Genomic DNA, 72,089 nt, shown 5'->3' with positions numbered 1-72,089 from the left:
GACATCTGTTGTAGAACTGGGTTGGCTTCGTCAGGTGATTTTTGGCAAAGTGAAGTCCGACTTTCCATTTTTGAGGCCGATTAATGGTTTACATCATGTGATGAATCCTTTGTTTTCGCTCTCATGAAGTCTTCTCTTTTTGGTAGACTTAGATACTGATACACCTACTTCCTGGAGAGAGTTCTTCACTTGAGTGAATTCTGTAAAGGGGTTTTTCTTCCCCGTGGAAAGGATTCTGCAATCATCCACCGCTGTTGTCTTCTGTGGACATCCAGGCCTTTTTGAGTTCCCAAGCTCACCGGTGCACTGTTTTTTTTCTCAGAATGTACCAAACTGTTGATTTGGCCTCTCCTAACATTTCTGCAATCTCTGATGGATTTGTTCTTTTGTTTTTCAGCCTTCAGATGATCTGTTTCACCTCCATCGCGAGCTCCTTTGACCGTATGTTGTGTGTTCACAGCAACAGCTTCCAAATGCAAACGCCCCACCTGGAATCAACTCCAGACCTTTTAACTGCTTGATGGATGACAGGTTAGTGAGGGAAGAGCCTGTGCACCATTGTTTTGTTTTTTTTGTTTTTTTTGCAGCTTTCTGTGTCAATTGTCAAATCACTCTTGGTCCCTTGATAAAAAAAAAAAATAAAAAAAAGACGGCTAGATATTAAAGAGGTGTAATTCCTAAACCCTTGCTCCAATTTGGATGTGAATACTCTCAAATTACAGCTGAGAGTTTGCACTTTAAGCCCTATAATTACATCCTGAATATGTTTTCGTAAACAGCTAAAATAACGAAACCTATGTCACTGTCCAAATATTTCTGTGCCGAACGGTATCGGGAATGAAAAAAAAATCTGACTGATTTGCTTTAAAAGAATTGCAGCAATGTCTCTGGAACCTTGTCAGAACCTTGAGATAACTACACTTTCGCTCTTGTCTAGTGTTCCCTGTGCACGCAGCAACCTCCCTGTGTCTTGACCGTCTGATTCCAAAGATCATCAAATGTTTCTTCCGTTTCTTTTGATCCCATCGGTATTTTCTATATTTTTCTTCGCTGTCACTGTTTCTGGCTTGTCAGACTGTTTCATCCGCCGGTGTGAGTGTCAACCTTTTGATGTAAAGTTATTTGTGCCATTTAAAATGATTTGGCACATCTGGGGCATCCACAGATACTGACATGAAAAATATAATGACTCACAATACTGAGGAATTTAGTTATGGTGCTCAAGCGTCGATCTTTGAATGATAGCAAATGTAGGAATGTCTAATCTCGAACATCCGCTGGCATCCAATCTAAATTTGAACAGTGAGATTGATTGATTGATTTTTTTTTTGTTACTAATATGGATCAAACTACATCAAGATTAATTTTACTGCATTCAGATGTTATCCCCCAATAAATATTTAATGTTTTTTCATATGATCTTCTCCATGTAAATATTGATAACTGTCAAAACCGTTGTAAGCGGATCAAAATACAAGGGCAGAGCACCTGCTGGCAGAATCTTAGTATCGTTTACCGATGAATATGAACCAACACGACGAGTATAACAGAAGATACGAGACTGTGGACAGGACTTAAATATAAAAGAAATGATTCACACAACAAGAGTCAGTGTACCATGAAAACAGGCAAAAAGCCAATGGGTGGATAATTTAATATTAGCTACCGAGGCCTGATTAATGTACACAGATGATTGCATGGAAAAACATTTGGAGACATGACACATGGCAAGAATTCAACTGAGACGTGCTTCACAGACTCAAGCTTATCTAAGTCGAGCAGGATGCATCTGAAAGAGTGTTAAAAAGCAAACAGTTGCTCGGCTGCACTATCATTGCTTGAAGATTTGTTTATGAGTTTTCCTAGTTTAATAAATACATTCGGTGTCACACAATTTTCCGATAAATATGTCTGTTTCCTTGGCCAGTGGATTTGCAAGCATGTACACAACATGGCACAACAACAGCAGCAAATCGTTCTTTACAAATGATCCTTGATGGTTTGGGACGGGACTTTTCAGGACCTAATGGCTGAGATTGTTCACAGACAGGCTCTCAAACATAACCGTCACTATTTAATGAAACGTAACTCATCGCAGTGCCATCATTTGCATATTACTAAAATACTATTATTTACACTGGATCCAAGTGATAACACATTTATTTAGTCCATGGTGTCTGCTTTTAATTACACCTATGATTAAATTTAATCAATTTAGATATCGATCTTTTAATATAAGAATCAGTTCTAGAAGACATTTGCATATAGAGTATGCATATCTCAGTGGGAGTTAACACAGTGGCAATTCACATACCATATTTTCGACAAAAATAGACTGATTCAGGCTGTCTTTGACCCCCACGCTCTTGTTAAGCTACTACAGTACATACCACAACTACTGGAGGGACTCCCTACTCCACAATCAGCCTCTCTTGAATCCTCGAGAGCCACACTCATTGCGATCCACTCAACACCAACATTCATGCATGAGCCATTTGTGTCAATCGGGTGAACATGAATGAATGAATGGATAGATAGATAAAAAAATAAGGATTTGGCAGACCTGTTTCTCTCAGGTGCGCCCTGGTATAATTAATCTTTGCATAGCTGCATGCCTAGGTTTCTAAGCTTAGAAAACTTACTCAGTGCACTGTGAACAGAATCCAATAGCCAGGAACCACACTGGCTCCAGGGTGATGACAACGAATTGTATGGATAGTTAGAGTTCTGAAGACTACCATGATTATTTGTAAACTGAAGGCTTGTGGGGATGCATGTGTGGACACGAGAAGCCGTTCAAAGTACCTTGAAAAGTCAGCGAAAAATGTCTGATCACTAGACTGAAATCCACGCGTGGGATATGGTCTCTTAGACCCAAACTCGTCAACAGGAAAGGGTCAAGTGTCCCTTCAATGCACGCTTTAATGACAAAAAAAAAAAAAAATCATTTTTTTTTTAACCAAAGTAGCCTAACTTACCAAGCAAAAATATCCTTTCATTCATGTTTCACTGGTAATGGATTTGCAAACATGCAGAGCAAGTGGGAATAGAAAGGCAGAATCATTCATCGGTCAATGATGCAGTATGTTCTGTGTTGAGTAAATTGCATATAAGTAAAACACATGGATGCCATATGCATGAATTAATTGGATATCAGTACGAACATTGAATTTGATACTGTTGGTTCAGAATTTAGTGCTAAGAAAACCGGTGATATAAATGCTTGCCTTGTGATATTGGAGCAAGATGAAGTGCCAATACTCAGTGATGTTTTTTTGTGATGCCTTTTTTTCATATACAACGGGTTCTTGGGAATGCTATTTTTGTGCGGATCTTTTTTTTGTTGTTGTTTTGGTGTCAATAAATATAATTAACTAACTGGCCAAAGACATCCGGGGTTGTGTTTGGATGTCAAAATAAGATGATGATCTGAAGAAAAAAAAAAAAAGTCTTAAGATAATGAGATGTCAGTGTTGCTTTTGCTACCCATTTTATAACCACAAAATTCTATCTAACAAATTGCTTTCATGTTGGTGTGCAGTAGACAATAATTGGTCTGGGATTGAAGCAGCCCGTGTCACCACCGGGGCAGCAAGGGTGAAATAGTAAAATGCTAATGTCAAAAACAGGCTTGAGATATTTAAGTGATATCTGACTGAAACATGTGATAAAGTCTCCCACCCAAATAGTTGTCGATCTGTGGAGGTTCTCGGTCATCCAGGTCGCGGTTAATTGTCAACATCTTCTTCTCGTAGCAACTGGACTTGATTTTCTTTCCTTGAAGACATTTCACTTTTCATCCGTGAGGCTTCTTCAGTTGGAATTGCAGAGGCTTTTTGGATGAAAGGATCAAGTCCAGTTGCAGAAGATTATGACAAGAACCAGTGACAGACTACCAAAAATCTCCAACATCAAATGAAAGGAAGATGAACATGCTGGCCCACACATTTCTTGCATTTTGAGTGATTTTTTCTTCTTTTAAGGATTAAAACATGAGAAATATGTCAATGTATGTCTACGTTCTCCCACATATCCCCAGTGTGACTTAAAAAAGTCAAGTCTAATAAATGATTAACTGCTGAAAACATGTCCCTTTCATAGAAAGTCTTTGCTGCTGGAGTACATACAGCTGTTTTTGCTTTTGAACTTAGTAGTATAGTATTAAAAGCCTAAAGACAGAAGAAGTCACTTCCGGCACCAGTGTAGCTCTTGAACGTTCGCAACAAGGCTTTCAATCTAGATGTTGTTGCCTTTTTTCCCAACACTTCACTTGCTACAACTGTAATCGACGTTGCGCTCTACAACACTGTCACTCCTCACTTCTCAAAACCTTCCGCTCCTCAGCCACATCGATCCCTCCCCCAAAACACCGCCTGCATCCTAGATGACAAGCCTGCCGTCCAGTGATCAGTGAAGGGCCGGCGAGTGACAGGTCAACAGCCTATAGCTTTTATTCCAGGATTGCTGCATTATCGTTTCAAAATAAGTCAGTTAAATAAAAGTATAAATGCATCTTAACAGTAGATAGACAGTGGTGATTGTCAAAAGTGCAGCAGATCCATGAAAGGTTGGATTTTCACAGCAAATTAGGTTATAAGATGAATATTGAAGACAGTGAAGCAGTACAGATTTATAATAGATCTTGTAGTATTCAGATCAAGACTGAAAAATCACCAACAGAAAAATTATCTGGATTGAAATTAATGTTTTTAAAAAGGTAAATAGAAGGAAAGCTCTACTAAATGAACTAAAAAGCGGCATCATTAAATCAAGTGATTGTCTTAATAAGTGCTTGGGTGGGCGGAACGGCCCCCCAGATCCGAACCCAAGCGATGTTTTCTTATTGGAATTCTGTGCTCATTACGGATTGTCCGTAACTCCATGTTCAGGCATAAAGGTGCGGATATGAGCACTTGGCACCAACCTTTTTATAAAAAGGGTATGTGCTCCGACTACAGGGGGATCACACTCCTTGGCCTCCCTGGGAAAGTCTATTCAGCGGTGCAGGAGAAGAGGCTCCGCTGGATCATTGACCCGGAGGATCCATGAGGAGCAGTGTGGTGTTCGTCCTGGTTGTGGAACAGTGGACCAGCTCTACACCGTCAGCAGGGTCCTTGAGGGGGCGTTTGAGTTTGCCCAACTGGTCTACATGTGTTTTGTGGATCTGGAGAAGGCTTTCGACCATGTCCCACTGGCAATCCTGTGGGGGTAAAGGGTACCGAACCCCGCATACAGGCTGTTACCCCCACCAATGGTTGCAAGTGGCCGAAATTAGTTTTCTATCTAGGATGGCTGGACTCTCCCTTAGAGATCGGGTGAGAAGTTCGGCCATCCAGGAGGAGCTCAGGGTAGAGGTTATGCTCCTCCGTATAGAGACGTGCCTCCTGGACCCGCTATTCAGAGCATGTCCATCTGGGAGGAGGCCACGGGGAAGAGCCAGGACATGCTGGAGAGATTAGGTCTCTAGGCTGGCCTGGGAACACCCAAGAAGAGCTGGACCATGTGGCCGTGCGGCAGTCCGAGCCTCACTCTGGCTGCTGCTCCCGTAAACTTTGGATAAGCGGCAGAAGATGGATGGATGGATGGATGGATGGATGGATGGATTGCCTTAATCAAAGAAAGTGATGACATTATGCAGTAGATCCTCCTTCATCCGCTTTCCCCTCCTTCATACGCTCCCTCTATGTTGGTGCAGATATGCAACCAAGTTTGGAAAAAAAATCAAACTTTGAATACATATTTGCTGTATAACAAAATTTTAATTTACTGCGTATTTTGTCATACCACAGAAAAGGTAAAGATTTCAAAGGGAAGAAAGATTATGCCCTCTAGTTTATCTCTAGTTTAAAGGACTGTTTTTTAAAAGCCAAAGTCCCCTTTATACAAATCTAGAATTTATTTCCTTGTATTTTATTATATAAATTGAATGCAGAAAAAAATACACTGTTTGAATATAATATAAACATAGCAAGTCAAAAACATTTGTCACTATTTCAGACAAAAAAAGGATTATCAGTTTGGGATCTTCTATACAACAGCATTTGAAAAGGATGGAAAAACATCAACAGATAAACATAAGAGTGTCTTTGGGTTTGGGTCAGATTTTCAGTGCCACCTTATACAGACTGGAAGGACAACGTGACATTTTACACAATACAAAAAAAGAAAAAAAAATACAAAATGGAGGCTCCAAAGGTAGTAGTTAAATGTAGTATATCAAATAAGTGGTCAGAGTGACAGTGCAAAAGAATGAATATGTGTAATAAGACTAAAAAGGTATCATAGTGGTGAAAAATGGTGGAATTATAAATCATGTTTATTCTTGTTGGTGTGGCGAACTGGCGCTTAAATATATACACAAATTAAGACACAGTAAGTCTGTATGTGTGTGTGTGTGTGCGTGTGTCCACATGAGGATGGAACTACCAGTTAAGAAAGACTAGAACTGCTATCTCAATCAGAAATGACTTGTTTGAAGACATCACTCATCCCAGAGATGGTGGTTCAAGGGAACTTGCAGCAAATGAGCTCCTTGAGACATTACTGCTAAAAAGAGTGAAAATTGTTCCCTTTCAAGTCAAGTTCATATATCTGAAGCTTAACAAACTTAAGTTCTTATGCTTTTTTTTTTTTTTTTTTTTTTTTTACAAAAATATCTTTAAATGTTGTTTCAACATGAATATTGTATGCTGGTAAAGGGGTTAGCACTTGGTAACTCTGGGTTTTCACTTCTGCTTGCCCATAAAGTGTGAATGAGAGAGCAAAGAGACGTAAACCTTTGTATAAGACCATGTGATCCAACTGGTTAAAGTTACACCCTATCTCTTTTCCAATTTCAGCCAGGATTGGCTCTAACCCCCCACACAACCTGCTGTGCAGGATAAGCAATATTGCAATATTCAAAGAATAAATACTTTTGCTTTCCCATCAGTTGTTTGGGAAGAAGCCACATATGAGGGCTCCATTGAAACTATGGTTGTTTTGTACAGACTAAAGAACTCATGGGTATCATCCGGGGTTGGCACTTTCTTTCAATGATGAAAATACTATTTTTCGCTCAACAAAGTTTTTCTCTGTTGTTTAGATTACACTTGCTGTGAGAGCTATAAACATACTTAGGCTGATAAGACCGAGACCACACCATATGCTCATCTGTGTTGCATCTCACTTGAACAGCAAGTACTGATGAGTTCCTCCCCGGCCTTGTGCTCGAAATCTTACATTTATCTTTTTTCCAACCACCCGCTAGAGCTGAGAATTAATTGCAATAATCAATTCAGTCACATTTTGTCCCTTTGTTGCTGAGATAACAGAAGACAGCACTTCTCCCCTCGGCTTCATTTGTTATTGAAAACAGTGTTTGTTTGAGGTTTCTTTGCTATGCTATCCTTTTCATTTGCGTCTAAAGGAAGATATCACCATCAATAGCGATTCACATGGTAAATAGATGGTAAGAGACATTTGCTGATGACAGTCAGAAGGGTTGTTCAGCTGGTGGTTCAGCGAGTATGAATGAAATGAGTGAAAGTTACAGGGCCGCATGTGATCAAAAATGAGCAAACAAAGATTGTTATGTTCTGGCCTTGTGTGCAAAGACACTTGATTATGAATTTATGCGTATAAATTATTATCAATGAACACAAATTTAAACATTCTGACATTCCGACCTTGTTTTTTGGACTACATTTTCACCTTTTTTGTTATTTCCTGACTTATGGATATTTATGCAGGTGCTTGTCAATTATTCACCCCCTGTATAGCAGATCTCGCCAAATGGCAAGTTCTGTTATTTCTTTTTTTCTAATCAAAATTCCGCCTCAGATTCCTTTTCCATTATTGTTTAGCATCCAATGTGCTGTCCATTTCTTTGTTGTATGTGGCCTCATTTCTCCTCAGGTAAAAATCTTATGGCAGAGGCCCTTTCAGAACCTGGGATCGAGTCAAATTAGGGCTTTTAAATATATCTTTTGAGCTGTATACTGAATAAAAGCATTACATACAAAATCAAGCTTGACTCAGATGGATGAACAATGTAAGTTCTAATGGAAAAAGCATGACACTAAAAAAAAAATTACTTTATGACATGTTGCGAACTAAAATGCTGTCAAAAAATAAACCTAAGGTACCTTGAATACCACATTGCTAATAGGTCTTTGGAAATCTGACATCATGAATGCATTTTAAAAGAACAACACACCCTGCTGCTCGTGCAGCTGTGAAGCACATTAGCTGAAATGGATACCACTTCATCCTTTTGTCTGTTACCTGCCCTTCTGGTCTGTAATCACTGATGATGGCGTCACGCCTGGTGACGAATTTAACAATTTCCCGGTCCAAAATCAATTTGTATCCCCAGAATACAAGAAAGTGCATGATTAGTGTCATAGTTCGGCTTCCACGCACACCTGTGCTTGTCACAAGATGCACAACTGTGCTCGTAATAGGACACACGGGTGCCACCTATTATCGTCAATTAGTGAATCCTGAAAAGCCATAGTCTCAGCCTCATAACTGACAGGCTTAGTATTTGTTTGGGGTTTGCGCCTCATCCGATTGGTCCCAGGGCTTGGTTGTGAGCATGTATATGAGGGGAGGTTCCACTCCACTTGTCTGCCTTCCTTTCTACTGTGCCCTCATCCCCTTGTCTATTGTACTGGGTTTGTTTCTAGGTGTTGCTTCCTTTTGCTGTGCTCTTTGAGTTCCCTGTGCATGGTTGTCTTGTTGTCCCCCTTCTGAGTTTATACAGGGACTCCTAACTTTTTGAACTCTTATCTCTTGTGTTGCACTAGGGTCTGTACACAACCCAATTAAGACAGTTTGAATTGCCACACTCCCCTCATTGGACATTTGGTGTAAGGTGGACATAAAGCACAACCGTAGTAAAAACTTTCTTGTCTTAACAACCCAATTATGTGTTAAATGTGATTGCATGATATTTGTAGTCTGTTAAATTATATGACCTGTGCCACTTAAGAAAATTAAGACAAAGACCTAATTGTCAGCTTTTTTTTTTTTTTTTTTTGACAATATAGAATGTCAGTCTCTAGTGTTTGCAACATTTTTAATTGGGAGTTCTTCAAGGGATGGCTGCTACACAGCCTTGATATTGTTATAACTGACTTTATTTTTAGTTAATCTTTCGCATGGCAACTTGCTAGTTCATTGTGGTGTGAAAATGAAGGATTGTGGAGATGAAGGTGAGTTCTAACGTTATTCCTTTAACATGAACACAAAACTGACAGTCAACTTCCTTGGACCATAATGCCCTCAACCTAAACCATGCCCTCAGTCTGGTGAGGTGAGAGGCCATGCCCCTTGGTGTCCACCACACAGCCCCCCAAGATCACCCCACCCAAACAAACAAGTCCATTATGGGAGGCTTGAGCAGCCTGCCATGACAACTGCATCGTCCCCCAGTTGAAGCGGCAGGAGACACCTGACACTGGACCTGTGGAGGCACTGCTGGGGTCCTGGGAGGAGGGTGACCTTGAGGGGGAAGCTGGAAGGGAAACTGAACTTCCCCAACCACCCTGTGCGCCAATCAAGCATGACTTTCTCCCTACACTTGCCCATGTCCAGCACAAAACTTTCAAGGCCCTTCTTCAGAACCCGTAATGGCCCTTTGTGCAAGGGTTGAAGAGGTGAGCTGACCTGAGCTCTGCAGGCACAAAAGACTGTTAGAAAACAGTGGTGACTGGGGCCTGCTGGGCACCAAAAGATTGGCGGGGTGGAGGAGCAGATCTCTCTGGCAAGAATTCAACTGAAACTTGTAGCGGCTGACAGAGAACCAGTTCGGCGGGCGATGCGTTGAGGTTGTCATATGCCCCAGCATAACCCACGGTCAAAGGCCTACCCAGTTACCGTCCGAGAACGTGGCACACAGTGCTGCGCTAAGGGACCAATGGAACAATTCGCACAAGCCGTTAACCCGAGGGTGGTGCCCCTCCTGTCTCGAGCAGAGCGCTGACAGAAGCTCTGGACCCTTGTCTGAAGTGATGTCTGACAGGGTGCTGAAGCAGGCCACCCAGGAAGAAAGAAATGCCCATGTCTGAGGTCATCGTGGAGGACAGTGGAAAAGCCTATGGCCATCTCGTGGTTCGATCAACCATGGTGAGCAGGTGTGTAAAAGGTTGACATGGACCTGGTCAAATTGCCTGGACAGAAATGGAAACGGTTTGAGGGTCCCCTTCATGTGCTTGTGAATCTTAGTGCATTGGAGCGCCACACATGCACCCCCCCCACTCTATTACGTCCTTACAGTTGCCAAGACCCAACTAACTTTGAACATGCCAACTTCGCCAATGCCCGGATCCCTGGATGTGAGAGGGAGTGAACAGAGTCAAACACACAATGACGCCAGGCCACTGGAACCCCTGGGCACGGATGGCCAGAGGGGTGCAAGACTACCTTCCTGCACAACCACATCCTCCAGTTTGAGGCCCGTGCACCTCGATTGGGGGGCACATCTGGGTCGCTGGGCTGGTCGGTGGTCATGGCAGAGAAATCTACCCTGACGAGCACCCGCAACGGGCAATCAGCAACAGGGTTGGACTTCCCAGCCACATGCTGAGTGTCCATCGTAAACACTGAAATGACTGCGAGCTGGCGCTGCTGGGGAGCAGACCGCAGCACAGTCACTTTGGACATGGCAAAGATCAGTGGCTTGTGACTCACATAAGCCGTGAAGGAGGAGCCTTCCAGCAGGAACTGGAAATGACGCGTTTGGAGACGTAGGGCCAAAAACTAGTTTGCAGCTACAGAATGCAAGAGGCTGCCATGCAAATCTAAAAAAAATTAAAACGAATTTTCTGCATATAATATCCAATGTCAAGTGTCTGCGTCACTGGCAGAGTAATTATGTAATACTTTTCCATATCAGTAGGTGGCAGCAGGTAGCTAATTGGCTCATTACTTTGAGACAAGAGAATTACCAATGCGTGCATGTGACATGTAGCATTGACAATAGCATTGTGGTTAGGGAGACTACAATGACATTGATGGAGAAGGAACTGAAAAGGAAAAATATTCACTCTGAACTGGGCCTTGGACAAATTTGGACTCCGATGAAGGCCCGAGTGGAGTAGAGTGGAGGTCAAAATAAAGCAAAGATGTTGAGCTTGAGACAGTACAGCAAAAGCTAACTTTCATTTGGATTTACTTTCACCAGGGATCCAATGACAAGAATGCAGACTATTTTGTTCACCTGCGTAAATACACTGAAAAACAGGCATTTTTAGTGAGATAAACCACAAAGGTAAATGAGAGAGAGCCCTTAAAGCTAGCTACCACATTGCTGAACTTGTAGCCAAATCAAAAAAGTCACACACTGCGGGGGAGTCATTAATGCTACCTGCCTACAAAGCCATTGTAAATGAGATGCTCGGATCCGAAATGGTTAAAGAAATAACCAAAGTCCCTCTCCCACAAGTGCTGGTCTTATTGATGACGTCTGCAGACATCGAAAGTGCGGATTTGGAAAAGAGCTGCATCAGTAAGAAATTTGCACTGCAACTTGATGAGTCTATGGATATTAGTGGGCATGCTCAACTCTTGGCTAGTGTACGTTTTGTGGATGGAGATGCCAACAGAGAAAATCTTTTGAAAAACTAAGTAACCAGGTGGTAAATGGTCATAAAACAGCGGCCATATTAGCGATGGGGTGATTATACTTCTATTTCGGGGACAGAGTGAAAAGTCAGGGAGTTCAGACGATACCCACAGATGCAGTATTAGGTTTGAAAAGGCTAATAGAGAAGTACAGAGATGCCAGAAGGAGCTGCATTATGTTTTTATAGACCTCAAAAAAGAATATGAGAGGGTGCCAAGTGAGGAACTCTGGCAGTGTATGAGGAAGTCTGGAGTAGTAGAGATGTATGTTAGACTGGTGCAGGACATGTATGCTAGCTGTGAGAAAGTGGTGCGGTGTGCTGTGGGGGTAATGGAGAAGTGGAGGTGGGACTCCATCAGGGATCAGCTCTGAGCCCCTTCTTGTTTGCAGTGGTGACGGGCAGGCTGGCAGATGAGGTTAGACAGGAATCTCCATGGACCATGATGTTTGCGGATGACATTGTGATCTGTAGTGAGAGCAGAGAACAGGTTGAGGAAAGTCTAGAGGTGGAGGGGGAGGAGGATTTTAGGATTTCAACAGTCAATGTTGGAATGGGTGGAGAAAAGTGTCAGGGGTACTATGCGATAGAAGACTATCAGCCAGAATAAAAGGAAAGGTGTGCAAAACAGTGGTGAGACCAGCAATACTGTTTGGACTCCAAACCGCAACAATGAGGAAAAGACAGGAGGCAGACCTAGAGGTTGCAGAGATGAAGATGCTAAGGTTCTCTTTGGGAGTGACCAGGATGGATAGGATCAGGAATGAGTCTATCAGAGGAACAGCACATGTTAGATGTTTTGGGGAGAAGGTCAGAAGTCAGACTGAGATGGTTGGGTCATGTAATGTAAAGAGGAGGGATTGTGAATATATTGGTAGATGGATGCTGGAATTGGAGCTGCAGAGCAGGAGGTCTCGAGGAACACCAAAGAAGATTTATGGACGTAGTAAGAGACGATATGAAGGTTGTTGGTGTGAGAGAGGAGGATACAGAGAATAGGGTTAGATGGACAAGGTTCATTCACTGTGGTGACCCATGAAGGGAAACGACGACAGGAGAAGAAGAGCGTGGTTTGCTAACCAGACGGTAAGCCGGTTCTTGTTGTTCTCTGTTTATTGATTTATTTTTCCAATTTGTCAGGCGCTTTGCTCATCAAAAATAGGTATTGTGAAGGGCATGGTTTTTATAATCTTTCATCAAGTGAGTTTCTTTGTACAATTAAAAATCTTCAAAACTGTTCAAACACTTGTTTTAAGTAAAGTTCCAATTCAGCTGTGTTCCCCAGATCACATTAAGAAAAGAAAAGCAAGGGCATGGACTTTAATTAGGTTGTTGAGGTTAAACAATATATCAGAGTCAAGACAATGACTAAGCTGTTTTGGGCAAAAATAGGAGAATTAAGTGAGTTCATTTGAATTTCCTTGACGGACAGCAATGTAATAATCAAGACCAGCAGCTGATAAAACAGGATATTTTGAGGAACTGTGTATCTGATCATGCAGGGCTTAATAGGACTATTAAGGAAAGGCATGGAAGGACAAACTGAGGGAGCGGATACGTCAGTTGTGAGTCAGGGGTAAGAATCTGACTCATTGATAAATTTGGAATAATGGAATAATGGACAGTCAAGCCAATGTCATCTAACAATAACTGGACAAAGGGAAAGGATATCTATGAGGCCATTATATTTCTAATTTATGTGATGTTTTACACATCCAAATTGTGAATTATGAATTGCAAGTGTTCAGATGGTCATGTTTTGCAGGGACTGAATTTATTCTTACAAATCTTGGCTTAGAGTGGACCAAGGAAGAGACTTTCAGGCCATAATCTGTCTCGTAAAATTGGGCAAGGTTATAGAATTAATTTCTGATTCATCCCTGCACAGAATGGCAGCTGGCCTTGTTAATTTGAGGAAGGTCAGAATTGGTTTTCTGTTCAAGGGTGTTTATATAACCATTTACTTGTAAAAATCATGTTAAAAAAAAAAAAAAAAGGTTTATATTTGAAACTATAGAGTGCAATTATTAAATAAGAAGCGGAAACAATTACCTAGGAGAGTATGCCGACATGATAGCATCATCAAAATGATATTGAATACAGTCTTTAATTTCCTATACCGCTTATCCTGCATATAAAGGTACTGCACATAAGGAAAAAAAATATTGAAAGCAATGACATTTCCTTCAATCAACCTCACATTTAGCCTGACATACAAAGTAATGCATAGTTTCTTCACTGAAGACATCCGTTCTCAATTAGCAACACCGTTACGTGAACGCTGGTATGTCAGGCCGTGAGGCGGAGTTTGACCGTCCTGCACAGCATGACGCTCACCTAAGAGAGATGATGCTGGCTTCGGCTCAACGACTGCTACCGGGAGAATGCCTGCTAAAAACAATGCTACTCCAAACCAACACTGATAAGACCTGATGCCATCCCAGCAGTTGCAAGGTACAACAGAAAAGCTGCCAACAGTGACTGGCGAACAAGACTTCATGACTTGGAGACTGGGAGACTGGACTTCCTGCGGACCCGCTGCTGTGTTAAACCGAAGGGAAGACACACTGGCCTTTCTTGGGGACCCACAGTAGGGACGATGCACCTTACTCAGGCCCAAAGACCACTCCCGCCAACTTTGCAAACCGGATATCCATTCCCCCCCTACAACCTTTCCCCTCTCTCCCGTTAAATGTGCCGCCCCCTGCTCTGGACCAGCAACTGGCAGCCTGGGGGATGCCCAGACTGGCAGCAGTAAGAGATGTATGGGAGCAAAAAAGACGTAATAACTTGGAACCTAGGCAGGAGGAGGAGCTGTAGCAGTTGCTGCTGGAATTTAAGAACAATTTGTCCTGACAGAGGGGGAAGTTGGCCTGGTGCAGCATGACATTGACAGCGAGGGGGTTGGATGATAAGGCATCAGCATGTTGAATGAAAAGGTGCAGCCAGCGAAAGTTTGTCCCTCCCAATCAATCCCCTAGAGTTTAAAAGCTTCATTGGGCTGGCGTCCTGCGACAGTCTGTTTGTGAGTGGTTTCTATCAATTGCTGCGCCGCTGTTACGCCTGCAGCAAAAAAGACTGACTTTTAGTCTGACTCCCCTAGACCAGACCACCAAACTATTTTCTTTGAATATTTTCAATCATTATTGAATTTCCTTTTGTTGTAATTTTGTGTGGATGATTACATGCAAAATAATGTCGGTACACGATTTTAAAGTTTGAAATAAAATGTCAAAAAATTTAAATATAAAGATCGCAATTTTCATTTTGTTCAATTTACATGATACCTAGTTGGCCCGTGCATTAAAATTAATTAAGAAATGTGGCCCGCCAGCCAAAATAATTGCCCGCCCCTGGCCTAGACCCTAACCTGCCATTCATCCTGGACATAAGACAATAGGCCAGCAATATTGTAATAGGGGTGCTGCTGAGCCAGGTGGTAGCAGAGTGGGAGAAAGTGGTGGCAAGCAAGCTTTCAACAAAGCTGAATAGTGCTTTAGGTGACACGCAAAGAACTCCTTTTCCATTATGAGAGTAATGAGCCACTACAGGTACGATCTGCACAGCCTGCCCTTCATTGTCGAACTGACCTGCAAGACTTGGCGCGAGCTTACAGATTACATGATTAAGAGGCCCTCTGATTATAAATAATACCGTTCTGTTGGTGTTTAGTCAGTATGAGGTTAATGTTTAACTGTTATCTACTGAGGGAATTCACGGCCAAACTGCTTGTGGCTGTTTACAACCCTGATAGCCACAGCAACAACATCAGGGTTGAGGCTCTGAACAAATTACACCAGTACATCAGTGAGCAGCAGACAGCCCACACCGGTGGCCCTTTTCATCCTGGCTGGGAATGTCAACCATGCAGACCCTAAGAATGTGTTCCTAAATATATTACAAATGACACAATACCTGGGCCTGTGCTGAGAGACTGTGCGGAGGAACTCCCATATGTCCTCCTGGACTTCTTCAACTCCCCGAGTCAGGCTATCCATGTGCCTCAGAGACACCTCCATCATCCCAGTACCGTGAAAGTCATCACCTTCACTAACTACCAGCCAGTTTCACTAATTCCCATTCTTATGAAGTGCTTTGAGCGGCTAGTCATGCAACACATCATGTTGGCTTCCCATCCCTTCCCTGGATCCCTTCCAGTATGCATGATCGGTCCCATCGCTCAAATGAAGATGCAATCCACACCGCACTCCGCTCAGTCCTAACACACCTGGACACAAAGGACTCATCTGTTAGAATGCGTGTCATAGACTTCAGCTCAGCATTCAATATGATCATCTCCCAGTTCAGGTCATCAGCAACACATCCACCGCAATCACGCTGAACGGAGGGGACCCCAAGAATGTGTGCTGAGCCCCCTTCTGTTCATTCTGTGGATCCATGAAAGCACACCAACACACAACTCCAAGCTCCTGCAACTGTGGTCGGTATCATCAACAGTTTAGAAAAGACAAACGACAGGAGGAACTGCCTTGCTGTGTGGTGCAGTGACAACAATCTCTCTCTGAACATGGAGAAGATGAAGAAAGTTGTGGTGGTTTTCATGACACTCAGAACACTCAGAACACTCCTCTGACCATCGATGGTACTTTGGACAATGGTGGAGTCAGCTCTCATCAGGGGAGGACACTGCAGAGTCTCTGGGACACAAATCTGAGAAAACTTGGTTTTCTATCTATTTTGCGATGAACATTTATGGATTATAAAAATGAGGGTATAAAGATAGTACAGGATAAACTGCAGAAGATGTATGGATGGGTGGGTATAAAGATGATGGTACATTTTTTTAGCCCCTCAAGCATTTATCAAAACACTCCAGTGTTTATAACAAAAGTGGAAATTTTACACCTGCAGGGAAAAAAAATAAATAAATAATTGGCATGGATTTTCACCAGAAATGTCTTCAAGTGAAGAAAATCAAGTCCAGCTGCCACAACAAGATTTTGACAGAAGCAATCATATTACATAATGATTAAAAGGTTTGCCTTAATAACGAATTGCGGTTAATCAAACAAAAATAAAAAAGCGGCTAAATTAAATATTTGGCATAGCTGAAAAGAACATTGTTAGACAGTTAAAAGCACTTCCTAGACAGGCTTTGTGGTACCTCAACCATTTTACAGATGGTATAATTATATTTTACAAAATGTGTACCTGTTGAAGCATTACTATGTAGGATAATTAATCATGAAATATTTTATGCTTCATGCAAATGTCAAGGGAATTGAGACAGTCTCTTTTAGCTGAGTTTCTATAATGAACTTCACCAAGCACAAAATGTCATTTCCTTCAAGTTGATGCCTCAAGAAATGACATCTATTCAATGACTTATAACTATTTCTTTAAAGTAAAAAGCTTCAAAACTCTTCTTTACTTCTAACACAATGGCGTAACAAAGAACATGCAAATCTACTGTTTAATAATAAACAAAAATAAGAGAAGGATATGGTGTTGTGATATGTAAGCAATAATTGTAAGCAATAATTCAGATGGTCCATTCATCACAGTTTTTTCAGTTGACCTGGATTTTACGGGCGGGGAAACTTCATAGTCTACAGTTAACAATTTCTGCCTGATAGGCTCCTTTCGATCATAGACCACCATTCACCGTTTTACTGACTGATAAATGTTTAATTTGGACCTCAGGATTAAGGGCAAAAGCAGGATTTCACTTTGAGAATTCTGTGAATGATGACTAAAGTATATTAACCTTCCTTTATTTCTCCCTGATATCTGCAAGTGTCTCTGCAAGCAACAAGCAGAAGTCACAGCCAATTTTTGATGGCTGTTACAAAGGGACCGTGTTTCTAAGTAACGGGCACATTAAATTGACATTGTAATGTCTGGGTTCATTTTCGCCAAAAATCATTAAGAAGCAATTGTAAAGCTTCCTCAGCAAGCAGGAAAAAAAAATCAACAAATATTGAGCTGCACCTCAATCACTGATATATCATTCTGTTCAATGCTGAAAAAAGGAATAACCATAAAAAAGCCAAGTCATTAGACTTGAGGGTACATGTTCTGAACACTCGGGTAAAGCGAGGGGCAGGGCTGTCAACTGATCACCTCCTGGTGGTGAGCTGGGTCGGACGGTGGGGGAGGATGCCAGTCAGACCTGGCAGACCCACGCCTATTGTGAGAGTCTGTTGGGAACGTCTGGCAGAGTCACCCGTCAGAAAGAGTTTCAACTGCCACCTCTGGCAGAGCTTCAAGTTTTTTGTTCCAACAAACGACACCCCAATTAGCACAACAACCCCCCTTACACCTAGTTTCTGCAAATCAACTCTTCCATTTACACAAGCCAATGTAACCTAGACCTTCCCAAAAACCTGGCAGTTATATTCAGAAACTCCCCATAGGCCATGAGTACTGAAGAAGCCTCTTGAATGAATTTCTTCAAGTGAAGAAACTCAAGTCCAGTTGCTTACGTTTTGTGGTCTCTGCGCTGGTCTGTTTTGGTGACTAAGGAACTGAGCCAAAAGGCGAAGCTCTCAATTTACCAAGCAATGTACATTCCTGCCGTCACCTAAATTCACTAGCTGTCATGACTCAAAGAACAATGTCTCAGATCTAAGTGGCCAAAAATGGGTTCCCGCCACAGCGTATCCAGGCACTCCCTTAAAGATAGGCTGTGGAGTTGGGTCATTTGGGATGGAGGAGTACAGTCACTGCTCCTCCAGGTGGACAGGAGCCAAATGAGATGTTCTGTGCATGTCCACCCGGAAGGAGGCCCCGGGGAAGATACATTACATGCTGGAGGGACTATGTCTCCAGGCTGGCCAGAGAATGCTTCAGGGTTCTCCCTGGAAGCAGCCTCCCTGCTTTGGCTGATGCCCCGGTGACCTGCCCCCGGTTAAGCGGTAGAAGACGGATGGATGGAATAAAAATATTTGGTAAAAACCGATAACATGAACTAGTACATGCTGAAAACAGCAGTTACCAAGGAAACTATAAAATTGTGCCTCGGGAAAAAAATGTGAGATCAGAACAGACGAGATGAGTGAGCTATAGGGACATTATCTAAATTCTTTTACCGAGTAAAATGTGTATATGTATTCAAAGATAATAATCCAGACAATGTGGGCAGCACGGTAGCACAGGTTAGTGCTTCAGCCTCATAGTATGAAGGACTCTTGTTTGATACCGACCTTTCTGTGTGGAGTTTGCATGTTGTTCCTGTGTGTGTGTGAGTTCCCGTCAGGTCCAAAAACATGCAACATATTAATTGGATAATTGGGAAAATTGCCCAAATGCGTGAATGAGAGAATTAATAATTGTTTGTTTATATATGTAGCCCTGCGATTGACAGTTCAGGGTGCACACTGCCTAAACTTTCCTTTAACCTAAGCAGGATAAGTGATAGATAATGGATGGATGGATCTCCTAATGATCCTAATGTGACTGGAATGTTAAAGAAACTAAATGAAAAACTAAATAAAAAACTAAATCTTCAGTAGTTCGTAAAATTAGACAAAACAAGACAATTACGTTGAAACATGTCTATTTCCAGAAAATGCAGTGGACTTAAATTTTTGGAATAAAGAAGATTATAGTAACATTATTTAAATCTCCCTCTGTGTTCTTCACCAAACCAGAAAATACAATTTTCACATTTAGCTGAGCGCATTCTCTCTTCGATGCTCGAAGGAAGAAAGGTACTTTGTAATCTGATAAATTGACCTTTTCATGTTTGATATGATGAAAGAGTGGCGCTTTAACCGGAGACAGTCTTGTGTCATTTTACGCTACCGACTGTACAAAGTGTGACAAGGAATATGTTACATTTCCTTCTCGGTTGCGGATCAATTGAGTTGATGCAATTTTTACCCGGCAGTAATGTAGCATACAAGCAGGCACTCAGCTCCCACCTTTGGCATACTGCTGCAGCACACCAGAAGGCTCGGCATCCACTTTTATTTTAAATGCAAGTGAGACATTAAGAGCCGGCCAAAGCTACAGCTCTGCAACAATGAGATTTAGCACGAGCTGACTCGATAAGCATACAAATAGATCTGCGGGTCAAGCACGAAGGGCGATGGCGCAAAACACCTGGTAAGAAGGAAAAGGTGGGATATCACTTCTGCTAGAATAAGACTGCTTGTCCTCTCACAGTTATATCTCTTCAAGTCCTAGTCCTCAGCTGTCACAAAGTGTTAACAATCACTGGGAAACGTCCATTTGTAGGTGATTTGAATATGACAACACATTGACAAAGCACACATTGTGGACAACCCTTTTCACAAATTATGCTAGGCGCTAGAATATATAAGACTCCTTTTTCATCCTAGTTGTTATGTTAGAGTGGATTGAGTGGTGAACTGTACCAAATTCAGCTAGCAGTTAGATAACAGTGTTATCAGCTGTCTATTTTAACAGGCATGAAATTTTGCTTTAATATCTCATGCTTCCCTTCAGCAAACTCATAGCAGACTTTGCCTGTTGAGGAGATTCAGATCCTTTGGAATGCAGGGGGCTCTCCTGAGGACCTTCTTCAACACCATGGCATCATCAGCCATTTTCTTTGAATAGTCTGCCGGAGCAGAAGCCTGTCAGCACCTGAAGGGAAGACACTAGACAAACGCTGGCAAGAGCGCTGTCCGGTGGACTCGGTACAGGTGGTAGGAGAGAGGTGAACCAAAGAAAAACTATGGGCTAAGATGTACAATATCCCAACCCATGCAGAACATCAGTACAGCACTGAGCAGCTCCATAAGGGACCTAAGCTAAGACTCCTTCACCCAAAACGTGTGAAAGAGAGATTTCACGTATCCTTCCTATGAGCTGCCGTTCCGCTGTTTAACACCCAATTCAACACCTGTTTAACACAATGGACTTCTTTCCATTCATTCTTTAATTCTGCCGTTCATTCATTCATTCATTGTGGTTCACCCGGTATTGTTTTACACTGCTAGTTACTGTTGCATGCTTTTATATTATTTATATTCTGAAATTTATTTTTTAGCCATTTTTATTTTCTATTTTCATGTTTCCAATATCTATATGTCTTACTGCTTGTCCATTATTAACTATCTCGAATACATTTTCTGCTGTGCGAATTGAAATTCAGAATTCTCTTCTATTCTTACGCTTCAAGCACTGATGGACGAGCTATCGGCGCTGACTCAAATCAGAGGAAATACCAGCAGTGTGGCATCATGGTGCTCACGGACACATGGCTGAAGACGATGAGTCTGAAACAGCATGTTTCACTTTAATCTTAACTGGGCAGACAGGACAAGAGACCGCAGTAAGAGGAAAGCTGGAGGGCTTGCTGTGTATGTGAATGGAACGTGGTGTAATCCCAGGTACACCACAGTCACGGAACAATTCTGTTGCAAGGACATTGAACTCCTAGCTGTTAGCATGAAGCCGTACCATCTTCAAAGGGAGTTCTCAACAGCAATTGTCAGAGAAGTATGTTAGACTGGTGCAGGACATGTATACTTGCTGGGAGACAGTGGTGAGGTGTTGCTGTAGGGGTACCAGAGAAGTTCAAGGTGGAAATGGGACTTCATCAGGGATCAGCTCTGAGCCCCTTCTTGTTTGCAGTGTTAATGGACAGACTCTCCATGGACCGTGATGTTTGCAGATGATATTGGGATTTGTAGTGAGAGGAGGGAACAGATTGAGGAAAATCTTGTGAGGTGGAGGTATGCTCTAGAAAGGAGAGGAATGAAGGTTAGTCGCAGCAAGACAGAGTATATATGTGTGTGAATAAGAGGAACCTGTGTGGAGCGGTGAGGCTACAGGGAGGAAGATCAAGAAGTTGGAGGATTTCAAGTACTAAGTGTCAACAGTCCAGAGCTATGGAGAGTGTAAAAAAGAGGTAAAGAAAAAAGTCCAAGGAGGTTGGAATGGGTGGAGAAAAGTGTCAGGGGTACTCTGCTTTTGCCTTTATGCTATGTATAAACAAATGTGTTGCATTCTTTTTAAATCAATGAACACCTGTAGAGAAAAGAAATTGAATTTCTGCATGCAACAGAACACTTTGAAAAAAGATGTTGGGTTGAAGGTTACTCTTAAGCAAAATACTCGATGTCTATTTGAGTCCTTGTAGTTATCAAAAAAAAAACCTTCTACTGGCAGCAAACCAAAATTGCTGTCCTCTCTCTATGTGCTGTCGTCCTTTTATAGGTGCGTGCAGAAAGAGCGACAAAATATTATAACACATTTTATTTAGATGTTACAAGATCGCCATAATCTTCAAATTTAAAATGACAAATTTTAACATGATTCTGGTCCGCCATCTGGCAGCTCAGGAGGAGGAAGCAGCGCTCCATCGACACCGTGTACAGTGGGTGCGTGGCGCTGCTGACCGCAACACGAGACGTTGTACGTCGTTGGCAGGAATTCTTCCAAGACCTCCTAAACCCTGTTGAAACGAGTTCGATTTCCGGGGCTGATGTTGCTGAAGCAGTCAAAAAGCTCCTCAGTAGTGAGGCCCCGGGATCAGAGGTTGTGCTCCAACTACAGGGGGATTACACTCCTCGGCCTCCCTGGTAAGGTCTATTCAGCAGTGCTGGACAGGAGGGTCCGTTGGGTCATTGACCCTCAGATCCAGGAGGAGCAGTGTGGTTCTCGTCCGGGCCGTGGAACAGTGGACCAGCTCTGTACCCTCGGCAGAGTCCTTGAGGGGGCGTAGGAGTTTGTCTGACCGGTCTCCATGTGTTTTGTGGATCTGAAGAAGGCATTCAACCGTGTCCCGCGGACAATCCTGTCAGGGGTGCTGTAAGTGTATTAAGTACCGAACTCTGTCATTGAGGCTGTTCATTCCCTGTGTGATCGGCATCGGAGCTTAGTCTGCATTGCCGGTTGTATGCCGTAGCCGTTTCCGGTGAGAGTTAGACTCCGCCGAGGCTGCTTTGGCACCGATTGTGGTCGTAAATTTTAAGGACAGAGCATTTTGGTGCAACAACAAGGGCATTGAGGGGATCCGGTTTGGAGGCCGCAGGATCGAGTCTCTGCTTTTTGCAGATGATGTGGCTCTGTTGGCTTCATCAGGCCTCTCGCTGGAATGGTTCACAGCTGAGATGAGGGTCAGCACTTCCAAATTCGAGGCCATGGTGCTCATCCGGAAACGGATGGAATACCCAATGTCCTAGATTGCCCACCTTTGACCTGCTGTTCCAAAGTGAGAGCACAAAAGGTCCAAAGACGATGGAGCAGCAGCATTTCAGATGACTGGAAGGTTAGTAAAAGCCCCAGACATTTTCAATTCCTTCTCATCAAATGGAGCAACTATTTTCCAATGTTTGTGCTTGGTTTGAGTTTGCTTGAAGTTTTGCTGATTCCTGTGAACATACCTTTAAAACTAACTTTTGGTTCTTAGACCAGTAATTAATTCGTAATGCATTATTCAGGAATTTCAGATTAACAACGAGAGAAAGAAATCAAAACACAGACAGAAATCACAAACACCATAAAGGCACAGAATGAGACCCTTCAAATTTATAGCTTTCTCTTAAATTATCTATTTCAGGTTTAAAAAACATTTGTCGGAGTGACTTGGCTCTTTACAATGTCTTTAATTATCTAATATTAGCAACATAAAACAAGAGATTTTGCAATGTTAATACTTTTCATTTCTAATTTGTATTTGCAGGCTACATTCCGTTTTGCTGTCTCATTTGGGTCCATCCATCCATCCATTGTTTACCTCTTATCATTCTCAGGGTCATGGGGGACGCTGGAGCCTATCCTAGCTGTCATTGGGCGAAAAGCTGGGTATACTTTGGAATTATAACCAGTCACTCACAGGGCCACATCAAGAAACCCCTGAGAAAGGTCCCTTGTAATAGAATCAGGGTCCTTCGTGCTGTGTATTGCAGATGGAAGCAGTATTAAACACCGCGCTACCGTGCCTACCCCCATTCGGGTCAGTCTTTGATAAATCACGACACAATGTTCTGCTGTAATTCAGATGATACATGCAGAAAAAAGAGAAAATACTAAAAGTGTGGCATGTCTCATTAGGCCTGCAAACCTTAGATGATCTTAATTTTTAAAAGCTTAAAGCCCAACATCTATTGGGTTTATTAATATCTTACCATCTTCTGTCTTCTGTACTGTAAGATCGTCTTTCGGGAACCTACAGGGCTGTCAGCGTTTGGTGATTGTCCCATGTCTCGGGAGGGTTAAATTCATTGACACTGACAGAGATGGATATTCCTCCGGTTTGAAATAAAGCCAATGAGTAATATTCTCTGTCTCCATCTGCTCCTTCTCCAACTGTATTTTTTGTAACAAGGAAATCCCTGGGAGTTTTGCCTAAGAATAAACAAACAAGCTCCTAGGTAAGGATAAACTTCAGTAACTCAAAATGTACAAAGACTTAAAAATAGCCATGAAACAATGCATTTCTGCTTTTATTCTGATTTTAAGTGGCTGCACACACATACCCCATGACTCTTCTGACGTTCTTTGTCTGTAGCAATAATAAAACTGCGAGTATGGTTATACCAAAACATGAATCAATGTTTTCTCCCAAAGTGGGGATCACAATTCTCCCCCAATTATATACAACTAATTATAATTATTATTATTACTAATACATAATACATCATACATGATATATAATAAAAATGCTAATAAGTAATACATTTTACAGATTTGTGGTATACATTGCTTGTTTTCTTTAATTGGTGAAGACCAAGTATCACTGAGAAACTGATCTAAAATACCCTTCTTTAAATAGGTATATTTCTGAGCTCTCATATTTTATTCATATAATCAGGCATATTTTCCCGGCATTATGTTAACTTCTGATAAAGAGCAGAACTGAAATTGTTATCTATTTTGAGCTTTTATGACAACAGGGTTAACGTGTACCTTCGAAACTGATTTTTATTAATAAATATTTGTACATTCTATGTGCCTGCAACATGCAATTGCTATAATTCCAAGAACTTGAACAGAATATGGTTGCAGTTACTATAAGTACTTTCAATAACCCACGGGCACTGACATGCTGATATGATCATATCATGGATATTCTCTTGAATCTTGATTTGGAGTCTATGACCTGATCTTGGTGATGCTTGATGAATAGATTTGATGTATATTTTACATGTTTATGTCCAGTTCGATTAAGCTGGCCTCTTTTCATATTTGCTCTAATGTATAACAGACATGGAAAACTGTTCTACCATATTGCATTACATTTAAAAGAGATATATGAAAACGTGTGTGTTTATATTTCTAGCTCTTGTTCTCGGGAATTTGTAAATGGGTACATTTATTTTTTCAAATGCTAATGTGATACTTAAAGCAAGGGTGCACTTCAGGGCAGCTTTTTAAATGATCTACTATTTACAAATGAAGATATGTGTATGTGTGTGTGTGCCTGTGTGTGTGTGTATCTTAATGGTTGTATACATGGAGGCATGGTAAAATTCTAGTATTAAAACGGCCCTGGGGATTTTTCAGTTTTTAAACATGGCTAATTATATCTCTCATTTAAATTGTGCTTTTCATGGGATTTGTTGGTATTTTCCTTTTTATCTGTTTGTTAAAAAGAGCGGGGCCAGGCCAAAAGCAAAAATGGATGAACTAAAAAAATGGTTTTAGGCAGAGAATATGACAAGTTTTTGAAGGCACACTCCCCCAAATAGGTTTGCCTCAATACAGATTCAACTTGATTCAAACTTCTATGTCCGCTATGGTGCAACGATCAAATGACCACCAAGCACTAGTTGTCTTTCCAAGCTTTGTCATTGCTAAATTTTTCTGTACAGTCCAATTTAAAACAAGTAGTGTTGACAAGCTGTGCAGTGCATGAAAGATTGCATGCATCCATGGATACACACACACACACACGTACACATACACATATGCACGCATGCACAAAACACCTGGAAAAGACTCCTTCAAAACCGTTTTTAACACAGCAATCATGGACTGACACAGAAACAGGGTTCAATTGTGAAAAGACAACAATGTTAAGGTAGAAGTCCTTTCACTGGTGCTGCAACAAATACTGTTCAACAAAGGCTTTGGTTAACTGCTGTGAAAACAATCACCACATAAGTGAAAAGCAAAAGTTACAATTTAAAAAGATAAATAAATAATAGAGAGAGAGAGAGAGAGAGAGAGAGAGAGAGAGAGAGAGAGAGAGAGAGAGAGAGAGAGAGAGAGAGAGAGAGAGAGATAGATAGATAGATAGATAGATAGATATTAAATTTATTTCTACATTTATCTTTATTAGGCTTTCTATTGTTTATTAATTGAGTATACATGTATTAATATGCGAAGTAGACAATGTCTATGTTGTGCAAAGTATACCTTGGTCACATGACTTTACGGTCATGCCTGCCTCAAGTTCAATACACGTCAAGAACATTTTTTTAGAGTTATGAGTAGTGACTGTGGATCTTGATGGAAATCCCTCTAGTTTTACAGGAGGTGATGGAGAAAAATTGAAAACACAGCAGCCTGAGTGGTTCAGTGAGAAAAAAAATAAAAAAAACCTTTCTGTATGCCACTCTCAGGAGAAATCAACCACAGAACCAACAAAAGTCACAGTTAACACACATTCATGGTTTCTTTACAGGATTCAGAGCTATTCAAATCTTCAAAATCCAAAAATGTCTTCCTTGCTGCCTTAAGTACAATCAAAATGTGTAATTGCAGTGAGCAAGATGGATCGTTAAACTTTCGAAAATCTGGGGAAAGAGGGGGAGAATTGAGTAATAAAAAAAGTCTGTAAATATTTTGTTACATTGTAAAGTGTCTTTGAGTATCCAAAAAATGCAATAGCAGAGTGATGTATTGTTTCCATAATTATCATTATTCTAACTATTATTATAATTATTATAGATATCCATAGAGCATGGTCAGCTGAAGGAAATTTAGAATTATTAAGACATAAGCTTGAAACATTTGAATTGCTGTAGAAGTTCCATAAACGTTGTTGAAAACCTTATGTATTCATATTATTATCATGAGTGTGTATAATATATTGAAGTTAATGACAAGTTTTGCAAGGAACACAGTGACTCAAAATAATTCACCTCAAATATCACCCTGTGTGGATAAATCCTTTTTTTTTCGTTATGTGCCCTGTGACAGTGTGATAACTGGTTGGGTACAATGTTAAATTTGTTCCAAACTGCTCCTTTGGGGCTTGCAACCCAATTGCATCATTGCTTATTTTTCACCTGATTGAGCCATGTGTGTCTCAGGCAAAATTGTTGTTTACATAATTCTCCTCAAATTGATCTAGAAAAGGCCCCATAATGGCTTGAGCATTCATTCGTCTATACAAATACACAAAGGCTCCTGTTCTCTTCCTCATGTCATTGTCCGCTCGTGAAGACATAACATTGGGCAGATCATCAGCATTTGCAAAATGCGGTGATGTTGTGGGAGAGGAGCAGCGGTTGAGAGAAACAGAATATAGTAGATACGTCTGTGATAATGGTAATTATGTACAAAAAAACTGTGATCCATGAATGTTATAAATATATTGCACTTGAGCTCATCCTGTACATAATCCTGGATGATGGAATTATGATAATTAAAGATAATAGCTAGTTGTATAATAATAGTTAAACACATTTATAGTTAGCTCAAATATGCACTTATGTTACTGTCATCACCTTCCTAATTCTGCTCCAAAAGCGGCTGTTATTATGGTAACAGTAAAAAGACATCCAAATGTGACAATTTATAATTTGACATCCTTGACAATTTATATTTCATTATATTTCATTGTATTTCGTATTCTCCCTCCTTCCTACTATTATCTGTTACTGTTATGTTTTTGCTTGAAACACTGGCACAACAATTTCCTTCGGGATAAATAAAGTTGTTCTCATCTCATCTCATCTCATCTCAAATTTTAAAATCTGTGCTGTCTTCATACGCATACTAGTTTTCAAACCATACACCGCAAATAAATTCACCCTTTGCGCAGAGGGTTATAATGCAATAGAAACAAAGAGGTAAAATTGCAATAACATCACAGTAAAATCCCCTGCGGGAAAAACAAGTCGCAACAAAGATAATGTGGTTCTGTTCAGGTGTTATCCAGGGGCAAACTTGTCCTGAGCAATTGGCAATATTTGATCTTTAAAAAAGTAGGAACAATTAAAAAGTATCTGTATTGAAAGTTTAAAACTGGATATTTGACTTCAGATTTCAGTACTTCACCGCTTGAAAGAAAATTCTATCCACAACAGTGAGACGTCTATGGAGGTTCTCAGTCACCCAGGCCGTGGTTAATTCTTGTAGGTTAATTCTTCTTAGCAACTGGATGACGGCAGTCTAAAGATGTTGACTCAAAAGTGAGGATGTGACATTTTTCAGCCATGGTGAAGCAACTGCACACACACATCAGATTGCAGGCTCTAGTGTCTGCATCAATGCACAGCAGGCGGAGGCTGAAAGCTGTTCTGAGTCATTTGCCATTTAGCTGATATTAGCAAACTTAGATCTAAGTTTCATACCATTTTCAATAAACAGAATTGCCTCATTTTGAAGTCACACAGAACCGATTATTCATGATCCTATCCTGCATTCACTGATAGAAGATTCATTATATGTTAGCACAGTAAATTATGTAACGATTCCAACAATCGTGTCTGCGTAAGTTTCCTCCGGGTTCTCCGGTTTCCTCCCGCAGTCCAAAAAGGAAAAAAACGGACCATTCCAGGGTAAACCCCACCTCTCGCCCGATGACAGCTGGGATGGGCTCCAGCATCCCCTGCGACCATGTGTGCAGAAGCGGCAAACAATGGATGGATGGATAAGTTGTAGTACTATAAGTTATCGTAAAGATTTGGAGTTGAATTGCAAATAGTTTTACTCTCATGGCCTATTCCACTTGCCCCTACCCCCCCACTATTTTTGCTCTTGAGTGATTCATATCCAAAAATAAGTCCCAAATCCCCAAAACGCTTGTTTCCATTTGACAAAGTGGAAGATCCAGTCATTGTACAACCTGATCTGAGCGAAGCCAGTTTCGGGATCCAGTGTGAGAAAAGCCCCGTGTTTTCTTGCAAATACTCATTCAACTCAGAGCCTCTATAGATGCAACTACCATCAATCAACCCATCAGCCGGGCAGTTTAATAACCTCTGCTCTTCACTTCATCTTTTCCAGATTGTTCTGTCAGCTCCGGTGGTCTTGCGGTACCTTTGTTAGTTCAGGCAAAGCTTATTTCCTGGCTCTGTCTCTTGACAGGCCGTAATTTCCTCCCTTTTCTAAAATGTGCACCTGCCACTTGAACCCAGTGTACCTTCACCCTCAACCATGCCAAAGAGGTTCACGCTCCCTGTTCTGCAACCCTCCAATCTCTAGCCCATGAACACTTCAATTATCTGTTAACGTAACAAATAAAAACCTCCCAAAAAAAGTTTTCTGTTGCTGCATTTGTGTCAGTTTTAACAATATACTATCAAAATTAACATGGTATGTTAACCATCATTCCATACTTTATCCATCATTTTTATTTTAATAACAAAAGAAATGGTAAAAATGCATATTTAAAATATGTATATTAAAAATATTTTGACCTGGTCAAACATACACACACACACACACACACACACACATACACATACTATATATATATATATACGTATAGGACTGTCAGAAAATTAGAATATTGTGATAAAGTTCCTTATCTTCAGTAATGCAATTAAAAAAAAAACCAAAAAACTTTTTCATGATATTCTGAAATTTTGAGATAGGATTTTTGAGTTTTCTGAGGATATAAGCCATAATCAGCAATGTTAAAATAATAAAAGGCTTGCAATATTTCAATATTTCACACACACACACACACACACACACACACACACACACACACACACACACACACGTAAATATATATTCATTTTAAAGCTATTAGGGAATCAATCTCAGTACTTTAATGAATTTAATAACTACTACAAATTTGGTCCAAACCCGAAAACAACATTGAATGTCCTTATCGGACCAATAACACTAACAAAATTAAATTGCTCAGTTTTATCATCATTAACTTTTTCCTCTCCCCAAATCTCTCTTACATTGCTTCGTCTGTAAAGCAGGGAGTCAAACGTTCTCCCCGACAGCCTGGATAAATACAGGGGAGTTTTGCCAGGAAGGGCATCCGATGTAAAACTTGCAGAAGGATAAACACGCGGATCAAAGGACTTAAATAATGGATCGGTGGAGGCTCAGGATTAACGGCAGTCTTCAGTGCTGACAACCTCCAGAATAATGGTGGAAAGGGGGTCAGTGTGAGGAAGAGGAATAAGGCGTGTCTGTAAACAAAGAGAGAAGACAGAAGAAGATTTATGGATGTAGGGAAACAGGGCATGAAGTTAGATCGTGTGAGAGAGGAGGATGCAGGGAATATTGTTAGATGGAGGCAGATCATTTGCAGTGGCAACTCCTGAAGGATGTAGGCAAAGGAAAAAGAACAAGGAGACATCACTTTGTCCATATCATGTCTCACTTTTCTCTCATCCACTTTTTATCATCCCGTCCTCTAGTTCGCTTTTGTCCCCTCCACTGCATCCAAATTTACCACCTCACGGTTTGCCGATCTGTAAAATGTCTTCCTTTTCATGTTTCTCATGACTTTTCTTAGTACCGTGTCTTGGCTCTGCTCTTTGACTTCTCCCTGTCATGTTTCCAGTTTATCAGTGGTGGGCCACCAGGGCCTGCAAGGCCTTCTCTGCTGGCCTAAAAAAATATCAGAATCACAGACTGATTATATTTTGTAAATAAATAATTCCAAATGGTCTATCCGCTTCCTTTCATAGTTTTTGTACTGTCTGTGCACCTTATAGACATGTATTTTTCATATCAAAGCATTTAATTGATCAAATTTCACCCATTATTTGTTGCCAGACAGAGTCAAAGTCAAAGAAGTCTGCCAGGAGACCGGCAAAATCAGATTCACAGGTGTCGATGAAACTGTTGCTTCGACCGATTCGATTTTGAGTTGCGATACCAAGGCCTTCGAGTAGGGTACGGTAAAGTCGGTGTGTCACACACTCTTTGATTGGATAGTTAGAGCTAGCAGGCTGCATCTGGAGCAAGCAGCACAAACACAAATATATTTGTGTTGATATAACAGCAATTTTGTCAATGGAGCATGATAAAAGCAAGTCTACTCACTTGCGTGTGCGCATGCACAAGCACACGCACACGCACGCACACACACACACACCTTCTGGCATTATGAATCAAACAGCGTTACACTAATTTGAGTAGAGAGAATCGGATTTTTAGGGAGTTTGACAGCAACACATTTTACCTTGCATTAATTATGACTCAATCAATATTCGGTTGGAATTTTAACATAAAACTTTAATTCAAAGGTTTTGGCAAACATTGCATTGACCTTTTACATTGTAAAGTATGTCTTGCAAAGTGCTTTCAAAAGTAATTTGATATAAGATCTACAGGAAAACAGAACCTTTGCTCCAGGTAGCATCCTGAAGTCTTTCCTTGGCCTTCAATGAAGCCACATAAAGCGGCCCGTTTTTTGATGCCTTGGTAGACTTTTATCTCCAGTCACAGAAAATCATGAACTCTTGGGATCGGATCAAGGTGAATGACTCGAAGAATATTCAATCTTAAACCAGAGAAACCCAAAACACTCACTGCATGTTTTAGTTCATTATTTATTTACTCCATGAAAACTTGTTCTCAGTTTTCTGATTTTTCAAAATTGATCCTGGCTCAACTATCCACAGTCACATCACTATTATAATTTATATTATAACTATAAATACAGAGGGCACATAATATTTTGCAACCGAACTCTCCATTTATAAACATTCAGAACACTTCAGTAGACAGATGTGGGATGCTTTCAAACCAAGATGTTTTTCTCCATAATTCCTGTTTAAGTTCATGAAGGTTTCTGGAAGATTTGTTCAAAAAACTGGACAGTCGTTCAGAAATTTCAGTTTCAGGCTTTCCTGTCATTGTTACCCATCGTTTTACAGCTGCTTAAAATGCCCCTCTATTTACATCTATTGATGTACGCCTTGGTGTTTGTTGTTAAATTGAAAACTTTTAGCCCAGACCACAGGATAAGTGGAATAGTTGGTAAATAAATGAATGATACTTTGTTTTATTGTATCCCACTCTAAATTCTTCTTGTACATCACTTTGACAGAAATTGCTTTATAAATATTTATCTTTATTATTATTAATAATGGCACAACTTTTCTCTCATTGTGGTCTAGATATGGCAAGATGTTCTGAAAGTTTTTTCTTTTCTTATAAAAGGAAACAGCTGTGGTAATCAAATTCAGTTTTTAACTGCATGCTCACAAGTGCCAGTCTCAATCTTAAAACTGTGCCTGATAATTAAATTTTACTTATACTTTTTTACTTTACCTCTTGGTTGTTGTATTTTAAATGCACTTCAGTGTAGTAGGGGGAAAGTTACAAATATTGTGAAACAGTCCAATTATACCCACTGCGACCTAACGGTAGCAGAGAGAGAGATCAATACTTTATACTGCAATTAAACAAAGATGTGATAAAATGTTTTACTATTATCACTGTAACCACTTCTCACTGGCTCATGTGCGGCTTGTCATTAGTATTCTGTGGCATTTGTTTGCAAATGACAGGATGTATTTATGAAATAAAACAAATAAACACATTAGCTCTTGTAATATGAATATATTTCTCTAAAGTTGACACATTTCACAATTTCCACCTGTAACTAGCAATGCATACATTATTAGTTCTGTCTCTGGTGAGGTTTTGAAATTCTGTTTTAAGTTAAGATGCCAAAGGTGAATCACAATTTTCTGTGGAATGAGATAAAATATTAAAAAGACCCTTTCCTATGTATTAAAACATCTCTGTATAAAAAGTACAACTCTTGTGTCAACACAGAGGACAGGAAATAGCCACTAGCAATACAATAGCTGTACCTAAGTGGACCTGAAATTTTTACTGGCAAAAATCATGAATTCAGGCACAGAATAAGCCTCAGATCCACTCCTGGATCCCATCATTTGAGTTCAGATGGTGGAAAAGATAAAATTTGTGAACACAATCTTACTGTAATTGTTTCCTCCAAGGTCTTACTTTCAAGATTTTGCCAAGATATTGCATATTTTAAAATGATTTATTTGAATAAAATATCCAATATTTACCCGTGTTGTCAAAAAGCTGTAAACCTGCATTACGTTTGTTACACATTGTAAAAAAAATAACTGGAAGTGAAATTGTAAGTAATATACGTTGCAGAGTAGAACAGTAATTCCTTCGGCATGAGTAAATTCATAACAATAAGAACAAGAACAACTTTTATCCCGAAGGAAATTGTTGTGCCAGAGTTTCAAGTAAAACATAATAATAAATAATAGTAGGAAATTGTATAAACAGTAAAAAAAAAAAGGAGGGGGAATAAGAAATACAAATAAAACTATAAAGTGTCATAGTCAAGGCTATAAAGTGTTTTAAGGTCTGAAGTACAAAGATTTCAAGATTCCCTGCAGCTGAAGGAAGAGGAATTAAAAACTTCCTGCTCACTTATGTATATACCTAGATTTCTTTCATAACAGCAGTCATGCAGATTTTTATTTCCTCTTTCATTGTCTAACAGGTGATGTTGGACTGGGTTGTCGTGTTAGTAGACGGAAAAGCTCGGCTCAGAGGTCTGTGTCCCCTAAAATGCATGCTAGCCCTTCCTAAGGAACCCCAAGGCACTCCTTGGCTTGATGGGATAAACCATAGAACCGCTCCAACATGTTTAGGGTCAACTTTCGGGCCGCTAACCTGGATGACAAACAGGCATTCCTACCACATGTTTGGAAAAATCAAATCGTTCCAAATGAAGAAATGCTCATGATTTTATACAAATTAAGCATTAACGGACGGTCAAGGGATGACAATTTATTTGACATGACTTTGTTTGAATTCTATAGATGCTTATCCTACAGGGAAATTGCTCTATAAATGTATGGTACTTATTTACAACACAGTGACAGCGTGTTATTCCACATTCCCACCTGGAGGTCATTTTTTTAATCTCCATTGTTCATATGCACCGCTTTTATTCCAGAGCTGCCATCTTGCTGTCAGCCAGCTGTCATTATTGAGGCTTTCACATAAGCTTATCTGACCTTGTTCGCTTGCACCTGCTCAGCTACCTTTAGATAATTTCAGTGAACCTGTGGAATCCAGCTGTCTTTCACAGGTACAATGTTGTCCGTACACAGATTACAAGCATGTTGTGCACTGCATTATAAGTGATCTAAATCATAACGCAGCTATGAATTACAATAATGCCACTGCAAATGCACAAATATCTGCACTTCACTTGTGACTTGTGTCGGTACCACATGCTGGGCATGAAACATGACAATCAAATGATGCTCTGGTTTGTGTGTCTTAATGTGTATGAAGGCTTTTGAAGTTAATGGAATGCGTACTTAATGACTTACAACCGAGATAAGCTAGTGGTACCACTGCAAAAAAAAAAAAAAAAAAAAAAAATTGTGCTAAGCTTTTTAGCGTCAAGTAGATTTTTACACACACGCAGAGAAGGATACAAAAAAACAAATTGATTTGACTACAAATTGCAATAATTTCATACAGAGCACACACACAAAACAAGCAGCTGGGATTATCAGTGAATATTTAGCATAATCCAGTCAATTATTTTACAATAGATGAGTTGACTAATGCCTTCCATAAAAGCAGACAATGCTTTTTGACAAACGTCTGATTTGTACTGTCCTTCCCTATGTTATTGTTGGTTTTAATGATCAAAGTACACATTTGTGGAGGAAAAGTGATCAGGGTGCAAGTTATATGAACATGAAATGTATGAAAAGAATGATGTTTTTCAGAAACAGGTCGTAGTTGGATGGTGTGAGATTCACCACTTTGTAAGCAAATAGTCCACGTGTCAAAATCAAGGCCCGCGGGTCAAATGTGGCCCTCCATGTCATTTTGTGGCCCGCGAGAATGTCTTAAAAAGGTCTGATTGTGTTAAAATAAATAAGTCAAACACATGCATTGACCATAAACTACATTTTCCACAATTCATGTTACCCGCGAAGTTATGGCATCCCGCCATTAGATTGCAGTGTATCCACATCGATGCAATTTTAGTGGAAATGAAAAATACAAATGATCCCTAAATGTCCAGGAAGAGAAAAGTTGATGCAGATGAATGGCAGTTTCAGGAAAGATGGGAATGCATTTGTATAATTTTGCATTTGAATGAGCCACATTCAGTTTATTTCTTTAACATTAAGGTATAGTTACATTCATTTTAATTATATTTGGTTACATTTGCATTATATGTGGCCCTTTGACGGCAACCATTATGCTGATGTGGCCCGGTGTTTTCGGTGAAAATGAGTTTGACACCCCTGAAACAGTCCAACAGTTTAAGAGCAACATTTCTCAATGTGCAATTGTAAGGACTTTAGTAAATTCGTCATATACGGTCCATAATATTGTCAAAAGATTCAGAGAATTGGGTGCGCAAGAGGGAAGGCTGAAAACCAATATTGAATGCCCGTGACCTTCGATCCCTCAGAGTGTGTGAAGGAGCTTGCCACATGGGCTCAGGAACACTTGAGAAAACCATTGTCAGTTAATACATTTGGTTATTGCGTCTACAAACGCAATTTAAAACGGTGGCATGCAAAGCGAAAGAAAAACAACACCCAAAAAGCGCCATGGGGTTCTCTTGGCCCGAGCTCATCTGAAAGGGTCGAGAACAGACATGCTACAAAATTGAAATCCAGTGACTCACAGGTTTTCAAGAAATAATTTAATCATGACCTCTGAAACAGCTGCTTAACCATCCATTCGATTGACTAAAACAGACCCAGAATTTCATGTTCTGTCGGCTGAATCAGCAAGAACTTGGAAAACCTTTCAAAAATTTTTACAACAGGATTTGACATGTGAGGTGACCATGCTATCTGCGTCTTTTCCATATGAAGAGGTAACCACTTCACTCCTTTGCAGATACCTGAAATCCCAAAACGCCAATTTCTGTTTACACTATTTGATAGTCACGGTAATCTTAATTAGGGTAATTATGAGTGAATTGTAAAACATGGCCAGGGCTACTTTTAAGAGCACTCCCAAAGAAATGTTCAAAAGACTGACATCACCCAACACAATGCAACTCCGTGCTAAACAAATATTGCGCTTTCAATTCAGAAAATCTATCAGGCCCTTTTCTTAGGCGACATATTTACCCTTGTGGTTGAATGAAATTTCTCTGGAAGGATGGAGAACTCTAAAATATCATAGCCCAAGTAAAAATGACCCTTCACAGGAGCATCTCTCAAAGATTTTCTTTTTAAAGTACAGAAAAAAGAAGATAACTCTATTCAGACATCTGTGTATGTAACCATGTTACATGATAGTGTGAACTATGTGGCATCTTGAAGCTTTGAGAGGCACAATAATGAGAACAGCTGCCGTGTCAAATCCGAGCTTACTCCTACAGATGTGAAAGGCTGTTTTTAATCATATGATTAGTATAAATGTTATTTCCCAATGCTATTTCTGTTTTACCCTCTGCTGTATCCAATAATCTATCTTTAATCAACTCTGCTTCTTTGTAATTCTAGTGACGCTATTGATGTGTTCAACCACAGGCAAAGCCTCCACCCTTCAATCCTCTGCATGCATTTTAGCATTTTATTATTGCTCATGGAAACAGAGTTCCAGGACACAGGTGAGAGTAGAGCGATAATGAAATAATATGCAAATGAACCCGCTGATTTCTGTATAGCTTGTTTTGCTCGCTGTCTGTGTTTTTATCAAAACAAACAGTGCAACAATTAAGCAGTCAAGAAAACCCATTGAACCGGGCCATGTTTTGGTTTTTAAATTGAAAATGGGAGTTTTCACGATCAAAACGATCGTGAGTTTCAAGGAGGCAGCAGCTAACCAACAGAAGAACTGCTTTGAATACTTCTGAAGTAAAAACTATGCTCCCCCACCTGCTTCGACATCTATCACTCCAACTAAGAGTACAGCTTTGAGTGGTTCCATTAAAATGCAAATACTGAATGGGAGGCTTCAAGTGTACAAACAAGCTGGACGAAGTATTTTACCTTCACCATGTATTCAAAATGTTATGTGGCTGGGTCTATTGAGCATATATAGTAGCATATAATTTTTCAAAACATGTGCTTTGCTCTTGCCAAAGAGCTGCAAGACTTTCTGGTTCAAAATTAAAGACCACTTTGTAGAGCAGAATTTCCATAAAGCCAGAGGAACAGCTACAATTCAATGACAACCACCAGGTGAGTTTTTGAATTGATCCCTACAGATAAATATGTAGAATTATTGAAGCAAATCACTTTCCCGTTTCCTCTGGCCAGTTCCAGGCCTTTATGACAACACATTAATGCTTCCATGTAGTGTCCCTCGCCTATTAGGTGCAGACCTAACTCAAATAATAAACATGGTCTTATGTAAAGTTATTCAAGAACATACTGAAGCTCTTCAATTGCAATGTAGCTGTGAGGAGGTCAAGGTTTAAATGAAGTTTTTTTTTTTTTTTTTTAAACCGCTTAATGTGTATCAAAAACTATTGGCTATATTAATGCCACCTATTAGAGGGTTGGAGTCAGGGGTTTAAGAGAAATATTTCCAACTTAAATGATTTAAAAAGTTACCTTTGGGTGGTGGTTTTAAATATGAAAATGACATTTGCCAGAATACTCAAAGCTATGTAACTGAAAATAAGTCGCTCACCTGCCCATGTTAAAAATAATGCCAGTTCCTGCCTCTGCTAACTCATTTCAGGACCCTTAAAAACCAAAATCTTTGGTGACTGTGCCGTGTGGTTGGGGGGGGGGGGAATAAACAAAAAAAAAACATCTAGTAGTAAATCCGAGCCAAAATGATAAGTTCAACAAGGAGAAGCTAGACTTAGCGTTTTTAAGGAGATAGACCCTAAATTTTCCTGCGTCGTAGAACAAAAGTCACCTGATTTAATGTGTTTAATTTATTATAGAAGGATAATCCATAGTGTAAGGAGAGATAAAGACGGTGGGGATTCTAGCGTATCCAGGGTAAAGAGTCCAGAGCAACAGGCATTGAAAAGGTGAAGACGTGTGCAAAGCAGCTTGGAACAAATGGAAAAAAGGGATTAGGGGTAATGTGAGGTAAATAGAATCAGCAAGAATCCAAAAAGGTGTATAAGAGTGTAGCGAGACCAGTAATGTCAGGTTTTATAGAACCTGTCACTGAGGAAGAGACTGGAGGCAGAGCAGGGATGAGAATTTTGGGGTCTTCTTTAGGTGACGGGGATGGATCGGATCAGGAACGAGTCCATTAGAGGAACGGCACGCTCAACATTTGCAGATCGAGTCAGAAGACGGGCTTACATGGCTTGGGCCAGTGATTATATGAGTAAAGAAGGCTTAGAACGAGACCAGAGGAGAGATTTGATATGGATGAAGTGAAAGAGGATGCAGAGAATAGAGTTTGATAGAGGCAGATGACTGGCTGCGGTGACCGCGAAGGAAAAGAATCTGTTGCCGCGACAAAACAACAACAGTTGGATTCGCTTTTACATTAAACATTATGTAGGTAATTCGGTTGAGATGGAAAATAAATTGAATATTTCACAGAGCGACACAGCCAACAAATTGAAATACACATACGGTTAGCACAAAGCGCTAAGAGGGGTCCTGATCATCATGCTTCCTTCCAGAGGCCCCATGAAAACCCCTACAACGTAGGAGTGTGTAGCAATTCATCGAAAATGATGGGAAACTAAAGAGGAAATCCATGACCCAAAACTGAAATACATCTTACAATGAGAGAAAGTTTGAGTTATTTATAAAATACTGTTCCACCTGTTTGATGTAATCCAAGTGTTGTTTACACTTTATAAATACACAAACGAAACATTTAAATTCACACATTTAATTTTTTTCTTTAAATCAAGCACAGTTTTAGAGCAGTGACATCACTCCAATAAGATCACCATCACACCATTAAAATAGTATAACACGATAGCCACATTTTTAATACTTCTTGTACAGATAAACAAATGTGTCGACAAAAACACCCACCAGACAGCATAAAAAGAAATGTGCAGTATCTTATGGTGTAACGCTTCCTCTAAAACAAATGACAAGATTTGCAGCTTCATGAACAAGTCTGACAAATTAAGAAAACACAAACAATATTGCCAGCACCAAATACACTTTGACAGGTAACATTTTGAGTCCGACAGCAGCTCAATCTTTGAACGGTTTTAGAGGTTTGACACGGCAGTCAAAAGGGAGCCAGCCAGCACCACACACGATGCCATTAAGAAGATTAAGCCATTGACTAACCCCTGAAGACAAAGCAAATGTTGGAACATCTTATTTTAAAATGGCCTGATCGAAATTGTTCTGCGCAATGGATATTTAGCCATTATTTTCTGATTTTATTGGTTGATCATTAATAAAGTATGTGGTAAATTGTGCCTTTAAGATGGGGTTGTAACATGAAAAAAGGTTAAGGTAAATTACAGAAACGTGACCAAATAGATGACTAAGTGCTCTCCTTACCCGGATCTCTCGGAAGGCCAAGGATCCCCACAGAGCTGCAACTAGACCATATCCCTATGGGGGGGGGGGGGGGGGGGGGGGACACAACAACAAAACCTTAGGCTTTATTTCCAAATTAAAAACAAGAAAAGGCTTCATGAATACACTAAGACTCTTCAGGTTTAATCAATGTGTTGCAGAACAATAGTTCAGATGCTAAAATGTCATGTGCCTTGTGTGTTTTAGTATTGTTAGGTAAACTGATTATGCACTAAAAACCCTTCACATACATACTTCAGTCAGTTTCTTGCCGCAGGTGGCGCCCCTTCTATTGGGGCATTAATTGTAAACCAGGGAAAAGGGGCACTTTAAGGACGTCTCCAACTAAACTCACTGACAACCAACTCTCAATGGTCACGGCTGAACTGAAGTTCTCTGCATACTGCATTTTTATTCATGTTATTCAAAATCAGGCAGAATGGGAAACAACCCTATCAGGTAGTTAATTTGTGGCTGTGTGGAAAATCTGTTGCTTTAATTGGGGAAACACTCAACCTCAGACGACCGCTTATGAATTCAAGTCCGTCGTGCAACAGTTTCAGTGGCCCCGCGTGAATTTTTAAGTTTTATTGCCAAAAGCAGTAACTCAACTTCCACAGTAAGAGTTTAAGAGATAGGAAGTTCTTTTTGCAAAGATCCTACCTATACAGTGATCCCTCGCTATAACGCGGTTTACTTTTCACGGTTTCACTACTTCATGGATTTGCATCGTGCATTGTGTTCTGCATTCTGATTGGCTAAAAAAAAAAAAAAAAAAATCACTCCGCTTCTTCTCTACCTGTGCGTCAATAACATTGCAGTTTAATATGTACACGAATGTAAAACAGCTTGCCGAATTTACATTACGTACGCGCAAATTCTCTTGCAATATCGAGTTTCTCTAAAACCCATAATGTTGACAAAACGCTCTGGAGCGACAAAAGCACCTTGCAGGGCCCAAAAGGCAGCGGAAGATGCTATCTATCGCAGATAAAGTTAAACTTCTGGACATGCTAAGGGAAGGTAAAGCTATGCGGCTGTAGGTCGGCATTACAGAATTAATGAATCTTCTGTTCATTCCATAAAGAAGGAAGAAAAAAACATAAGGACGACAGCAGCTATAATAGAGTATTTAATTGTATAATAATTGTAAAAAGAATAAATAAAGGCTTCTACTTCACGGATTTTGCCTATCACAGGTTCTTTTTGGAACATAATCCCCGCGAAAAACAAGGGTATACTGTACTGCTAAGTTCTAATACAGGAGGTGTGCGCCAGTGCAACACTAACAGATATTGGGCTATTTTCTGATTAATTTGGACTATACTCAGAAATCATATTGGCCTCACCTGGGGGGGGGCTTATTGAAAGTATTGGAATAATCCTTCGACAAAAATCCGAAAATGGATTTCTATTACCAGCCCATTGTGCTTGTATTGATGTACTCACTGCTGTGACAATAGGAAAGGTAATGACAGCACTCAGGTAGTCATTGGCCAGGAACCAGCAGTATGTGCCCAAAGCCCACATCAGCCCAGTCAGCAGACCTAGAATGAACCGCAAAAACACACTCTTGAGAATACACAGCCATGCGAATAGATAAGCGCTTCATGCTGATCGCTGCTCAAAGAGCGGATGGATGTTCAATAATAGAAATGTCGTAACATGACTAGGGCTCTTCATCGAATCTCCTACTCGCTGTGAGTCATTGGGACATACTATGCCCCGACTTAATAATTAATCCTTTATCAATCCCTCGTGGGGAAATTCGCTCTCTGCAATTCACCCGTCATAGATGAACCCAGAGTAGTAGGCTGCCGTCCGTCAGCACCAGGGGAGCAGTCAGGGGTTCGGTGTCTTGCTCAACAACACTTCGACACGCTAGGAGGAGCCGGGAATCCAACCAGGATGACGCATGTTCCAAAACCAAAAGGTTTGCGGTGCGCGGCAAGAGGAGTCGGCATACCCTTTGCAGTAGCCATTTCTACAAGGTTTTCTTTTTTGTCAATCTGGTGACCCCATCATTACATACACAGATCTGAATTCAATAACTGCAGGATAAAACTCCTTTGAATTAAAAAAAAACAAAACTGAATGGTGCCTTTTAGAGCAGTAGGTTAGGTGGCTAGCACTGAGTAAAGTGACAAGACCCTGTCTCTTAATTTTCCAACTATCCTGCTAAAAATAAGCAATTGTAGTGATAATAGTCTGTGTCCCCTTGTTGTAATAGGTGGGCACACTTGGATTAACACAATTGAAGCCAAGGTGTTCCTGCTGGACCAGAACAAAATTTGGCAGCGGCTTCTGTTAGAAAAATAAAACATCATGAAAAGTATCGGTATTACCATAAAATGCATCAGATCTTATTGATTTGCATAATTTCCAAGAAACAGTATTGATGTCTCAAACTGAATGTACGAATTTTCTCTTTTTTGCTTTTTCCACTGACAAAAGCAAAGGGAAATATTTTTTTGCACGCGTTCAACTGCTCAAGACATTACAGGCTGAAAGCTTCAAAAATCCAAACACAAAACCAGGGTAATTCACGAAAGTCCCTCTACAAAATGCAATTTGATTAGAATTAAGGAACAGTTCCATTGGCTGTGTTTTTTTTGACTTTGGGACCGCAAGTGTAGACATGAGTGTTATCACTTCTGAGAAGAGCAGTACTTATAACTGAATTTCCATGTCTGAGAATCCCTGAATCGTCACTTCTTTACCACTGACTGACAGTTTAAAGAAATGGCTGAAGATGTTTTCATTATACACTACTTGCAAAACGATTTACAAGCATTTGTGAGATTTTAGAGAAACTTACCTGGTAGGATAGCTCTAGAGTAGACCCTTGGCCTGTTGTTCATTGCAGCACAGTAAATGGCAAAGTACGCTGTGCTTGCAGCAAAAATGCCCGAGCATTGTGCATAAACATAGTCAAGGTCTAAAAGATTGAGAGACACATGATTTTAGATTGCATACCACCAATGTATATGATTTCCTAGACACTGTGGATAGTCATTGGAGGGTTGTAACAGCAAGTACTTCAGAAATACCCGTTTCATTCACCAAGATTCACAATAATTACAAAAAGGCATTTATCACAGATCAAACCTTTTATGATCAACCAACACTTGTAGGATGTAGAAAGTCCATTTCACTGTAGAATATCATGAAAAAGGACAACTTCTGGAGGATAAGCTCATCTGACAGAATCAGCCAACAAAAAACAGTATGGTAACATTAAATGTTAAATACATCTCCAGAGCTGATATTTCTATGTTGAAATATTAATGTCGTCAGTAAAATGGAGGTATTCAAATGACTGTAACATGATATGGTAAAATCCGATACAGACCTTTGCGTCAGTTACTATGACACTGATTTTACTCAAGTTCAGCTGATTAAGGTTTAGCACGATTTAATTTCAAGTGACAGACAAAAGACAAGCACATATGTCTGTCTCAACCCTCCTGCTGCCATACAGTAATAATTACCTCACACACACAAATCCTTGAGCTAATTCTAACATAAACTCCCGTTTAAGTCTGTTTGAAGGCTTGTCAGCGGCCCGTGACAGCTCTCCTCAGTTACACTTCTTAACCTGTGCACTGCTCAACATTCTTCACCGTCCCACTTAACCCCTAACTTGACCTCCACGTAGATGAAGCGCTCAGCCACCTGCACGTCAGCGGTCTGCATCCAAGCCACAGATGCACAATCTAGAGCAGGACATCCCTGTCCAGTCTTAGATGACTTCAGACTGGCGTTCCTCGGAGCACTGCCCTTTCACATCATACAATAATGCTTGGACGGTTAATTTCTTCGAGCATAATTTACAATATTTCCTGCTCTGATTCGTTTACTACCCCTGCTCCAGAATGAAAACGTCCCTGCACGGTCATGTCATTTTAAATGTTGCTCTTCTTTAGGCCAGATTCCTCAAACCTGCAAGTTCTGATCACTCCCTTTTGTCTTCACAATCTTGTTTCCTCTATGAATCAAACACTCGACAGCTATTGGCCGACAGGTCAGTACATCAGACTGTCCTGGCCTGGTTTCTGGTTAATTTCAATAGCTAGCATCATTCACCCCTAAACTTGTGACGTATCAATACATGAGCCAAGTGGTCACTAATCCAGACCACAGCTTTCATAAAAATTGTTGAATGAGCTCCCTACTTAGTCCCAAAATGCAAAAATCATTGGCTGCATTTTGCATGGACTAAAAGTCCATGAGTCCAACGAGCTTTGAGGCACATCGCTAAACCAGATAAAACCTGAGGATAAAAACTGGAACAAAAGAAATTTGTGACTACTGAGAGCAAACCGGTGCAATAATCAATTTCTCAAACTTTATCCCAGCGCTCCTGTGATGAAATACTGACATTTAAAGAACATTATTGAGAAAAAGAGATTACCATAAACACTGGCTCCATGGAAGATGCTGTCATGACATGATGAATGGCTTTTGATGTAGAGGACCGGTGTAAACGATGACCCATAAAACAAGCCTGATACAACAGCAAGCAGGCAGCCTCTGAGGGGTGGGGGATAAAAACAAAAAGTGTATAAAACAGAATGATAGATGATTGATTTATTTGCCATGTACACAGTTTTCTTATTTACTTTGAACTTCACAAGGCTAGCCCGTCAATAAATATGACCGCATGAGTATACATGTATGCTGTAAGTCCGCCACATTTGAGATGATACATTAATAAACCCCGTCGGGGAAATTAGAGCACTACAGAACAAGAGGACCGGTATCAAGGAGATTGTGAGTAGTCAGTTTGTTGTGTAATGGTACTTGTGAAACCGAGAGTTTATTGCCTTATTGGTGACATGGAGTCCGTCTTAAATTTGGACTTTTATGATGTCACTTGATGTACATGTACACTGAGCATTTAATGCTTTTTCTGATCATGCTCAAAACAGCCTTGCTTAATACAGAGCATGCCAGCAGCTGCAGTTACATCAATAAAACCAGAGCACTTGTGCAAGATAATGACTAGTTGTATTGGCTTTTAAACATGAAATCCTTGAAGTAGTGCAAAGGCTGCTGACTACCAAAGAGGTTAGCTCACATGAACCGCCTGGTCTTTGGTCTGATGACATCTATCCAGAACTCAGAGGAATGTGGTCCATAGCTGCCAGATGAGGTTCTCTGCAGAATTGAACACCAAATGGAGCCATGATGGTCCTAGACTTCCTGCAATTATTTGCTAAAATCCTGGTAATCAAAACCATCAGGAAATGTAAAAATGAGCCCCCCCAACGTAACAAGTGAAGGAACACTTGGCTTTTATAACAGTATGAAAGACATATTGAAAGTGGCAAACGCAGTGATGTCAAAACCGCCTTGGGAGAAAGAGAAGGCCAAAAAAAAAAAAAAAACATCCACTATTCAATCAATATACCTACCCTGTCGATAAGTAATGGCACTGATTCTGGATTGGGATGCAGCTCCACGTTTGTTTTCACAAAGAAAAATATCAGCCCGCTAGAACACACAAATTCATTTTTTTTTTTCCTGAGTGAGGGGGAAAAGCGACTTGAAATAACATGACTGCGGGTGGCTAGGACCACATTTTGCTATAATGACCCGAGGCATTACTTATTGCCAAGCTGATGAGGAGCATTATATCAGATTGTACAGCTTACCTGAGTAAACACAATCCAGCGCCACAATAATTTAATATAGGCCTCGAAACCTCTTGAGCAGAAATTCCAAACCACCCAAACCTGCAAGAGGGACTCATTTGGAAGTCGAACATCATCCATTCTGATAGACTCGGGAGATTACCACAAATTAACTCACCTTGAACTGGCCCATCCCATCAGTAAACTGGAGGATCCCCAAAGTAAAATGCCGAGGCCCAGGCCAATTGCTTTTACAATTGGAACAACTGTTATATTGCCTGCAGATAAAGAAGACCGTGCCAAGTCTTGGTGTGTAATTGCAACGGTTTAGAGTTGATTTTACACTTTAAATGCTACCTTAAATTAACAACTAGATTGCCTTAGTTTTGACTGCACAGAGAGACACCACACACTCCCATAATGCTCAAAACATCCATATTTTAAACCTAGTTGGAGCTCAAATTCAAACCAACACAACAAATAAAATCATCTGACATTAAAGCAATTGCCCAGTACATCCAAATAATCCAGTTTAAGAAGGTTATCTTGTAACTTTGCTCTTGCTTGTTGATTACAACTGCATATTTGGAACAACAAACTGCTCATTAATTTTTCAATGTTCATGTCTAAAAAGTCTTTTTGAACTGAAGGGCCAGTGCCATTCATTGCTTAACGATGCCTCATAAAAGTTGTTAAGCAGGGAAATGCTTTTCTTTTCAGATGATTTCCACAGTATTTCCAATGTCCAAAAGTGAAATTGAAGAGACCTATTGGTCCTGAAGTGTTCTAACTAGACAATACCTGTGGCCCAAATGACCCCTCCAAGCATTGCAAAGGGGTGAAACTTTGGTGACTGAAGCATTATGTCTCCAACCACGGACACCATCCATATCGCTGCACAATTAATCCACTGGAAAAACATTCCTGTGAATGAAAAAGACAAATACAACTTGGCTTGATTGAGGTCATAGTGATACCATGTAACCCCATTGTTGGATGTTCAGTTCTGGCAGTAAGACCTGAAGGGTGGGAGTTTGATTGGTCCGAATGCACAAAGCTTTCAAAAGACACAAAATGTGCGACGCGGACAGTATTTAAAGTATGTGGTCACAAATGTCACCGACAATGCCAGCCCATTAGGGAAAACCAAATAGCAAATTCCAGCAGTATCAAGCTCCTCAAAAAAAGTGTCACATACTTAGGCAAACAAGCAGCTATTTCTCCAAATATCAAAATTAGACAAGGTGACAATTATTGCAAACAATGCAGTAACTAGTTAAGAATTTAAAATAACACCCTTTGCTAGTATACCAGCCAATGCTGTTATGACACAAATTCAGTGTTCTCTCTCTCTCTCTGTCCCATGCTGGGTCGAATAATTTGTTATTTCTTGCACTGGTGAAATACACAGGGGGGAAAGATTACAGATATTACCATAATTAAAGAAGCTTGATGTATTGCAGAAACAGCTGAGCTGTTGTGTGTGAGCAAATATATAGATATATATCTATATATATATATGCACGCACGCACACACATATATATGCATACATACACACACACATATATATATACACACACGCAAACACACACACGCATATATACACACAAACACATATATGGATACATACACGCACACACATATATATACGCACACACACACACACGCATATATACACACACACATATATATGGATACATACACGCACACACATATATATACGCACACACACACACGCATATATACACACATATACATACACACACATGCATATATACACACACACACACACAAAAAAAGCAAAGGAAATCCACAAACTAATTTCAGAGAAAATGCAACAAAAATGCACTAAACAACCTGAAGGACACATGTTTGCTGTTTTTCTTGAAGGGGCTTCACTCATCCATCCATTCATTCATTCATTCATATATCACAATCTATGCTGATGGCGTTACATTTAAATCCGTCAGAAAAAAGTCTACTGTCAAGAACTGTGCAGAATTAAGAGTCTCTTGTGTAAATTAAATGTGTGTGCATGGCGGCTCTCACCATCTCCCGTCTCTACTCTTTTAATGGGGACAAAGTTACTTCCGTACAGAAGGACAGCGACCACATTGGCAGCGATTCCATAGGAAAATTGAGTCATGTTGGTAGAGTTGAATTTAAAAGTGTCTGGAGTACCAGTTATAGCAACTTCGTTCCTCGGGCAACCTGGGTGGGGAAATATAAAAATAATTACCGAGCACATTTCTTCGGAAAAGTAATTTTCACGTCAACGTTGAGGAAACTTCCATTTGAGTTGTCAGTCACGGGGAAAACACACTCAATACGTGGCGGTCGCCTTGGATAAATCACACACCGGTCATCTTGGACGTATCTTGCGCGGCTCCCTTCCAGCTCACCATCAATAACACAGTTGCAAAATTAAGAAAATGCTGGCATTTCGCTCGACACATGTTAAAATGATGTGATGGTGGCGGCGTGTCGTGAAATGGGCCGCGGAGGCGTGGGGTTTGCGCGGCGAGAGGGCGAGAAACTTCTCCGGGTGCTGCTAATTAACTAATCACCGGTGAACGCTTTTTTTTTTTTTTTTTAATTTATTTATTTTTATTAATTTATTTGTTTATTTTTATTTATTTATTTGTTTTTTTATTTTTATTTTTTTATTTATAATTTTGTTTAATTAATATCAGTTTTAGTAGCATCAATATTGAGTTCATCTACTGAGGTGAAAATACTAATATCATAAAAAGTGTGTGTTAATGTGTTGACGTACTGGGGTTTACTTATGTGCTTCAAATTATTCATGTTTACTTATTTATTTGTTCATTGATTAATCCAAACAGCCGCCAATGATGATTTCCAGTTGATTTTCCTTATCCTCAATAAAGGTTGATCACAAACATTCACTTTCGACACATTTGGAATCGGGAGGTTTTTCTAAAAAGTTTGTGTTCATGTATTGACGTACTGTGGTTTACCTATGCGCTTCAAATTATTCATGTTTATTTATTTGTTTGTTCATTAATTAATCCAAACAGCTGCCGAAGATGGTTTCTAGTTGATTTTCCTCATCCTCAATAAAGGTTAATCAGAAACATTCACTGTCGACACATTTGGAATTGGGCGGTTTTTATCGGGGATGAGATAAAATCGGGCATCTGAAACCAACCGTAACTACAACTGTAACGTGAAGGTATAAGACAGTAGAATGGAAATGATCAAGTACAAAATCCCCAGTTAATACAAGTTTACAGTCAGAGTTGCTTAATTGCTCACAATTGTTATGATGACACTGTCTTGGGTTTTTTGAGAGAAACTCAACCGCCCTCCCAGACGCCTCAACACGAAAGAACTATATTTAAAGTGTTTCTTTTCTGGTTCAGGAAATCCTTTAAAAACACTCGTGCTCTTCCTTCCTTTCCTCACGACAATTATTTTCCTCCAATGCCGGATCTGGGAATTTTACGGCCACATCCGTTTTGCTTTTTTATCCGGCCCATCAAACTATTTTCTTTGTATTTCAGTATTATTTTTTCCTTTTGTTTAATTTTGTATGGATGATTACAAACAAAATAATGCGGGTACATTAAAATTGTAGTGTTTTAGTCAGGGAAAACAGCCGGTTGATGTTAAAATGTCTGTTTCATAAGCAAAAACTGTTGTCTGCCACAGCCACGCCACACAAGCCTGCAATACAACTTACTGTTCCCGCCCAATTCCAGGTAAAAATAATAAAAAAAGAAAACAGAATTCCTCGCATCCCAAACCACACCTTCAAAATCCCCAGCAAACCCAAAATCACACAGAAAACTAAAATCAACATATACCCCGACATTCGTGACTCGCTACAACATGATCATTCATGATTCTGAAGTTGAAATCCAATGCCCAAAAAAATGTAAATATTTAAATCTCAAATTTCATTTTGTTTAATTTACATGAAAGCTATTGCATAAAAATTATGTAAGAACTGTGGCCTGCCAGCTAAAATAATTGCCACCCATGTCCTCTGCAAACAATCGCTTCCTCCTTATTTGCCTATTTGTCCAAATTCCAAATGTCGTACACACCAGCAGATGTCGCCTGAAACCAGTGAATTATTCACAAATTCAACGTTAGTCCTGAAACCCGTGAATTATTAACTCAAAAGTAAGTCATTTCTGTTATACGATTTAATATTTTTCTGATTTTGCACCTACGGCCTTGAATCAACAACAGCATTGTCTTCATGTCCAGTTAGTTGCATGAGGTTTAAAAGGTTACAGTGAAAACCGGTAGACTTTGTCTGAACTTGTAGCTCAGTTGCTTTCCGTGTTTGACGTCGATGAAAAAAACAGAAAACAAGCAAAAAAAAAAAAAAAAAAAGAAAAATAATGGCTTCAAGATGGGAAGTTGAAGTTGCCCCATGTTTGTTTGGAGGGTGTGTTCCCTGCCCATCTCTCCATCTGCGCAGTTGCACGGCTCGGCCCGAAAGTCATCCCTGCCAAAATGACTCCTCCTGGTTTGAGTCCTGCTCTCCCAAACCATGTGTCAGACCTGATTTCTAATGGGGAACGTTCGCTTTTACTGGTTTTACTTCGCGCTTTCGAGGGTTTCCGGCGTGTTCCGAAGGAGCCTCCTTTCCAAGAGGAGTTTAGTGATCGCCGGCGTTTGCGCTGTCTATCTGTGTTTCGTGGTTTCACAAATCCAGTTCTCTCAACAGCGCCGGGACAGGAGGAATGACAAAGATAAGTACCGAGACTTCCACGGGCTGGATAATCTCGGGGTCGTCGATCTGCGAGGCTCCTTGGATTTACAGCCCGGCGCGAATATTGCGCATCCGACCCGGTCCAATGTTGTTTACATAACGCTCAAGTCCAAGCGCCTCAAGCCGACGAATTTACGCGCAACAGTCAGACCCAAACTCAGGAGAAAAACCAGGATGAAGACACCCGATATCTCGGCTTTTACGCACAACAAACCGCCGGATGGGACGCGGATAAAACCCAAGTCTAACACGCCGTGGAGAGATATCGATTATAAATCGGCGATTATTCACAAATCGCCGACAGAGCGCGACTCCCCGGTCAGCTCCATACGAATCTACAGCGAAAGGGCGCCGCCGTGGTTCAGCGAGCGGGATGTCCGAGTCATGCGTTTTCTCGCAGACGCCAAAGTTTTGCGCGTCAAAGAAGTTTCTCGCCGAGACTCCCAGACATTTCTGCTATTCGAGGGCGAAGCAGATGTTTCATCTGCAAACCCCAGGGGCGGCATATGCGGGACACAGTGCGGAGTTATTTACAGCCCCGTGGATACTGTCGAGGTATTTGCTTTCCATTTGGACAGAGTGCTCGGGCTGAACAGGACGCTGCCGGCTGTCAGCAGAAAGTTCACCTTCTTATACGGTAGGTGAACCCCAACAGGGCGATTAATAGTGATTTCACCAAAGTAACTGATTAAAAAAATGGAGCACGTCCTTGGTTTTCACAGGAATGAATGATGACAATCATCGCTGATGGTTTTTGGAGGCCGACGCTGACGCGTAAAGATACTTCTACAGGTTTCTGTCTTCTGTTCGGGCAATTTTGAGCAACACAGAACGAACCAGATCCTTTTATTTACACATACACTGCTCAAAAAAATAAAGGGAACACTTAAAAAACACATCCTAGATCTAAATGAATGAAATGTTCTTATGAAATACTTTGCACTTTACACAGTTGAATGTGCGGACAACAAAATCACACAAAAATGATCAATGGAAATCAATTGTATCAACCCATGGAGGTCTGGATTAGGAATCACACTCAAAATTGAAGTGTAAAAACAAACTCCAGGCTGATCCAACTTTGATGTAATGTCCTTAAAACAAGTCCAAATGAATCTGTGTTGCTTCCCGAGTGGACACTATGATTTCACAGAAGTGTGATTGACTTGGAGTTACATTGTGTTGTTCAAGTGTTCCCTTTATGTTTTTTGAGCAGTATATTTAAGGGCCTTTATGTATCCTTCATAATCATTCTGAAACCGAGCCGCTTGACCGAGGGAACCCGCACCTCGCTTCCCGGACTAGAGAGGATTAAGAAACCTAAGACTTTTTTTTTCTGTTTGAAATTTGAATGTTAAAATGCAAAATTATGCAGAAGATGATCTGCAGTTATGGAGTGACATCTTGGGGATATTGTTCTGTACTTCTGCTTAGCATAACGGTGAGAATGGAAGGGCACTGCGGTGATCTCTACCGAGGGTATTTTCTCATCCTATTAGCATTTTTCTTTCCGTCTTCAAAATGGGAGAATTCTAGTGCTATTGTTGCGACCAGATGCAAATGGCACAGCATGAGTTCTACAGAACCCTCCTTTCAAATATCACTTTATATTATAAAATGTGAAACAAGGGGAATAGAAATATAGAAAACGACTGCGCTAAACTTTTCTTTTTCTCCAGTGTGCTTGGGAGTTGTTGAATACCTGTTTTAAAATCGTTATTGCACATTCAAACATACTAATTTTGGGGTATTTTGTATTTGATTTTTGAATAATGCCTTAAGATACACTGTTTTTTCTTTTTGATTGACCTCATATCGTTGCACAGTGTTATGTCGAAGCCTGCCCGACGATGATGAATTACAAGTTAACAAACCTTATTTTTATTTGAACAATTATGCCGTATTTAAGCAACTGTGGCTCAACTTAACCTCCTGTGCCTCTCACACTCTCACTCACAGCCAGTAGGAAATCACAGAACTCTGAATTTAGTCTGAATTTACTTTGTGTGAAATCTGGCCCTGTCTGGGTTGAACACAAAGCTGATATTCTTGCAGGAACTGAGGAGAGACGCACACAAAGATCCCCTTCCACCGCTCTGAGTCGCTCTCTCTTTTATTTCGGTCTCTCTCTCTTTTTTCGGTCTTTATTACAGTCGTGCTTGAGAAGCCCAGCTCACGTAGGTATGTTGTGGAGAAAAAGAGCTGAGTTGAAATAGCTCTATTTGCCAGAACGGGGAACTCCTTCGTCAAAAACGGTCCAAAGGTAGATCGGCAAAGCTTAGCTTTAGACCGCGATTTCCGTCTCAGTTCAGTTATTTCCTCCTGCTCCTGAAAAGTCAAAATGTTTTCCAACTGCAATTGAGCCGTACGGGTTCCTAACTCGGTCAAGGCAATCGAAGGGAAATAACAGGACCGCTTCTGCTCCAGAGTCTGCAGATGTTTACCTCTTGTCTCACACACTGCAGCACTATTGACATCCTGCCATTTCTGGGTGTGTGGAAACATTTAAAGGTTGGCACTTTCCACATGTTGTTGCCGGAGCTGCAACTTTGAACGAAATCCAAATGGGTTTTCTGTACATGAGTGCGGGTTTTCATCTCGGCCTTGCGTTCGTGTGTTCGGGTCATTCGAATGTTAAAATATATCTGCCGAAAACGCCGATCTTGCGCACCGCTCATCACTTGAGATCAACTTAGCATCGTCGCACTTCTCACTCGTCAAAAACGTCAAAAGTTTAAGTTTGCTTGGAACCACGGCACTGTTAGACAGCTTTTCCCCGCACACCGGGCAGAACAGTCAGCTTGGTTGATTCCCCAATAAACGGGAATCCAAATACAATATAACTTTCATTGTTTTGTCCTGAGCTGACCTTTTTACTTTCTTCTGACCACTACTCATACTTGGGCCACCATCTTGGTTCGACAGTCCTGATTTAGTACTTTTTCTTTTAAACTATTCGTCCATTGCCGCTGTTTCACTGGAAGCATCGCTAATTACTCTGCCGTTTGTGCAGCAGCAGGTAGATACAAAGGTTAATTCACTACCTGTTGCCATCTAGTGGAAGAGCATTTAATTGTTCTGGCTGTCACTGTATGCTGCCCTAATAGATGGGCGCACGAAGATACTTTATTTGTGTTGAATAAATAATTTTTGGACCAATCAGATGAAAGTGGGTATGATGATCTCTCATGGCACGGCAATGTGCAGCGGCACAGTGGCTGGAAAACACTGCTCTAAACAGTATCGCAGGGTCGCTGCAGTACATTCACTGTCCTTTCATTTCCCATGATTTTGTAAAGAATGGGGATAAGAAAATATATGTGACTAAATTAACCAAGAAAATCGAACAAAAGTTGCTAGACTGTATGATCTAAGCAAATGAAGATGAAGTCTGGCAGCGTCCCCTGTCAGAAGGAGTTTCAACTCCCACCTCCGGGAGGCCGGGGACATCGAGTCCAAATATGTCACGTTTCGTGCTTTCATTGTTGGGGCGGCAGACTGGAGCTGCAGCTGTAAGGTGGTCGGCGCCTGCTGGGGCGGCAACTCTCAAACCCGCTGGTGGACCCCGGTGGCGAGGGATGCCGTCAAACTGAAGAAGGAGTCCTGTGGGGTTACGGAGGCGGCTGACAGGTGCGGCATGCGGTTTGGGTGGTCGACGAGGCCCGTTAGAGCGGGAACAGTTCGGGGAGACCACGGAGTACGACTTCTGGAGGGTATCGAGGAGACTCTGGTCCGCCATCTGGCGGCTCGGGGGTGAAGCAGTGCTCCGTCAATACTGTGTACAGTGGGAGCGGGGCACTTGCCTCAACTTGAGAGGTTGTAGATCGGTGACTGGAATACTTCTGAGACCTCCTGAATCACGTTGAAACGCCTTCCAATGAGGAAGCGGAGTCGGGGGACTCTTTGAGCGGACACAACTTTTTCCGGGACTGATGTTGTCGAAGCAGTCAAAAAGCTTTCCAGTATTGGGGCCCCAGGGGTGGATGAGGTCCACCCTGGGTTCCTCTGGATGCTGTAGGGCTGTCCTGTCCTGACACGCCTTGCCGCATTTTGTTGGAGACAGTGCTACTGGACTTGTAGACTGGGGTGTTGATCCTCCTCTTTAAAAAGGGGGATCACACTCCTCAGCCTCCCTGGTAAGGTCTATTCAGGGGTGCTGGAGTGGAGGGTTTGTCGGATCGTTGAACCTCTGATCCAGCAGGAGCAGTGCGGTTTTCGTCCTCGTCCTAGAACGGCGCACCAGCTCTATACCCTTGGCAGGGTCCTCAAGGGGGCGTGGGAGTTTTAGCAACCAGTCTACATGTGTCTTGTGGATCTGGAGAAGGGATTTGACCGTGTCCTGCGGGCAGTCCTGTGGGGGATGCTCCGGGGATATGGAGCATCGAACCCCGTTATATGGACCGTTCAGTCCCTGGATGACCGGTGCCGGAGTTTAGTCGACATTTGACCCAGGAGGAGTTTGGGTATCTTGGGATCTTGTTCACAAGTGAGGGAAGGAAGGAAGATCACCAGGCGGATCGTTGCAGCGTCTGCAGTGATGTGGACTCTGTGTCGCTCTGTCGTGGTGAAGAGGGAGCTGCGCCAGATGGTGAATTTCTCAATTTACCGGGCGATCTACGTTCCCACCCTCACCTATGGTCACGAGCCGTGGGTAGTGACCGAAAGAACAAGATCACGGATACAAGTGGCCAAAATGAGTTTTCGCCGCGGGGTGGGCGGACTCTCCCTTAGAGATAGGGTGAGAAGTTCAGTCATCCGGGAGGAGCTCGGAGTAGACTCGCTGCTTTTTAGCATAGAGAGGAGTCAGACGAGGTGGCTCAGGCATCTGGTCAGGATGCCTCCTGGACGCCCCCAGGACGCCCCCAGGGGGGGAGGTATTACGGGCATGTCCATGAGAGGAGACTCCGGGGAAGACCTGGGACACGCTGGAGAGACAATGCCTTCAGGCTGGCCTGGGAGAGCCTTTGGGTCCCTGGATGGGGAAGATGGATGGATGGATGGATGGATGGATGGATGGATAATCTAAGGTACTGAAAATTATATGATGTAGGTACTAAAAATTATTTTCATAAATTATTCAATAGTAAAATGAAAAAAAAAAATTCTAATTTTGAGGTAGATTTCTAGCAGCATACAATACCTTGCTTAAAAAAATGTGCTGTTTTGAATCTTAATGGATTTTGCCGCTGCTTTAGTTTGGGATTCAGTCTGTCCACGCAGCCGACAGATGAACGTATTTTAATTTCAAATTACAAATGACAAAGTCTGAATTTTAGCAGACCATTCATGGATGAAATAAATGGGAAACTAGAACTGGAAAAAACAGAATAAGAAACATGACCATGCAGTCTTTTTTTTATCATCACCTTCTAGGTGGGCAGCCCAGTCCAGTGGTGTCATGGGAAGCGTCATCACACCCAGATGGCCTTTCAACAGGCTGGTCGACTGTGAGAATAACTTGGGGGCAATACCAGAGCTCCCTGAAACAGAAGTGCTGGCTTAAAAACATCATCCCCGGGCCAGATTCCAGCTGCTCTACAATTCATCATCATGAGTGGAGCAAATTAGCACTATTTGATTTCTTGTTGCAGGTAAGCAGTTTGAAAAATAGCAACTAATTGCAGTAATGTGACGAGGATTGTATTTCTAGGAGCCTGGCAGAGTATGAAAGCAAAAAGGTGAATCTTAATTTGTCTTTGTCGTGTTCATGCCTCCCGAGTCTAATTTCATTTCCAGCAACATAACAGTAAACATCTTTTAGTTAGACTTTGCTTTGTATTCAAAAAGTTGTTTCTGCGGGAAACAAGGGGTTTACTATCCCGATAGGGAACATTTTTTAGTTGAATAGGTATTTTTTTTCCTGTGTGTGAGGGTGGAATCCCTGGACCGCATTTTAGGAGTAGAGTTGCATTTCCTGAAAATTAATCACATTGTCCCTTGATATATTGCGGAATGTGAAAGCAATAAATCTGTGTTAGAGTTCTGACCCTCAACCAGCATATTCACATTATTGTGGTGTAATTGCCAAAAAATCCAGAATGTGAAGGACAATATTTGTCAAAAGTATGCAAAAAATGTTCACTCTCTCAGAGGAATGCCATCAAACCCTGAATGGGAAACCCTGAATGGGCTTAAAGGATTTACCATCATTTGTTAGCCTCTATCATGGTTCAAATAACAAGACAAATAAATACATTTAAAAATACATGTGTTTGTTTCTGGAATGTTGACTTCACTTCTTTGATAACTACTTTTGAGCTGATCTTGAGTGCTTGTTTATTCTGAAGATAGTACATATACATATTGTATAATTTCTGTCAATATTCCCCGGAAATATAATTAATCATACGAAGACATCAGGCTTGATGGGTTTAAGGAAGAGCCTTCTGTCCGTCTGCTCTAGATTAGGTCGATATCTAATTAAATCAACAAACGGCACCAGAGTTGAGACAGCAGTTCCGGCGGGGATCGATCGACTGGATATGAAGATTGTTTGTGTTGTCGCATCTTGTTCGGGACTTCAACTTGAAATTAAAATAGCAATGTAGTCGTGTGCAAATTAAGGGGAAACAAGTATAAAATAGGCCCTTTAAATGTGCCTTTTTTTTCAGATTCACAATCGTCTGGATCAGGGTTGTTGCGGGTTCAGACCCCGGCAGGAAGATGAGTGCGTCAAATGGGAGTATCATTCTCAATGTAAAGATCCGGAGCAGATACAACTAGTAAACATCATCTACAGGGGTCGCGACCCTCGGCACCTGGTCTTCAGTATCAACAAGGGGTACTTCGATCGCAATGAGGACAACCTCGATTTTCGCCTTCTGGAAGGAATCAAGGAGTAAGATTGCACTTTAAAATTAAATTGTCCTGAAATTTATTTATTTTTGTTTTGTAATTTTGTTGTTTGAGAGGCGCATATGGTATAAATCTTTGAGAGATAGGATCTTTTAGCACACACTTTATATTTATTTCTAGAATTAGTAAGTTGTGAAATGCAAAAAGTGGACTACAGATGGGTAAACCATGTTTGCACGCTGTATGTTCAGAGTGAACATACAGCATGTATGTAGTTTTTCTTCTTTTTCATCAATCATTGATCGATGAGTCCTGGAGATGCAGAAGCATAGATGTGGTTGGACACCCTGAGCGTCACCTTCATATGGATCTCTCATCCTTATCAGAACTGTAGTATTTATCCAGGACCTGCAGATCAGATTGAAAGGCAACTGATATTTTATTCTTCTGTGATACGATTACTGCAAGATCTTAAGATGGTTGATCTTTCCTGATCTGCTGTCAAACCCTCTGTAGATGAGAAAACGTTATCTCTTTGACTTTAATGTCATTTAGATACACGCCTTTTTGATACTATATTTCAGACACTCTCAGGATAGAGGGGAAAACTCTGATGAAGCTACTCTAATAATTGGAAAAATTGGTCTGCTTGTCAAATCTTATCAGCTGCAATGAAAAGTTGAATTTAAGATCATCTCTTTTGCATATTACCATTTTAGTTACACACGCATTTCAACAGGAACTTCCTTACAAATAATGAAAATCCACTAATAACTCTGAGCCAGTGAAAGGAGTGATACGACCCTTTCAAAACATATTCGAAACCACTGAGGCACTGAGAGTAAAATAAGACCCAGCATGACAACGGCAGCTTCTCGCTTCTTAGCTTAACATGATATATGGATCTCATTTTGATCTCTGTTCATATTTTCCCCTCTGAAAAGCTGTTTCTAAAAATATTGCCGTGAGCAAGTTTCTTCTCTCCCATCGAGTGAAAGTTGGTAGAAAATGTTTATTTTTGCCATTCACGCAACACCCCTGGTGTTCGCAGCAAAAATCTCTCGCAGCTTCTGTCGAACAACCGACGTCAATTACAATTACAATTGCTTTTCAAAAGCCAAATCTTGATCATTCAACTGAAGTGACTTTCTCTCTTTCTTGTTTTTGTGAAATAACTTGCATTTAAGGTTATGACTCATCACTCCCTGTTCCACAGCAGTAATTGCTGTACCTCATTCATCTTTCCATTACACAGCGTTGTAAATGTAACTTAGGTGAACTGGCTTGAAAAAAAAAAAAAAAATCAATATGCCTGTACATGACTTTCTGCAGGCTTCCAGAGCGAGCGGTGTCGGTGCTGAGGAGCAAGAAACTGAGGGAGAAGCTTCTCCAATCCCTGTTCCTGGACCAGATGTACTGGGAGAGCCAGGGGGGTCGGCAGGGTATTGACAAGCTAATCGATGTTATCGAGAGACGGGCGAAAGTCCTTCTCACTTATATTAATGCCCATGGTATCAAAGTTATCGCGATGAACTCGTGATCTCATTCATTCGCAATCATAGTTCTTGTAAAGAAGGCGCTAAAGACGTATCCGTTGACCTGCATTGACACAATACTTATTGTAAACTCACCGTGATTCTTCATATTTTTCAGTTCTTAACGCACAATACGTAGAGAAAATTTAGCATTAAAAGACCTGAAATGCTTTTTCTTGCAGGAGTGAAAGAGATACACATATTTCTGAATGTGTGCAAGTCTTACCGCGAAATCTCACGGATCAGTTGTTTCTAGAAATAAAGATGACAAAGCGACAGTTGGACAGTGGAACAATTGAAACCTATTGATTTTAAAATTTGGGCCAAATAGGCTTGCTCCCCTGATCGCTGACGGAAACGATAATCGCAAAAACTACTTAAAATATTCAACTAAAAGTTCACTAAGTACCTTGCAACAATTACTAAAAGGGATGCAGCCATTTATGTAATAATGAAATGATTTAAAGTTCCAAGAGTAAAATCTGATGGTCAAAGAATTCAAATGACATTCACACAGAAAATAAAATTAAATACAATATAAAACCAATTATTTTGAATGATTTGGGTTTTTTTTTTTTTAATGGTTGTGAGAATTATTGCAAAATTTAATGAAAAAAAATCTTGTTCATATATGTTTCCAGAAAATGACTTACTTCTTATCGCTTTAGATGAACAGTTGTGGAGACTTAAAAGTGGTGAAATTGCGTTACACATAGAAGACAATGCTCCTGTCATTTTTTTTTCTTGCACATCGGCGTGCTAACATTGGTCATTTTAACTGGTGAATGTGGAAGAAATGTGGCAAACCGTTCATGGGAGGAGGTTTAACTTAAGCCACCTTCACTATACAGCGCTACAAAATGTATTTTACAAATATTGACTTCATTCGTATGTGTGACTAGAGGCGTGCACAATGGATAATTTTTCATGTGCATTGCCAGTTGTGTTTTATCATATAATTAAAACAAATCATTTTTACTTTGATTGTCCTTCCAAAGAAGAAGTCTCCTCTTTTTTTTTTTTTTCGGAAAGGTGGGGTCCATGTATTTCATACAAGTGTTGCTGACACTTCTATAGAACAAGCCATAGAACTCATCACTACTGAAAGGTGATTGACCAACTAATCCGGGGACAATGCAGCAATTCTCTCAGGGTGTTAAGAAAGACTTTATTCTCTAAAACATTCTATGTTGTGTGACTTGTTTGCTTTTATAAATCTGGTAAGGTAATTGTTCTTTCCTCTTTTCAGACTTATATTCTGCCATCAGTACATACAGTGGGGGGAACAAGTATTTGATACGCTGCTGATTTTTCGGCTATTCCCTCCTACAAAGCATGTAGAGGTCTATTTTTTTATCATCGGTACTCTTCAACTGTGAGTGATGGAATCTCAGAAAAAATCACATTATATGATTTTTAGATAATTGCATTTTCTTGCATGACATGCAATACTGTCTCAGAAAATTAGAATATTGTGACAAAGTTCTTTATCCTCTGTAATGCAAATACAAAACCAAAAATGTCATTGTGTTGCAAGCCTTTTATTATGTTAATATTGCTGATTATGGCTTACATCTTAAGAAAACTCAAAAATCCTATCTCAAAATATAAGAATATCATGAACAAGTAATTTTTGTTTTTTCGATTGCGATATTCTAATTTTCTGAGACAGTCCTATAAGTACTTTATATATCAGAAAAACAGAATTTGATATTTAGTACAGAAACCTTTGTTGGCAATTACAGAGATCAGATGTTTCCTGTTACCAGGTTAGCAGACACTGCAGCAGAGATTCTGTCCCCCACACGGATCTTCTCCAGATCCTTCAGGTTTTAAGCAGTCGCTGGGCAAAATGGACTTTCAGCTCCTTCCGAAGATTTTCTATTTGGTTCAGGTCTGGAGACTGACTGGGACACTGCAGGACCTTGAGACGCTTCTTACGAAGCATCGGGTCGTTGTCATGCTGGAGGATTCGGTCACGACCCGTCTTCAAGGCTCTTACTGAGCGAAGGAGGTCCTTGGCCGAGATCTTGCGATACGTGGTGCTTCCACCCCCCCTCAATACGGTGCAGTCGTCCCGACCCCTTTGCAGAAAAGCGTCCCCAAAAAATGACATTTCCACCTCCATGCTTCACGGTTGGGATGGTGTTCTTGGGGTTGCACTCATCCTTCTTCCTCCAAACACGGCGAGTGGAGTTCAGACCAAAAAGCTCTATTTTTGTCTCATCAGACCACATGACCTTCTTCCGTTCCTCCTCTGGATCATCCAGACGGTCATTGACAAACTTCAGACGGGTTTGGACATGTGCTGGCTTGAGCAGGGGGACCTTGTATGCGCTGCAGGATTTTAATCCATGACAGCGTAGTGTGTTACTAATGGTTTTTCTTTGAGACTGCGGTCCCAGCTCACTTCTGGCCATTGACCAGGTCCGGCCCTGTAGTTCTGGGCTGATTCCTCACCTTCCTCACTTCTCCGAGGGAGGCTGACCGTCATCTTGAACTTTTTTTTGATAATTGTGCCAACGGTTGTCGCCTTCTCACCAAGCTGTTTTCCTATTGTCCTGTAGCCCATCCCAGCCTTGTGCAGGTCTACGATTTTTTTCCCCTGATGTCCTTACACAGCTCTCTGGTTTTGGCCATCGTGGAGATATTGGAGTTTGTTTATTGAGTGTGTGGACAGGTGTCTTTTCTACATGTAACCAGTTCAAACTGATGTAGTTAATACTGGTAATGAATAGAGAACAGGAGGGATTGTTAAAGAAGATCTAATGGGTCTGTGAGAGACGCAATTCTTACTGATTGGTAGGTGATCTAATACTTATATCATGCAATAAAAAGCAAATTGATCGTACAATATGATTTTCTGGATTTTTGTTTTAGATTCCGGCACTCACAGTTGAAGAGTTCCCATGATAAAAATTGCAGACCTCTAGATGCTTTGCAAGTGGGAAAATCTGAAAAATGTATCAAATACTTGTTCTCTCCACTGTATATAAAATGCTTCAGTTCTCCAGCTTTCATACAGTATCAGAAATTGATATGGCTTCAAGAATATTCACTGAGAAAGATGTTAAAAAAAAAAAAAAAACTCTTAACTGATCTCTAAAACAGAAATATTTTCCAATTAACAAAAACATTTCAATTTGTTTTCAGTGTTGCAATTTGTAAAGTTGTTTCTTTTTTTTTTCCTTAAATAATATTTCATTCTTGTTTATTATCCTGAATTTATTTGACTTTTAAATACCTGAAGATGAAGCTTTTCATGAGTGCTCTTGTTTTCAGTTAAACTGCTGTATAAAATATTTGCTGTACTAATTTTTACTGTGTTAATTTATTATTGTATTTTTAATTGATGAAGTGAACATCAGAAAGTCAATAAAACAAATAATCTGTCAAGTACTTAATGGTCGACCAGTTGAATCATTTACTAGGGACATGGGTACCAGTTGTTACCGATGATAAGATTTTTCGGAATAATCATGTTTCCGGTTTGCAGCTATTTATTTTCCTGTCTTATGACAAAGCCACCAAAACTATACAAACGTAATAAAATCCACGCATTCTTACGGTGACAGCTGAAGCATGGTCCAAAATAGCCTGTCGGCGTGAAATCCGAGCCAGAGTACGGCGTATCTCTTTTTCATCCCATCATAAACAGTATGCTTTGGAGTGGCAGAGCTGGAGACGAACGGGCTTTGTGAGCTATTTTCCCGTGTCCGACCACTGTTGTTTTAACCCCTCTGCACCCGCATTAATATGGCGGTGGGGTCCAAACCCCTCTTTGTTTGTGTTAGAAAGACCCCTCTTGGTTCTCTGTTGTGCCCTGGACTGTGTGTTCATGCGTATTTTTAAACAAAACACGCACACTGACTAAACTTGACTCTTGACCAATATATATAGGTATAGATACAAGCAGTGTGAGCGCGGCCTACAAGGACAGCTTTCCCACAGAAAAATGTTTACATCCCATTTAAGCTCTTTCCTTGAACTGAAATTGTTGAGGTCTTTTCCAAAGAAATGGCACGGTTTTCTAATTTGCACTTTTAACCTTACATTGCGAGGTGGTGTTTATTAGTCGCCCGGCTAAGCGAATGGAAATGTACAACATTGTAGCGAGTTACGATTGTTGGGGTTTTTGTTGATGCTTGTTTTCGATGTGATTATGGGGTTGCTGGGAATTTTGTGCGTGTGGTTTGGGCTGCAAGGAATTCTGGTGTTTGTACCTGGATTTGGCAGGAACAGAGGTGTTGCATGCTTGTGTGACGTGGCTCTGGCCAAAAACAGCTATTGCTTATGAAACGGACATTTTACCATCCGTTTAACACCATTTACCAGGTGCTTTTCTTGACTAAAATGCTACAATATGTAAATAGTGACTGGTATGAACTTAATTTGTTAGTAGCTCTGAATTGTGTCTTGAAGATGTAACGTAGGCGTTGACTTGATTGAACTTGGATATCAATTTATATAATGTAATTTTTAAGTTTGTTATTTGCATACTGACATAAAATGACTATTAAACTATAAACATTGCTTGTGGGCTGATTGCCAAACACCCCCCCCTTTTTCCAACTGCAGTTTTTAAAATAATTTAAGTGGAAAAAAAAAAGAGTTGAGTGTTGTCCTTAAAAATCTGTGTCTTAAAAATATATATTTTACACTTACTTGTACATATACTTTAAGGCAGCTGTACAATTGAATTAAATAACGATATTGTGTAAGTCATATCCACACCTAAATCTTACTGACTTTTCATCAATGGCTGTCAAGACCCACTTAAAGTTGAAAAAATTTAGTATGCCATCATTTTCAGATTGATAAAGAAAAATAAATACATGCTAAAGTTTTGATGCTTGAAAATACTATAACCTATCAGTGCACCTTCTAATTTAACATACTTTTCTCACAGTCTCACAAAGCAAGCATACCTTAAACGTTTTCCATACATCAAGATTATATCATGCCTTGAGCTGGAGGCAAAAAAGTGAAAAAAGAAAAAGCAGATACAAATGCTGTCTCGTGTGCATGAATCAGAGGCTTCACAGTTCAAACTGAAACTTTGTCACACACCAGCTGCTACTGCTAAATATTGATTTTCTAATACAATTCTACTCTTTTTCTCTTGTTGAGAGATCCTGGAATTTTTTTGCTTTACCTAAACTTAAAAACGTCTCTGCATTTGTTAGCTTTTTGGGTCTGCGAGCCAAATTCAGTACAAGACTCTTCTGTCGCTCTGTTCCAGTGGTCCCACAGACGGAGTGTCTGGCCAAAGTGCTACTTTGTCTTGGAGACAGTATTCTGGACTGGACCATCGCCTGGTGTTTATTTAGCTCCGGAGCTGTTTACAGCGCGGCAGATCATCAGCGGTGAGCTCCTTGTAGTTAGAAAGTCCATTGCAGAAGAGCTTAGCGGGGCCATAACACGGGCAGTAGCTGTGCTAATCATAAACCTGATTAGCATGCTGTGCATCACCATGACAACCAGTACTGAATAGAGCAGGGGAGGGCAATTATTTCGGCTGGCGGGCCAAACTTCTTTTTTCAAATTTCAAACACGGGCCAACTCGGTAGCATGTAAATTGAATGACATGAAAAATGAAATATTTAATTCTTTTGGTATTTTATTTCAACATTTATCCTATAAATGTAGCAACATTATTTTGTATGTAATAATGTATGAAAAAATATAGAGTTTCTAAATTTACTACTGATTGACATTAAAATATTCAAATTAAATAGTTTGGCCCAGGTCTGGAATAGAGGTAAACAGCAACTGGTTTTCATATTTGTTGTGCACAAGATCTGGTTTGCCTGGAAAACACTTGAATCTTACATCTTAGTGAACCACACATAAATCTCACCCCATCACCAGAGGAATGTGAGAACAGCTCCGTAGTGACAAACACTGCACATATACAAGTCAGAAATATGCACAAAAATGTATCGGTCAGAAATTTTAGAGCATGTCAAAAAAAAAATGCCAAAACAAGTAAAAGTAATGTGTCCTCTTGTCGGTTGTCTCAGACCAAAGTTCTCTTTAACTTAGATTTCACATTTCACTCTCAGAAGACCGAAAATGTTGGATTGGAGATATTTTGTTGTCAAATTGATCTTTTATTGTACAAAAGTGCAGAAATCTCCATTTGTATAATTTTGAACTTTGGGATAGTGCATAAACGTATTAATTATGATTTTTGGAAAGGGTAGTCACTGCCTCTGGGGGTTTGTCCCAACGTGTTCATTCTTGTTATCTCAGATGCCCTTTTGCTTTTGACTTCTTGCCGTGTCTTCCTTCCTCTCTTATCAACAGCTCTTTTTTGTCGGGCCGTAGTTTAACTTTTTTCCTCTATTTTGGCAAAAGATGACAATAATTTTGAATGGCTCAGCTCAGCTTTGTGCAGATGGCTCCTGCTTGATTTGATTCCAAACACCAGCAGAGCAAAGGAGCTCTTTATTCTTGTAATAACCTTCGCATATCCTAGTTCATCTATTTGCACTCATTTTTCTGGCCCAAGAGTCTGCTATTGAAAAATAATGACTTTATTACCGAATACGCCATTTATCTGGTTGTTTTGACTCAATGTTCTCCGGAAGCTTTGCGAACAATTTCCGGCCTGAGCGGAGTCTTGCAATAGTATCATAAACAAATACAAAATGTGATTCAACCTTTTTCTTCAGTTTGTAACGATTATGTGGATTCTGTGGGAATTGAATCTGAAAAATGTAAATAAAAGTTGGCCAGAAACTTTTCTTGGCTCACATTTAATTGGAAAGGAATTTATGAATTTGTATCTCTCACCCTCATTTGATCTTAGAGGACTTTAGTGGAGGAGTTTGTGGTTATGTTACCTAAATTATTGAAAAAGACACAGTTCTTTACCTAAAGTGACTTTTTCTCTCTTTTCACCAGCAGTGACAGCTGGTAGTTGCTAAAACTCCACAATTCAGCCTTCAGTTCTTCAAGTCCTGCAGCAACAACACACAGAGGTAGCATTTTTGATGTTATGTTGCCTTACATTACATGTACCCTTTAGATTCTACTTCATTCTGCCTCCGGCTAAAGTCATGACATCATCGTTACATGAGGGTTGTACATGTTCCTCCCACATATGCCACGCCAGGCATTTTTTACATACGCCTTTCATTTTCCTGATAAGAAACGTCAACTTTCATGAAAGTAGCTTTCATTTCTAACACAAAGGAAGGTAATGCTATTTTGTTAAAAGGCCTAATTATTGAACCATGCAGTCCTGCAGGCATCTGGGACATTTCCCTGCTATTCAGTGCCAAGAAAGTCAGTACTGTCTCAGAAGCAGGGAGCCTGGGTGGTCACTGTTTGAATGCTTCACGGGTAGATCACAGGGCAAGATACAAATAACAAAACAGGCAATGAAATGAGTCCTCTTCATCTCCCTTAACACAAATGCCACTAGACAAAACATAACTACGTCCTGTTGCCCTTTTCGCTGTTGTTGTCTTTATACTGATGAGGATTATAGATGCGAAATATGAACTATGTCAACATGTTTCAGGCAGTCATGTCAAAACTTGCTTGTCTGCCTAATTAGCCACAAAAGTCCCCGACTTGCCATTTTATCATTGTATTTTTTTACATTATTATCTTCTTGCACATTTAAAATCTACTACCCACTTAAATTGCACTCATCCCTGCCCCTGTACTATGTGAGTTTCACACCAAGCTGCACTCAAATGTCTTATTGCACTCTCACTGTTCTTTTGCACCGGTCATATTCATATCTATAATCATATATCAATAATTTATTTTTATATTCATCCTACCAGTACATATCTAAATGCACTGTGAAGAGCAAAGTAGGAATTTCACTGTACAGGGAAACACGTTTCTACACCGTGCATGTGACAATAAACGCTTTGAATCTCTTGAATCTTTATTAATCACGGTATTTTTGGATGACTTCAGTAAAAAGCACGAGCTAATGTTGAAGCGCTGGTTCACTACCAGATAAATCAATGCCTCTTCACAGTGTGAAAAAAAAAAACAAATCTGAAAGCAATTACTTTTATCATCCCCTCTAACAATGTCATCCTAAATTACAAGCAAATTATGACAAACATGTATTCCATATTTTGGAGCTTTGTACTTTTCCCTAAACTTTCCTTTTCATTAATGTATTTTTTGGTTTATTATTAGTACTGTCAATTTTTAAATGTATTCACAAAGACCATGCCAATTTCCCAATACAGCAGTGGTTTTATTCGGATGTGCAATAACACAGGCAGGATAGCATGACAGTTGTGAACAGAGCTGGCTGGCAGGAGGTCTACTATCTTGCTGGACGGTCACTGTAGGGGGTCTTGTCTCAATGAAAAGAGGTTCTAACATCTCCCCGGGGGTTTCTTTTTTAACGGAAGGAGATGGGAGACGGGAGACGGGGTGGGATCCCAAGAATGTAGATGAATGTGATGCTGGAACCAAAACATCTCCGCTCTTCAATCACTGAACAACAAAGGGCTCTCAAACACTCCCTGGTGGGCATTTTCAGAGCTGCACCTGGGAAGAAATAACTTTGATTAATGGCAGCCGGAATCTTTCAACTGAAATCTAGATGTTGTGACTCTTCATTGTCTTTAGATGACTTGATGCAAGCTCGATTATCATCAAAGTATTCCCATTGTCTCTTTATCTGCCCACTCGATTCTTTGCAAAATACCGCAAGTAAATAAGCTGAACTCAAATAGAGTGAAACAAATGTTTACCTAAAATCATGGCTGCAACTCTTTTTGAGAATCATTACAGTATTTATTTACTTTATGAGAGGTGGCCCCCTCCTTGAGCTGCCACCTGATGGAGGTGGAGGGGTTTGCGTGCCCAAGGGATCCTAGTATCTACGTTGTCGGGGGCTTTATGCCCTGGGAAGGGTCACCCAAGGGAAGCAGGTCCCAGGAAAGGGACCAGGCAAAGACCATCCATGATGAATAAAGAAGTTGGACCCAGTTTTCCCCTGCCCTGACGCAGGTCACCAGCCCCCCCCCCCCCCCCCCCCCCCCCCCAGAACCAGGCCGAAGGGCAGGGCTTGAAGGCGAGCGCCTGGTGGCTGGGCCTCCACCCATGGGGCTCAGACGGGCACAGCCTGAAGGGGTGACATGGGTCCCTCTTCTACTGGGTTCACCACCCATGTGAGGGGCCAAGGCAGAGCTGCAAACGTGTTCCGATGGAAGCCGGGGATTGAGTCCGAACGGGCCATGTTCTGTTCTACATTACCAGTTGTAAGTCAGACTCTCTTCCGGTGAGAGTTGGATCCCACCAGGGCTGCCCCTCGTCACGATTCTGTTCATAACTTTTATGGACAGAATGTCTAGGCACAGCCAGGGTGTCAAGTCATTGCTTTTTGCAGATGATGTGGTTCTGTCGGCTTCATCAGGCCAGGATCTCCAGCTCTCCCTGGAGGGGTTCGCAGCCGAATGGGAAGCCGCAGGAAGGAGGATCAGCATCTCCAAATCCAAGACCATGGCGCTCAACTGGTAACAGGTGGCGTGCCGACTCTGGGTCGGGGAAGAGGTCCTGCCCCAGGTGGAGGAGTTCAAGTATCTCATGGGCTTGTTGACGAGTTAGGGAAGGATGGAGCGGTAGATCGACAGGTGGATCGGTGCAGTGTCTGCAGTGATATTGACTTTGTACCGGTCTGTTGTTGTGATGAAGGACGAGCCAGAAGGGGAAGCTTTCAATTTATCTACATTCCCACCCTCACTATGGTTACAAGCTGTGGGTAGTGAGAACGAGATTGTGGATACAAGCAACTGAAATGAGTGTTCTCCGCAGTGTGGGAGGACTCTTCCTTAGAGATAGGCTGAGAAGTTCAGCAATCTGGGAGGAGTTCAGAGTAGAGTTTTCGCATAGGGAGGAATCAGATAAGGTGACTCAAGCATCTGGTCAGGATGCCTCCTGGGGAGGTATTACAGGCATGTCCATCAGGGAGGTGGCCACGGGAAAGACCCAGAATATGCTGGAGAGACTATGAGTCTCTAGGCTGGTCTGGAAACACCTTGGGGTCCCCCCAGAAGAGCCGGACCAGTCGGGGGCAAATCAATATGCCCAGATCCGTGGCTGGGGACAGGGATGTCTGGGCCTCCCTGCTCCGGCTGCTGCTTCTGTAATCTGACTTCAGCTAAGCGGCAGAAGACGAATGGATGGATGGATGGATGAGAGATGGTAAACAGCCACTCAAAGCCAGAACTCATCTTCAGTCACTGGGCTGGAAAAGTGAGTGCAAGGCTCAGTTCTGCCTTATTTGCAGCTTTGTGGTGAAGACCTATTCCCAACTCCCTCTGGTGAAGCTGCTTCTTGCCCGAGGTTCAGATTGTGGTTTTTACAGTGCAGAATCCAAGTAGAGTGGTAACATTGCAAATTTGATCTCGGCTTTCATGAATTAAAGATCAAGTTTCCTGTCCGTCAAAGAATTCATGATGATTTAAAAACAACCGTATCACTGTCGGGTCCATGATTACTTGTACGGCAGTAATTTTGTTTGTGTGCGCCAGCAAAATGGATCTGAAATAGAGCAGTCAAGATACAGTAAAAGTTTGTATTTTCACATATATGTCAAGGTTTAAAAGATATTGCGTTTAACATGAGAGTTGAGAGGTGCTTTCATATGTAGGATCTAATCATCAGAGGCAATTGGACAAAGTTAAATTGTAAATAAGAAAAACAATTTTAATGCTTGACGTAATCTTGGTTAGACCCAATGTTAACCTATAGTTTGAAGCTCCTGACTAAACGGATTCCCCTCCAATGACATATTTTGCCAGGCTTTTGTCTGCCTTAACATGCGACTTGTTCGCTGTTTGGTGCTCTGTTGGGTTATGATCAGGTGAACATTTTTGCTACTAAGGGACACAAAATGCTCAATATAAATTTGCAAGGTGAAACCTTTTGTTAGAATGACACCATCATTTCAAAAATGTGGTTTTATTTCCAAAAGGAAAATGCTGGGCTTTAGCACCAGAGGGTTTGAGAAGACTATTGAAATGCAATGCCAATAAGAATGCAAAAATGCATTACAGCTGTTTTCAGTTTGAAACATGATGCTAAATCGGAATAGAGGGAAAGCCCGATGCACTTCACAATGCATCAAGCTCCTTAAATAGGAGTCACATTGTCGCTAAAAACCAATGACTCACCGCAGCCGGCGGCCTCACGGTCCCATTCATCATGCTTTCCCCACCTTGTTTGACTGATGACGTGTCAAAAGCAGTTATGTTCCGACGTCATGCTTATCTCCTCACATTACTCTGGTGTAACTTAATTTTTCTTTCATCTGTTCACAGAATATGCATTCTGGCTGATATAGATTTCCAGCTTCTATCTGTCACTAGTGATTACTGATTTTTTTTAATTTAGTATTTACTGTCAGATCCATAAATATTTTCACAAAGACAGAAGGCCCCTATAATGGATGAACTGATAATTATATGACATGTAGTCTTTTGACTTCATTGCTTCATGTTTAAAAACAACAACAACAATTGAATTCACCCTTTAAGGGTTGACGCCAATTTTATGCATAATCCTTCACATTCAGTCGTCCAAAAACAACAGCATTTTTATACACAATGTGTTCGGTGGCCAACCAGGGCCTGTTACAGCAACATACCACATAAAAAGAAACCAATTAAAGATCAGACTTTTTATATGTGTTACATTTGGGTATTTTGAGTTTTTTTCATATCATTTTTAAATTTGATTCAATACAAATGTAGGTTAGCTGCAGCAAGACAGAGTATATGTGTGTGAATAAGAGGAACCCGGATCAAACGGTGCGGCTACAGGGAGTGGATATTAAGAAGTTGGAGGATTTCGGGTACTCTGGGTCAACAGTCCAGAGATTGTGGAAAAGAGGTGAAGAGACGGGTTCAAGCAGGTTGGAAAGGGTGGAGAAAAGTCTCAGGGGTGCTATGAGATAGAAGACTATCAGCCAGAATGAAACGAAAGGCGTACAAGACAGTGGTGAGACCAGCGATGCTGTATGGACTAGAAACTGTTACAATGACCAAAATACTGGAGGCAGAACTGGAGGTCGCGGGATGAAGATGTTGAGGTTCTCTTCGGGAGTGACCAGGATGGATAGGATCGGGAATTAGTCTATCAGAGGAACAGCACATGTTAGATGTTTTGGAGAGAAGGTCAGAGAAGCCAGATTGAGATGGTTAGGTCATGTAATGTAAAGAGGAGGGATAGTGAATATATTGGTAGACGGATGCTGCCAGGCAGGAAGTCCCCAAGAAGAGCCAAGGAGAAGATTTATGGACGTAGTGAGAGAAGATATGAAGGTAGTTGGCGTGAGAGAGGAGGATACAGAGAACAGGGTTAGATGGAGGAGGCTGATCCCTTAGGAGGGAAAAGCTGAAAGGAGAAGAAGACAGTTTAGTATGATTTAATCTTTTGTTAAAGTATTTTCTGGATGTCTTGCCGAGTTTCAGGGGACCACTACATTTATTGTAGCCCGTGCATTACCAGAAAGGTGTTTCCACGATACATGGCCATTGTACACCATGAAATGCCCTAATTCTCCAGAGTAATCTTGACTTGTATAGTTTTATAAAAGGATTCTTCTTCAACCTTCCAAGACCCCACCACTAAACATGTGGAAATCACATTTTGGTCATTAGGACCCATTGACCAAATAAATGCGGTCCTGACTATGCATAAGCCCATGCAATGTCATGCCTTCGATTAGCAATACTCACGATGTTTTCCAGAAAACCCTTGAAGAGCTGTATTTCTCATGAGGCAAAAAGTGAAACTTGGAAACTGATCTGAATAGACATTTTGTGTGCTTGGTGATTCAGTATAATGACTCAGAAAATGTGATGTTATAGATGATAAGTGAATAAGTGGAACACTACTTCTAATTACAGGCTGGTCACAAGTGATCTTGTCACACTGATGCAGAAGTTATTTATAATCACAGAATGTCTGGCATTAAAACAATAAAAAGAAGAGCATAAATATACTTACACAGAAAGATTATTATAGGCTGCTTCAAACACGGCTTGCTTAAATTAACTGGGGAAAAAGCCAACATTACTGTACATTGTAGCTCAAGTTCTTGATTTACAAACTAGTGATAAAATGTGAGGATTCTTAACTGCTGGATAAACATCAACCCTCCGAGAAAATTACTTTTTACATTTCTCGACTGACTCCACCATTACAAGAAATTATTTTTTAAAAAGTAGCTGAAAGAAAAATGACCAGGCTTGCTGCACAATGCACTGTGTGAGAGAAATTCAAGTCCAGTTGCAATAAAAAAGATTTTATTGAGAAAAGGTGAGAAGATTCTTAACCTATCTGTGTGTGAATTCTCAGATATAAGAAGAAAGTTGAGAATTAGTAATTAGGCTGCAAATCCAGCCAGAAAGAATGTCAAGGTTGTCAACAAAAGAGATGTTGCTAAAGATCAAATCCAGAGATGTTTGCATCACTTCTTATTCCGACATAAATCCAGATACATTTCTTGAGAAATTGCAAACATACATTTCCACATGTGTTACTGAGTACATGTCAAACACATGCTGTCTATTTCTACCCATCCAGATGTGAGCTGAGCAAAGCTGACGGACCTCATTATTTTACACAGGAGCTACTGTGTTGCCTTGAATGTCAGTTCTGTGTCTGAAAGTGGAAAAAGAGTTCAAGAGATCACATTCTCTGGCATACACTTTCAGAACAATGAACTCAGAAGTCAGTCTGCTGTTTACAACTTGTACAAACAATAAGACCCTGGAATTAAGAAATAAAAGTCATTAAAATAACCAAATCTCATAGGAAGAGCTTTTCCCAGATAAGACAGATGCACAAAAAAATTCTCCCATCGAATCAACACATTTAAAGAAGAAATCGAACCATTTAAAAAAAAACAAAAAAAAAAAACAGGTCTTTTTCATCATCGTCCCATCAATCTCCCAGTTCAGCAACCAGACAAATCTGCCAATATCAGTTTCATTTCAGTCTGCAGATTGGTCTGGTCCCCCTCCGATACGGCCTTATTTCAAATGGCTTGACCCCTGCCGAGCCAATCACAGCAACTTATCCCGTTAGTGGCAAGTTCAATTCGACGCCTTGGTAATAGCCGCAGAGACAAACAAGCCTCTGGAAACGCCCAACGCAGCATCAGGCATTCAAGAAGTTAAATCAGTGAAAACGACAACCAATGTCAATGTGAGTAAATGAT

General features: G+C 40.6%; 2 protein-coding genes across 2 annotated transcripts; one reads left to right on the top strand and one right to left on the bottom strand.

Moving 5' to 3' along the window:
• Positions 1-38,838: 38,838 nt before the first annotated feature.
• On the bottom strand, positions 38,839-47,059 carry tmem144b (transmembrane protein 144b). Its single transcript, XM_086158554.1, has 11 exons — positions 46,844-47,059; positions 45,595-45,717; positions 44,972-45,071; positions 44,815-44,895; positions 44,575-44,653; positions 44,238-44,317; positions 43,572-43,690; positions 41,976-42,095; positions 40,607-40,704; positions 39,140-39,193; positions 38,839-38,922 (listed from the first exon to the last, which is right to left on the bottom strand). The coding sequence occupies exons 1-11, from the start codon at positions 47,040-47,042 to the stop codon at positions 38,839-38,841; spliced, it is 1,137 nt and encodes a 378-aa protein (XP_086014680.1). The 5' UTR covers positions 47,043-47,059.
• A 2,273-nt stretch (positions 47,060-49,332) lies between these two features.
• gask1b (golgi associated kinase 1B) lies at positions 49,333-60,731 on the top strand. Its single transcript, XM_086158650.1, has 4 exons — positions 49,333-50,181; positions 54,918-55,135; positions 56,156-56,382; positions 57,672-60,731. The coding sequence occupies exons 1-4, from the start codon at positions 49,344-49,346 to the stop codon at positions 57,877-57,879; spliced, it is 1,491 nt and encodes a 496-aa protein (XP_086014776.1). The 5' UTR covers positions 49,333-49,343; the 3' UTR covers positions 57,880-60,731.
• The last annotated feature ends 11,358 nt before the right edge of the window (positions 60,732-72,089 follow it).

The sequence above is a fragment of the Fistularia commersonii genome, chromosome 13 (genome assembly GCF_037954325.1).
Source record: "Fistularia commersonii isolate RoL2024-O1a breed Wild chromosome 13, RoL_Fcom_v1.0, whole genome shotgun sequence".
Lineage (NCBI taxonomy): Eukaryota > Metazoa > Chordata > Actinopteri > Syngnathiformes > Fistulariidae > Fistularia > Fistularia commersonii.
The sequence above is the reverse complement of the archived record's forward strand: the minus strand, read 5'-3'. Positions and strand labels throughout refer to the sequence as shown.

Excerpts from the sequence above, each read along its gene's own strand:
- tmem144b (XM_086158554.1), bottom strand. The coding sequence starts at position 47,042 with ATGTGCTCGGTAATTATTTTTATATTTCCCCACCCAGGTTGCCCGAGG. Across the intron at positions 44,896-44,971 it reads ATGGGATGGGCCAGTTCAAG|GTTTGGGTGGTTTGGAATTT; the intron begins GTGAGTTAATTT and ends TCCCTCTTGCAG. Across the intron at positions 44,654-44,814 it reads GCTGGATTGTGTTTACTCAG|CGGGCTGATATTTTTCTTTG; the intron begins GTAAGCTGTACA and ends TGTGTGTTCTAG.
- gask1b (XM_086158650.1), top strand. The coding sequence starts at position 49,344 with ATGGGGAACGTTCGCTTTTACTGGTTTTACTTCGCGCTTTCGAGGGTT. Across the intron at positions 50,182-54,917 it reads AAAGTTCACCTTCTTATACG|GTGGGCAGCCCAGTCCAGTG; the intron begins GTAGGTGAACCC and ends ATCACCTTCTAG. Across the intron at positions 56,383-57,671 it reads CTTCTGGAAGGAATCAAGGA|GCTTCCAGAGCGAGCGGTGT; the intron begins GTAAGATTGCAC and ends GACTTTCTGCAG.